General features: G+C 38.5%; 1 pseudogene; it reads left to right on the plus strand.

The window, feature by feature from the left end:
* Positions 1–16,817: 16,817 nt before the first annotated feature.
* On the plus strand, positions 16,818–18,185 carry LOC149186282 (sodium/hydrogen exchanger 4 pseudogene; annotated as a pseudogene).
* Positions 18,186–72,089: the final 53,904 nt, after the last annotated feature.

Below are 72,089 nucleotides of genomic sequence, written 5' to 3' on the forward strand. Positions count from 1 at the left end.
TTCAAAAGAGCAGGCTATTTTTCGAGCCCAACAATTAGTACTGATATATTCTCAGTCTAGGACTCTTCAGAAAATTCTACCTGATGCTCCTAGATCTAAGGTCAATTTAGCCAAACCGAAGCTAGGCCCCCACGCTAATTCTATATTTGGATTAATTGACGTTAATACAGTGAACCTTTTGAATCAATTGCAGCATTTGTCTTTACAAACTGCTTCTTCTAACTAGGTTGCACCGTCTACATGTACACCTTCCCAACCTACCTCTATAAACGTTGTTCGGGCCTCTAACCCCAAAGGAAGTCAACAATCTGATGGGAAGAGGAAGGGATGAGGTAAGAAGAAGAACCAAGAAGGGAAAGGCAATGCAAACAAACCTGGAAATGGTGCCGGGGAGGGTAGAAAAGAGTCCAAGAAATATGTAAAATTTCCATGCAAGTTAGGCAATGGAGATCATCTGACTCACCTTTGCCCTAAGATACAAGATGCTCAGTGCTTATTAGTGTAGCAAGGGTCCTCTAGCTCCCAAGTTGTTCTGACTAACCCTTTTCCCCAAGGGTAGCAATTACTTGATGATGCGGATTCAAACGCTGGTACCTTCGCATCGGGCAACCATGAAGGGGAAAATTCCTCAAATGTTTATATGATGAACTCTCATGTCGACGTTGCTATGCGAGCATGGATTATGGTGAAATGGAAACATCTAAGGCTAAATCTATTCTTGAAGCCATAGACCCACTTCATATTGAGTGAACCTCTGTTGAGTCCATACCTAGGATACCGAAAGGTTCCGCAAAGCGCTTGACTATTAACCCTAATGATAGGGCAGCCCATAACTACTCAATTGTAGAAGATCTGGCTGAAAGTCCTTGTGCTATTTCTGCATTGGAGGTACTCCAGTCATACCCTACTCAGAGAAGTGCTTTGCTTTCAGCAATCAGTGTAGTAGATCCAAAGAATTCTTTAGTGCTCACTTTTGAAATGCTGAATGTCAAAAAGAGACTTCCTCACCATATGGCTTTCCAGATAAAGTCCACTTACCGAAAGACCAATATTTTTCGGACAGTTATAGATGAGGGAGCTTCCACATGTGGAATGTCTATGTCATGTTGGAAGGCCATTGGATCACCTTCAGCTATTCTTTCACCGACTCTCTTGACAGCATTTGATGGACATTCTCATCGGCCACATGGGATTATACTGGCCTTTCCTATATGTGTTGGGGGAAAGGTTGTAAATATTGAGGTAGAAAATGTTGATGCCAACCTGGATTATAACCTCCTCATAGGCAGGAATTAGATTTACAAGGTGGATGCCATAGTTTCATCTTTATTCTACATCCTCTGTTTTCGTCATGGGGGGAGGATAGTTAAAATTGATCAGTTACATTATTCTCCAGGTGACTCCCACGCAACTTCGGATTCTATTGTTCCATTGTTGGATAATCCTCGTCAACCTATTGAGAATATAGGAGTTGGGATGTACTCTTTGTTAATGGGTATATTTTACCTTCCTGCTCCTACAGCTAGAATTAACGCAATTTCAGCCTCTAGGGGACCTTTACGGAAAGAGTTCTTTCAAACTCATTGTTCTTCGGACCCTTTGACCTTACCTTCATCTACCACCACATTAGATGGAGGGAAGGTTGGTGGAATGGAATTTCCCATGTCTACAGTAGAACTTAGCTATTAATCCATTAACTCTACAGACAACCATCCCACTCCTTTTTCACAAGAGGAGTTAGCTGGAGATGTGGCTCCAACTTGGACCCTCGATTCTACTTCATCTCTAGATTTCTTGGATAAATTCTTACCATCTGAAGAAGCAATTTTGGAGGCAATGATGGGTGTGGATTGACCATGGGAAGATTTACATCATCGTTCATATTTTTTTCCTCCATTGCATGAAGTTGAATCTAGGTTCTCCAATCTGCTTAAGAGTGATGTTTGTACAGTTTCAAACCCTTTGGCTCCAGCACAACTTTCTGCCGAAGGTAACATGTCGATTATCTCATGAATTGTACCTGTAAACATCTCTAGGAATGCTAATGTAATAGAAAATGTCTTCATTGGAGTTGATTGTTCCCCTGAAGAAATTCAAATCTACACCGACCCATTTAAATAATTTCAAGATGTGTTCGCTTGGTCTTATGAGGAAATGCTTGGAATTAATCCATCTATAGTCCAACATGAGATCAAGATGTATGAAAACGCCAAACCTATTCATCAAAAACTTCAACCAGTCAATCCTCGAAAAGTGGCAGCTATTAAAGTTGAAGTTGAAAGATGCTTAAGGTGGGTTTCATATACCCCATTCCTCTAACTGAGCAGGTTTCCAATCCAATCCCGGTGGATAAGAAGCAAGGAACGATTCGAGTATGTATCGACTTTAGGGATTTAAATAAAGCTTGTCTGAAAGACAATTACCCCACACCTTTTATTGATAAAATTGTTGACGAATGTGTGGGTAATGAAAATTTTTCATTCATGGATGGATTCTTTGGTTACAATCAAATTACTATCCATCCAGAGGACTAGCACAAGATAGCCTTTATTTGTCCCTGGGGCATGTTTGCATACAAGAAGATGCCTTTTCGTCTTAAAAATGTTGGAGTTACTTTTCAGAGGGCCATGTCTTATGCTTTCCACAACATCAAGCATGTTGTCAAAGAATACTTGGATGACTTAGCTGCTCGTTCTTGAAAGAGAATTGATCATCCCAGGCACCTTCAGTTAGTTTTTGAGAGATGTCGTTTTTATAAAATCTAGCTGAATTTGAATAAGTGTGTTTTTGCAGTCACATCTGGTCAGCTATTAGAATTCATCATATCGACTGAAGGGATTCGTGTAGATCCTTTCAAGGTTGAGGCAATAATTCAGTTTCCTCCCCCGTCTTCCATTTGTCAACTTCAAAGTCTCCAAGGAAAGGAAAATTTCTTGAGGATATTTATAGAAAATTATGCCAAGATTACCAAAGGATTTATGCGTTTTCTTAAGAAAGGAGTTCCAATTTTATGGGACGACTTTATGCAACAATTTTTTAATGCTTTGAAAAAGGAATTAACCTTTGCTCCATTGTTGAGTCCACCAGATTATGGCAGACATTTCCTTTTGTATCTCACTGCGACAGAATCAACCATTGGTATGGTTCTGGTTCAGGAGGAGGATGCTCTCAGTGAGCATGTAATTTACTACTTGAGTCAAGGCTTAGTAGGACCTGAGCTACGCTATTCTCCCATCAAGAAATTGGCCTTGGTAGCTGTCCATGTTGTCCAGTGGCTTCGTCATTACATTCTACTACGCAAAACGTTCATCTTAGCAGCTGTCAATCCTTTTTAGTTTGTTCTTAGTAGGCGAGTGATTGGGGGGAAATATAATCAATGGATTGTTATTTTGCAAGAGTTTGATCTCGAGTTCTTGTCAACTAAGTCTAAGAATTCATTAGTTTTTGCGGAATTGATTTCGGAGCTACCTTGAGAGGAGGCCATTGTTTATGAGGAAAATTTTCTTGACGAACATTTATTCCTCATTTCTTCACAAGATCCCTAGTACAGAGATACCATTATATATCTCTAGACTTCAAATTTCCCACCTAGTTTCTCCAAAGATGAGCATCAAACATTATGTCACCTTGCCAAAAACTATGTTATCATTGGTCATACATTATATCGTAGAGGGGTTGACTCAATCCTTAGGCATTGCTTAACTTTGGAAGAAGTTGAGTCTGTACTTAATGATTGCCATAGTCGAGCTTGTGGCTGTCATCTATTAGGGCTTGCAACAACCTAGAAAATTTTGCATGGAGGCTAATTTGGCCTTCAATTTTCAAAGACTGTATTGAAGTAGTCAAACATTGCCACCCTTGTCAAATCTATACCTAGAAAATGCGCACGCATCTAGCTCCACTTTTTCCTATTATCAATATCGGTCCATTTACGAAGTGGGACATTGATTTTACTACTTGTAATCTGCCGTCGGCAGCGAATCACAAGTACATCATTGTGGCCGATGACGACTTTATGAAGTGGGTTGAGGCCATGCCTACTTACAAAAACGATAGTGAAACAACAACATTGTTTCTCTTCAACCAAGTTATTTCACAGTTTGGTATCCCAAGAGAGATTATCACTAACCATGGCAGTCATTTCTAGAATCAACTGATGACCGAATTGGCTCTCAAGTTGGGCTTCCGGCAGGAGCATTCGTCTCCATATTATCCTTAGGCCAATGGGAAAGACAAAGTCGTGAATACGTCCCTTAAGACTATCATGCAAAGGATAATTGACAAAAATCAATCCAATTGGCATATCATGTTGTACCTGACACTTTGGGCATGTCGAACCTCGGTTAAGGTTGCCACCGGTTTTACTCATTTTCAATTAGTTTACGGACTGGAATCTATTTTTCCTATAAAATGTGAAATTTCATCCCTTAAGCTAGTTGTAGAACTTCTTCTAGAGACGTCTAGTCTCAAAGAATGCCTCATTCATTTGGAACATCTCGATGAGCAACATCGAGATGCATCCATAATAAACGAAGCCCATAAGAAGAGGGTTAAAACTCAGTATGATAAAGTTGTCCATCCTCAAGTATTTTCTAAAACTAACCTTGTCTTAGTCTATGACCAAGACAAAGACACCTTGGGGGTAGGAAAATTCAAGTCTATGTGGTATGGTCCCTTTATAGTCAAGCATGTTTTGGGAAAAGGGCCTATGAATTAATTGATTTTGAAGGGAACAAGTTGGTGGAGCCCCGAAATGGACTCTACCTTAAGAAGTATTTTTCTTAGGCTTCGGTCAAGCAATTGCTTGTTTGTATATATTGTATCTTTGTACATATTTTTTTGGCATTTTGTGATATAGACATTTTTTTTAATCTGCTCTGGCAGGTGTTGATGGATGATTCGATATATTTTGGATTCATCAATGGTGCTAGTCGGCACACTCGGAATCTTGCTTCCGCGGCTTGGGTAATTTATTATCCATCTAGCCAGTTGATGGTGTCAAGGGGATTATGTATTGGCCCTTCTTCAAATAACATTGCCAAATATACAGTTTTTCTTAATTTACTATCCGAAGGAATTTCTTACGAGATTGATTCATTGGTAGTTTATCTAGACTCACAGCTGGTGGTGTCACAGTTAAATAACATTTATCAAGTTCATGATCCTTATTTATATCGCCAATTTTTGAGAGTGAGAATGTTGCACGATCATTTATTTATATTACATATGTTCACATTCCACGATCTGAGAATTCATTAGCAGACTCTATTGCTAATCAAGCATTAGATTGGCATATTAATCATTCATCAAATTAAATAACATCAAAAGTCAAATCTGTATATATATCATAAAATCGTCTATATATAGATAAAGTGTTCAAAAAATAATATACAAAATTGGGACAAGATGCCCTCAAAATTTGGGCTCATGCACATAATCATGTCCAATCATAGATAGGTTTGTCTATCGACCCGGCTCAGGATGAGCAGCTAAAAATTTAACTACTGCATTGGCTGCATGCCGAAGTATCTGGACCCAGTCTTGTGGTACCCCTACCATGCGGCACTGCATCTCCTTAGGTAGATCCTCTATGGATATCATAGGTACCTGGTGAGTTAGTCTCACCAAGTTTCTATGAACTACATATAGGACTCTCTCTATCTCGGGTGCTGCCTCTTCGGCTCCTCTTCCACGACACCTGTGCCTCGGAAATCCATCTGTTCTCACTGGAACCACATCTGGACCATGGTAATTTTTTTAGTATTCTGTCTCATCAAAAATATTTCTAAGTTCATTTTGTATTAAAAAATTCAAAATATCTTAAAAATTCACAAAAACTTAAAAAATTGTTACCTATGTCTCCCCATGCCACATTTGGTGGTAACACTAAGTCTAGACCTCCTTGGAAATCCATACCAGCATACAGGTAGTCATTGGCTGTGATGATCTGTTGGTCCCACCAAGTGAAAAAATCATCATCAAAAGTCATCCTAGGCACGTCTCCACCTCCAAGGCATTTCATCAAGTCCACCCATCTAGCCATTTGAGGATGTTTTGGGTTGCTGATGCATGCAAATACTTTGGGACATAGCCCAACTACCTTCTCGGAGAATAATGATCATAAGATAGCCCCATATCCAAAGTTCTTCGGCTGAACCTTCTGTATACAGGTCAATTGGCTCTTCATGTTATTCAGAAGAGGCGTGCACCAGTCAAATACCATGGTAAGACACTCCACTGATAGGCTCATGGAAACTCGTGATGCCTGATTCAGCGAAGCTAACCCGTTTACCCATACAATGGTAAATAGTAGAATCCTCAAAGATAAACTTTCCATGTGTTTGATTGGAATTTTACATCCAATCTTCTCTGGGTGTCTAGGACAGTATATATGTACATAGTCTTCTACTGAAATACTACTTCTTGTCCTGCCAGTCGAATGCATGACCTCTCCTCTTTGGGAGAGACCTGTAATAAAGTAGATGTCCTCAACCTCAATCCGTAGAGGCATCTGGTCTATCATGAAGGAATCATCCTCTGCACTCCAGTAGTAGATCAGTAGTTCGAGCAAGTGCGTGTTGGCTTTCATGTTTGTCATTTTGAAGAATTTCAGTAAGCCACAACCTCTCAAAGAATCTAGTGCATTTTGGTCATTCATTACCTCATTATGAATTGTGGCATGCTCTCTTTCTCTTCATGTGATGGTCATCCTGAAAAAATAAAAAATAAAAATAACAAAAAAAAAAAAAATATTGAGTTTCAACCATTAGTTTTTATGTTTAAACTTTAACTCGCATACACGCGGGTTCCCTTTACACACAACCGTGTGTAGGGCCATCGTATACACGCGTTGATCACATCCAACCCATGTGTACATATAGTTGGATTTTTGGGCATAATTTCCCATGGTTAGAACTTTAAGAAAACTTCTAAAAACTATCACAAAACATTACAAGTATGATTTGAGGGTTACCTCGTATGATCTTGAAAATGGATTGTACTTGTTTAAGGGTGCAAGGTATCCATTTCCCATAATTGCAAATGTGAGCTATACACTCCAAGTGACCTCTGAAAATGTGAAAACTTATTATTTCTTATACAGAGATAGATTGTAGGGGTATTCACCGGACATGTCACCTCCAAAGAGAGGATGAGTTCCAGAGGCTATCTGGCCCTCTACAGGCTCTGCCTAAAGAAATAACAAAGTAAACACTTAGAAGTCTTTAACATACACATACTTGAACTGTGATGTCTTGCGAAATAAGACAGATAACTTTCTGTAGCTGAATAGGTGATTATGTGTATATGCAAGTTATGTATATTTGCTGTTTAACACTTTATATCAGTTTTGTTTAGCATATCATCTTCAACAAATAAAGACATCAAAATGATAAAGCAGTTCACCCCTTCTGGGCTACATCTGCTGGACCAAGCCTCTCAATCTAGGCTTGTCCACTTGTATTAAAAATGCTACAAAGGCTAATACAAGAATATGAGCATCTCGAAAGACAAATATGACTGTAAATACAGAATCAGAAGATAGGAATTAGCTAAACATGCTCTTTCCCAAACACTAAATAGTGAAATTGTACCTTATACAGTACTTTCCCCAATTGGCCCTCGTGGCCCTTTAAACTTGCATGGAGAATTTCGAGGTGAATATGACCTCAATTGGTTTTGAAACCTCGGCCACTAGACTCAGAAGGTTGAAAATAGTAGACATAGGCTTTTGAATCACCAAAAATGGATGAACATAGCCCCCAAACAACTCAAGCACTGAAATGGCCCTGGTGGCCCTGAAAGCTTCCCTGAAGCTAAACAGTGAGAAGAATGCCTCAACAGGTAAAACAAGCTGTAGAAATGGAATCAGAATGCTGAAAACCTTCAGGAATGACCTTCGTTCCATATTCACTGGCTGCACAATTCCCAATGCAACTCCCAAACTGATTTGGCCCTAGTGGCTCCTGGAACTTCCACGAAGAAAAATAACCTGCAAATGACCTCAGATGGCTATGAAACCTGTGCCAATGGCTTCAGAAGGTCGAAGATAGCCAAAATAAATAAAAAAATTCGTCCAAAACGGACTTTCCTAGCCAAAGTTATGGCCATTTACTCCCAACTGCCAGTTGCCCTTGAAAAGCTCCAGTTAAAATTGGCCGACTGCCAGATAACCCCGCTAAATATGGGGCAGCCGCCAAATTTGGTGCCGCCTCCAACAGATCCGCTAAATCTTCCATAACTGCAGGGTAACTTCGCGCATGTGACCAAAAATTCGGAACAGCGGTTTGTAGTTGGATTTCGTGTCAGGCGGTGGGGGTTTAGGCCCATGGTTTTGGGCACGTAGTCATATGTATGGGGGCTGGCCGTTAGGAGCTTGCCCCATTTGGGCCCCGCCAAAAGAAATTTTAAACTTCATATAAAGTTTCCCTGCTCACATAACAAGACCCACCTGTTTGGCCCAACAGTAAGGCGTATGGCTATTGACCCGGAGGTCGCAGGATCAAACCTCATCGCCACTGAAATTTTAAACAACACACATGCCACTTGCTGACGTCACCCGAGCCATGTGGTGGCCTCCGGGCCTACCATGTGGAAACCTGTGATTGGCTGCCCAGATGGAATATTCCAAAGAATATTTTGTGGAATATTCTTTTTAAATATTTTTTTGAAAAATATTCAAAAATTAAGGGTTATTGGGCGATTTTGTTTTTGGCATAACTTTCTCATACGGAGACCATTTTTCGAACCGTTCACGGCATCGGAATCGGGAGGACAAGCATGATCTAGTCGTTCAGGTTCAGACCAGTTCTAATCACTTTCATTTTTGACCATTTTACGACACTTGGTCCTGAGCTCCTGATCATCGTAACTTAGGGGCGATTTGAATGGTCCAATTGTTTAGAGAAAATCTTGCTCCATTTTTCTCCGCAACTCTTTTCTCCAAAATGAAATGAAAAGACTGTGAGTCCAAAATTCATTATATAACTTTGAAATTGCAAAATATTTTTTCAAAAATTGATTTTTGTCTCATGGATTTTTTGATCTATGGGCTTGGATTGTCGATAGTGGGTTGTCTTTTCAAGATATTTTGGAGACTTCTTCGAGAAGTTATTTCGGTCCCATGACCGCTGACCCATCATGGCAGGTATCGTTCACTCACTGACATTTAGGTTAGGGAAAACCATTTTCCATTACATTTTGCATACTAGCCTCCGTTCAGTGATACATTTTCAATAGGGTTGACCCCATCGTATCTTGATTAGCAAACCATTTGCACTCATTGATTTTTGAAATCATGATGAGATCATAGAGCCATCCTTTACATGGGCATCTTAGTTAGAACCTCGCTGACATTGGTTGCACATGCTACTATACTGAGTAGGCTTGGGATTCCTCTTTAGTCCCACCATGACTTATGCGTTGAATACACGTTATCCTTTCTTCCACACTGATTTCTGTCCTTATACCCTAGAGGCTCCTTTGTGTTGAGTAGTACTGCTGTATTGCATTTTGATTATTTGCACCTTTTTTTCCTTGAGCTAGCTTCACTTGGACTCTTATTTAAGCCCCTTATTTGACCATGTCTTCTGCAAAATCAACCATGCAATCACTTAGCTTTTTCAACTTGACACATCCTTTTACCCGTGGAAAGGGCATCCCTTTGAGTGTCCTTATCTAGTTTTGCCTCCCTGCATTGAGCATAGGAATGTTCCCCTCTTAGGAACTAGATCATCTATTTCTCTGAAACTAATTCTTTCCACTATATTATAGCATTCTTTTATTCTTTTTCCAGCTTAAATAAAAACACAAAAATATTATATATTCCAAAACGATTGGGAACGGGACACCATTTCCATATTTTGTTGGCAGATAGAGTCAATCATGTCACCCTTGAACAAAGCACTCAAAAGAAAGTCTCTCCTCAGTTTGGGCGGGATTTAGTTTGACTTAGGTATGCCTTAACCTTGTTATTGAGTCAGTACTCCTATGATTGGTTACCTCTTCCAATCATATGGAGAGTTTGCTCATGCTTCCTGCATGACGAACTTATACAGAGTTATCATATGCTGCCATATAGTCATCATTGAGATGTGCTTTTGTTCAAGGGAAATAAGCCTAAGTCGTCCTCTTTGTGGTGTCTCTTGACATATTTTCAGTCAACCATCCCTAGTTGCCAGTGTCATGTTTGTCATCACATCAGTTATATTGGTCCTTTGCTTGTGCCAGTTTGAGAAGGTCTCCATTGACTTCTTGCTGGCGGGTCTTGTCCTTATCGACGACGACATATTGCTCTGAGGGCAGGCCTAGAGCCTCACCCTAGACCTATTTTCATTATTGATAGTTCACCTTATGCTTAGCATCAATCAATATCATGGGTCTTTGACTGAGTGGTTTCCCTTGTGTTGGACATCAACTTTCATTATCGCACATTGGGGTTCATGTAGTGCCTTCATTTCCATTTGACCCTATTTGATTCCTCGCCTCTATGTCAACTTTCAATATTGGTTGGTTTAGACGGTTTCTATCATGCGCTAGCTACATCTTGTGTATGCCAAAAATGTGCTTCAGTTCGGTTACTACATCTTTTTCGTCCGATTCCTTCCACATGATTGGCCTATGGGTTACATTGGTGCTAGATTGATGAAGGATGCCTTAATGCCTTCCTTCTAGTGGATCTTTTCCTATCGACTAGTGCTCATTTGCTATGGGACAAAGATCTAGAGTCCATTTGGTAGTACCTTTGGCTTTGCAGTCATCCGTGGCAAACTCCTTCGCTATCGAAAGTGGGAAATCATCATTGTCCCCTGATTGATAGATTCTTCCAAGTGTTCGACTTCAGCTCATTTATTTGCACTTGTTAGATTGTACTGGGTACCTTGAATCTCATTTTCATTATCAGTGAGTAGTCTCACGTTTGTTAATGGTATACATCAATGATCGGTAATCAAATGATTTCCCACGTGGTCGACCTCAAATCATTTATTCCCATTGTGTAGAAATGTACCGCGGCGGTTGGTGAAGACCTCGGGTTACATCAGCATGTTTTGGTTCACTTGTCAGTTACTCCAGTTGCTGCTAGTTGACACCATCCACTATATATGTTATAGTTCTTCACAGTGACATCTTATATGCTGGCATCCGAGTTGCGACGTAGCATCATTGATCATATTCTTATATGTGATATTCAGACATGTACTTTTTTTATCATGATTAGATGATCCATCATGTACTTTCAGTTCTTTATACTTGTATACATATTGGATCTCTTTGTACTTGATATGTGTACATGCTTTCCTTTTTCTGAGCATGGGTATGCCTGCCTCAGACAATAGTTTCTTTTTGATCTCTTTTGATGGCTTGGCAGGCTGAATTATGGTGAAGTCCTTCTCAGTCTTGACAAGATTCTTTCCATACACTTAATACATTTCGGCCATCATGTACCCCTTCTGACCTCATATATTAGGGGGCATCTATTATAGCACCATTTACCACCCTTGGTATTTGTGATGCTTGGTTTATGGCCTAGGGCAACCCCTCCTTCTAGAATTGGTCCAAATATATTAAAAACAATGTTTTATTCCCTATATGCTACTTTGCCTTGAGATAAAAGCATGTACATGCGGGTCAGTCAATACCCAACCCACGTATATGTGTTAAAACACTTAAAAAAAATTAAATTCCCTTAATTATGGGTGGAGTTCACGGGTTTTACCTATTGATTACCTCCTATTGCCTGTGGCCCAACTGTTTCCCAACTAAAAAACTAATTGGGAGAAGTATAAATAGACTTCTATGGGAAGGCCTAAAGGAGGAGAAGAGATAGAGTTATTATACTGAGATTATCCCTGACTAAGTCTGATGAATCCTTGTGCCTCATGCACTTCCCCAAGCTTTAGGAAACCCTTGTTTCCTTGATTATAGATATTATCCCTCTTGCTTGAGATATCATGCTGTTGGTTATGGAAGAAGATTGTTGAAAGCTGGGATAGGACAAATTTGGAGGACAGATCTGCTTGGAGCCGGAAGAATAAGACTCAGGTGAATTCTCTCCATGTTATTTATAGCTTACTGCAATAAAAGAAATGTTGTCTTGTTTCCCAAATTAACTTCGTTTATGCATCAAATTATGTTGTAATTCATATATGAATGTCTTTTTGATGTATGATCAATCATTTTTTTATATGATATAAAATCAAATTTCATGAATATGCTTTACTTCTATACTACTATGTATGTTTGAATTGAATGATTGTCAGGTTTGAAGAACATCAGGAGTTGCAGAGGGCCTGAACCCTATGAGACCTACTCGAATAAAGGAAATCCAGGTATGGTCTCTCTTACGTAGTTTGATTATATAAGCATTTTTCTTGAGTTGTATGAGTGTTTCTTGTTGTAGTTTTCTTCTGCTCTATTGGGGTTCTAACCCAAAGCCCTAGGGTACTTATTCTCGTAACAATGAGGAAGAGGTGGCTAGGGTATTGGAAAACACAGGGATGTTTGGTGAGGGAAGATAAAAATCTAAGAATGTTGAAGGAAAAAATTATACCCCCAACTAGTCTGCCTTTGCTGATAGCCCTGGTTGTGATCAAACCATGCCATTTACTTATTTATTGGAAGAACAAAGGGAACTAGTCCCTTCTGTGGAAAAACCCCTTGAAGCCGAGTTGCATGAAGAAGAAGCTATTAGAGAAGAAAACCAGACAACAGATACCGGTCCAGTGGACCCCCCATCTAAATAAAATCCTGTAGATGAAATCCTGGGAGATGAAAATCAACCAGGCATTACTATTTTTTCTATTTCCCCTGAGGACGAGGCCTACCCAGAAGAAAACCCGGAGAACACTAACTGTTCAGGAGACACCATTTTATTGTGGTCTCCTGAGAGAAAAATTCATGATGAAGAAGAACTAGAAGGTGAAGCTCCATTGGGAGATATAGTTCTAGTGGAAACCCTCCCTAATGCTGACAGAATACCACCCGAGCATGAACCTGAGGAAAATTCAGCTACACCACTGTCAGTTGGATGTCCCAGAATAAAGAAGTCCTACAAGGAGAGGCTTATAAAAATTATTAAAAAATATAGAAAACATAATTGAATAATTGGGTAGCTAAGACAGTGGTTAAGAGAGGAAATTAGAGCTAGAAAATTGAAAGTGGAAAGGGAGACCACAGGAAAATAGATAGAACATTCTTTTGGAAAGGATGTTGAAACCCAAACTGAGATTCTTTTGGTATGTTCAAGGGAAACTCATAGAGAGCCATGTCTTGTAGAGGACACTGAAATACAAATTGAAGACCCTTGTGGTTGTTCACAGGAGACCCAAATGGACTACCCTACTATGAACGTTGCCATTCAAACTGATGTCAAAGAAAAAATCCCAATTGGTTATCGCATAACTCAAGAAGCAACCAAGGCTGTTGTCCAAACTGAGCCTATGGAGACACAAGATAATGAAGCCCAAACAGAGGAGACACCTGCTTACATTCCCTTACTAAGGGAGGCATTTATTAGGAGACTACAGAATGAAGTACTGAAGGTTCAATAGGAATTAACTCATCACAAGGAGGAGGTAGTGCCCCTACGTATACATCAAGAATTAAGGAAAAAGTTTGAGGCACTCACAATGACTATGGATGATAGCTTCGCTCAGTACAAGGCTGAATAGAAAAAGGTTGAGAAAGCATAGGTCAAATGACAAAAGGATAAAGAGTAGTTGGAGACTATCTGATCTCTTTATTCAAACACCCTGTCATGCAGAGTCACTGCTACAAATTATGCATTATTCTTCTTGGAAAGGTACCTCCTATTGAAAATCAAAGTTGTTAAGGTTGGGAAGTCTGTGGAAATCAAAACTACCCTGGACTTTGTCAAGTGATTCAGAGAGTAGAATGAGCAGGTACAATGCCTCCTCTGTGAACTTTATATACACAATTTCATTTTGGAATATGACAGAGAGAGCAACCTTGGCCCCTTTATAGGGGATGTCCAATTCTAGGCATTTCTCTCTTTTGCTACTAACCAACTCAAGTGGGCGAAGGCTCATAATACCTTTAGAAAGTGTGAATATGGAATTGACCTATGGGTTAGAGGGGAACCTACAAAACCCCTGCATCTCTCTCTCAGTCACAAGAAATTTATGAAGAGAGATGGTGTTGTGGGCCAATTGGGGCCATTTCACACAAATATTATACAAGCTGGAAAGGAGCACTTCCAAGAGATTAAGGAGGAAGCCTTGTATGCAGCCAGACAAAGGTGGGAAGTCTCCAACACTACTGTTAGAAACTAAGAACCATTTGGATACCAGAACTTTAAAGTTGCCTCCTCTCATTTCCATAAGTACAGTAACATGGTATTAACCATGGGGCCTGAATGGATAGGATTTTAGTATATAACTCCAATCATATGGTATCCTCTAGATAAATATCATAGTAACTACAACTCAAAGGATCAAGAAGTTAAATGAGATTTTGTTGTACTTAAGAAGAAAAATGGCTTCAAAATTTTTAGGGAGGAGGTATATCCTGCCTATTCCCTAACTCATCTACACCTAAACCATTTAATTGCATGAGGTCATGCAACAAGGTAAGTTGGGGAGTATGTTGGGTCAAGAAAAAGGTATCTTTTCTCCTTTGTAATAGCTTTATTTAGCACTCATCCTCACATGATTATCTCTATTTATGAATAAAAGTAGAGGAAATAATACCTAAAGTTGAGTAAAAGTAATTAGTAACAAATTAGATGAATCTAAGCAGGAAAAACTAATTTTTACTATCTTTATGTGCAAATGACATGAATTGGTCGATAGCTACTCAATCGACAAAATGACAACATCTCATAAGGGAAAGAGACAGTGTCAGAGGCATGGCAGGACAGTGGAAGACTAGGCAAACCAATGACTATTTTATAACAAAATCAGATCAAGTATAGCGAAATCCTCAGGATCCCAAGATCCCGAGGATTCGCTTTTATCTATTTACTTTATAAATGTTATATATAAGGATGAAAGGCAAAATTGCATGGAGTTCAGAATTTCCCAGTTTGTAATTATTCTTTTAGACATATAATATTGTTATCTTGGATGCTGTAACTTGGTTACTTCTTTTAATGAAGAAAGCCTGTGTTTAACTCATACTTATATTCTGAGTATCTCTTAGTGGAGACTTATGGTGACACTGGGCCTAGTCAAGAGAATATCTACTGCTTCACCCGTGTCATAATTTTCTCTGTTTAATTATTTACTGCTTGTTAACATTAAGTTAATATTACTTTTGATTATCGTAAGGATTTTCGATTCAATTTTCTTTTGTTTTTTGTTCGAGATTCAGATTGATCCATGTGTTATATATGTGTAATGCTTTTGATTGAATTGGTTATGCTAGTTCCAGTTTAGATCGTTGTTCATTTCAAGTAATGTTATGATAGATTTCAAAGATGGAATTGATTGCTTTATGCTTATACATTCATTTTCCATTCAGATACCATTTTTTATTCCAGTATCGTTTGTTTTTCAATTAGGATTTTTTGTTCAACTATCATTGTTGTCAATTGTTACAGTTCTCTTTTATGAGTGAGCTAGTTAGCTTCAATTCTATTTAAGACTGCCAAGTGTGATTCTTTATAAGTTGTAATCAGGTCCATTTGCTTTCACAATAGGTTAAGTAGAATTGCAGAGTGTGTTATGAATTTCTTTTAGAGTTGTTTGGATTGAGTTTGAAGAAGATAGTCATTAAAAATTGCAACAATTTGTTATTAGTTAACCTCTGAATTCACTGCATATATAGTGCTAAAACTCTTGAAATAAGAATACTTGCCTTGGGTTGACAATTAATGTAGGAATTAATATTTCATGTAAAACGACATCTTAGTGCACCAACAACTGCCTCTAAAGATAGTCTGGCCATGGTTTCCAATTGATTCTCTTTTTCTTGCAGCTAACCTTTTAACCATGAATTTTTTGCATCTAACTGAGTTTTCATTATGTCCTCTCTATCCCTCAAGCTACTTAGTTCTCTGCCCATCTCTTTGAGCTTTTCCTCCATGTGACCTGTTATCACTTAAGAATTCTAGTTTCAAAACCGCTCACATTAGGTTGATGGTAAAAAATTCGGTGCTAGTCTAAGCTTGATTTTTGTTTTTAGAGCCTTGAGTCAACTATGTATTCTCATTCATCACCGGTCATTCTCATTCATCCCCGTCTCATAGCCATGTGTCAGTTTTGTTCAAAAGTTACTATGTGTCACAAAGCTCTTTGGGTTATGTCGTAGCTCATGTAATAATTTTGAAGTGTTTCCGCAGCGCATAAATCCTTTAGCAGTTTCGCAGCGCAACCTGTTTTAGGTGATTTCGTAGCGGAAAACACCGATTTTGCACTAACCGCGCTACGAAATGGGAAATTCGTGCTGATCCATAGCACATCTCACCCCAGCTGTCATATTTTCTGCAAGAATTTTACGGGGATAGCATGTGTAAGGTCTTGCATGTTGGTCTTGACGCATGTTCTGTAGCCTTCAAAAGAGGACTGGTGGCCTGACAAATTCTGCGGTGATATCATCTTTGCTAGAACTGATTAAGTGACAGTGAAAGTGTTGTGAAGCGGCCGATGAATGAGGCGGTTGCCTTCTGATGTGACAGTTGTGTACTATGTTCCAGAATCACAGAAGCTTATGGCTGATAGTGAGTGCCAGAGTGGGGAATGTTTTGATATATATTTAGATAGCAGCCCATTGTTCGTCATTCTGAGAGCGAACCCCTTCATCTCAATTCCTACGCAGATTTTCAGACTTCTCATCGTTTCATGCGGGAAGCTGAGCACCTCGAGTCCTCTGCAAGTTCAAGATAAATAAGGATACCGTTGAGCTGAGAAGAATCCAGCTCGAGACTTACTGCAGAGCTTTGCTTCAAGAATGGGGACGGTTATTGACAGTGGATCATTTCAGTCGCTTCTGATTAGGGCGGGATTTTCGAACGACACCGATCATCTTCATGTGGTGGCCATTTCGTTATTCGTCACAATTCTGTGCTTGTGTATCATACTGGGACATTTGCTGGAGGAGAACAGATGGGTCAATGAATCCATTACGGCCCTTGCCATAGGGTGTTGTGCGGGGTTTATAGTTCTTCTATTTAGTGGAGGCACGAGTTCTCATATTTTGCGTTTTAATGAAGAACTCTTTTCCATATATCTTCTTCCACCTATAATCTTCAATGCTGGGCTTCAAGTTAAAAAGAAACAGTTTTTTCACAACTTTGTCACTATTATGTTGTTTGGAGTGGTGGGAGTGTTTATCTCATTTGCTATTATCTCAGCTGGTTGCTGGTTGTTATTTCCAGGATTGGATGTTTCAGGACTCAAAATCAGGGACTATCTTGCACTTGGAACAATATTTTCATCCACTGATACAGTTTGTACATTACAGGTTTTGCATCAAGATGAAACTCCCTTACTTTACAGTTTGGTCTTTGGAGAGGGAGTTGTGAACGATGCAACATCTGTAGTGCTTTTCAGAGCTGTCCAGAAGTTCGATTTTTCAAGACTTGATGACGTGACAGTGATATACATAATAGCTGATTTTCTATACCTTTTTTCATAAGTACAGTACTTGGAGTTGCAACTGGGCTTTTGACAAACGAAATGTGTTTGCATTTAAGTATACGCCTCATGTTCTAATTTTTGTGGATTGATCGGATACAAGGAACCAAACGAAATGTTGAGGTTTGGCAAGCATTACTAGCTGTTCGTGCATTAGTTCTTCCACCGACAGAGGACATAGACACATGGTTGAAATTTGCTTCTCTTTGCCGGAAAAGTGGTCGTATTAGTCAAGGTCATTCCACCTTGATCAAACTGTTGCAGTATGATCTAGAATTTGCTCCTCCAAATACAAGATTGTCAGCTCCGCCTCAAGTTATTTTTGCATATTTAAAGTATCAGTGGTCTCTTGGAGAAGATAGTAAACGGAAGGAAGCATTCCATTGGTTGCAAGATTTGTCCGTTGAGCTTGCTGAAGATGCACATTCTTCAGGATCTATGTATTTGTATCCCATTGCAACATCAAGCTCTGTTAGCCCTTCAAGTTCTGGAGTTTCTCTCCTTGCTCGAATATATAAAAAACTTGGAATGTGGCAGTGGGCACTAAACCCTGGACTGGATGAAGACTCAATACCTGGTGCTGCTATTCATTAACGTTCTTATATTTTTGTTGCATTTCAAAATGCCACGGAAATTGCTGGCGAATGGTCAAAAGAAGCATTGGTGCTCACCGTGCTATTCTAGCTGCTAGATCACCTGTCTTTGAAAGTATGTTTGCTCATGACTCGAAGGAAAAGGAATCATCGACAATTAATATCGATGACATATCCATTGATGCATGCAAGGCGGTTTTGAGCTATATATATATATGGATCTCTTACTCCTAATGAGTTTTACACACACAGGTTGGCTCTGCTCCGAGCAGCAGATAAATATGACATCAGTGATTTGAAGGATGCCATGTTGGTAATCAAAGACCTTTTATCTGTTGCATCATTTTATGCAACTGAATCCAGCTTCACAGCTTCTACTGCCTTGTCTATAACATGCTTTGGCATGTCCTTTTCTGAAGTTTATAGCAAAGATGGTACAAATGTACAGATCAAACATCTAAAAACATTTGATGAAGGATTCTTGAGAATGGACAGAGACACACATGTTATGGATTGGTCTTCGAGCAGGTCAGATATAGACGTGAATGAACAGACTACAGAGAATAGCTCCAAATATACTTTGTTACAAGATAGAGAATCATATGCAGCTTATTTTTGTGAACTGGATCTCAAGGCTTAATACTGTGATTTCATCAAAGGTGGAGAAGCAGTCAGTTCTATTTTTGCAATTCTTGACCGTGGAACAAAAAATTGAATCAGATGATGAAGATGCAGAAACTGCTGATAAAATCAAAGGAGAAATTGAATTAAAGCATTTAGAATTTGCTTATCCATCCAGGCCTGAAGTCACAATTTTCAAAGATTTGAACCTAAAAATTAAAGTCTGTCATAGCCAAGCCTTGGTTGGGGCAAGTGGTTCAGGCAAAAGCTCAGTGATCGCATTAATTGAAAGATGAAATTTGTATTGCTTCTGCTGTACAAGATGGTATGAATCGTGGTGCACATGGTGTGACATCTTTTGAAGATGCAATGTCTTTTTCCAAGCATCAAGTGTTTGGACTGAAGTGACTAGAAAATTTAAAGAGGAGATTGGACACTATCTATTAACAGATAAGCTGTACAGGTACTTGAGTATTAAGCAGAGTGATATCCAAGAATTCAACAAGCATGATAAGGATCTTTTCAATCTACTTGAACAGATTTTTAGCAATGGTAGTTGTATCACTTCTGATTCAGATATTAAAAGACAAGACAAAACTGGTGCTCCTTTTTTTCAGGCAATGAAATTGAAGATAAGGTATACAGGTATACAAACAGAGTAGAGTCTGAGACTGTGTTTTTGAAATTACACAGCAGTTTCGTAGCGCGCTACGAAACTGCTGTAGGTGATGATTTTAACACAGTTAGACAGTTTTGTATTATGAGCGGGAATTTTGAAAGGGAAACGCCAAAAGGGTATGCAAGAACATCATCTGGAGCTGCCAGCACTCAATCAAGTCAAGACAGGTGGATGCCTAAAAAGGTTGGAGATTTAAATCCAATTTTAAATTTCTGTTGTAAAGCCCCTTTATCACCATTCAAGATACAACAAACGAGCTTCCTGTAAGAAACTTTTGCCTGCACACATGTCCATCGATGAAGCTCACAACACATCAAGAACGTGGCAGTGTTCCATGTTTTAGGTTATTAAAAGCTAGAAGACATGCTTCTGTACATTCGAGCATTTTTGTGAAGAACTGAAGCCGAGAAACCAGGGACATCTCCTAATACTTCTGAACAGTTAAAAGATTCAGCATCCAAGGTAAACGTGGGGCATTAAACATCCATCTCAGCTATCTCAGCTAAACTCCAGATGTCAAAGAACGAAGAGAAGCCATCATGAATATAATATATAGTTAGAGTCATAGTAGATTTAGAACTCTTAAAAACTACAGTCAGCACTTTGTTGCAATTATTAGTTAGTTAAATGTTGATAGGTGTCATTAGAGGTAGTGATCGAATTCCCCTCATGCTCGAGGAGGAATCTCGATCAATTAGAATAATAATTCTATATATAGCTGAAACAGGAAGGTAATAAGGGTTGGATATTTGATAAAAGAGAGTACTGTTTTGGCTTATGAAAAGACAGAATTCAGTAATATAAGTTGGCTGCTTTTCTTCTCAGGATTCATAAAGGATTTCCATGTTCAGAATGGTGATTTATTTCTTTCTTAATGTCTTTTATAGTTGTATAAATGCATAATCACTCAGAATTCACTGATTGTGCTCTGATTTCCTGTATGCATTTGTAAACTGTGGTTTTATATGTGTTGTGTTCTGAATATTCAAATGCTAAGTGCCCTGACTTCTATGCAAAGGCAGTACCATTGTTTACTGAAGTGTGAATGACTCCATAGGCCCAATGGAAACTTATGAAATGTTTGTCCAGCCTTTATATTTGTCACTGTTATGTCACAAGAGTTAGCCCTCTTATTTTTAATCCAAATCAATAACCCTTTGAGAGAGCCCTCTCAGGCTAAGGAGGCTAAGCCTTAGTCAAAAGATTGGTTTGAAACAGTTACTTGAAGTCTTCCTGGTTTGCAGCCTTCCAGGGTTTGATTTTGAGATAACATGACCTATGTCCTATACTCCCTTGGACTTGGCAATCTACATCCATATATGTGTTCTGGCTCTTTCCTTCTCAAGCTTAAAGAATAATGGGATGGAAATTTTTTGTGGAATGACCCTGCCCCCTTCTATAAATCTGTAGTAGGAGTCAAGATTGGGTTGAGGGCTAGGTTCCCTTAGCTCTGGGTCTTGCTTCTTTGGTTCTTCCTACATATTCCCTTATAAAATTTTTGAGTTTCTTATAGGTTTAGCAGAGTTTCTTGCAGGACTTCCTCTGCCTCCCGTAGGTCCTGTTGTGTATCCTGTAGGATGTGTTTTCCCTTGAATGAAGCAGATATAGTCACATGCCTTCTCTCATAAGTGATAGGAGACTTAGGGGAGGTTTGTGCTGAGGATCCTTCTACTTGAGTTTTAATAAGAGAATCCATATTTTCCTTTTGTTTAGGTGAGTCTTCAATAACAATGGGAACCTTGGTGGGAGTTTGACGTTTTCCTTGCCTTATCCTTGTACTCTTTCTTGTTCTAATTTATAATGGGGTTGTTCTCAGTATTTTTCCTTTTTATTGATAGGGGCACTAAGGACAATGAGGGCAGTTGCTACCTCTTTCTCAGTGGGCTCTGGAGACACCCTGGGTGACTCCTCCTTGTCTTCTGTATCATGTTTTCCATTCTCCTTTTCATCTTTGTCTTTCTCCTCTTCTTCACCTTGTTCATCAGTTTCCTCCTTGGCATCTTCCTCCGTTTCTTCACCACTTTCCTTCTCTTTCTCTTCCTCTTGTTCCTCATCTATTTCCTCTTTATCCCTCTCTAGATCCTCATTTGTTTCAGTTTCCTCTTCATCCCTTTTACTAGTGTTAGGGTGCTATAATTTATAGGATCTCAAGGTGATTAAGAATTTCACAGTTTGAAAATTTCAAATTGTTCATAGATTCCAATATTCAATTGATTTCACAAACAAAATAAAATAAAATGAAAAGAGGGTATATAAAAAGAAGAAAAATAACAAAAGAGAAAAAATAAGAACAAAAAGAAAACCCCAAATGTTTTTCAAATCATACAGTGTAATCATGATTGAACAAATTTCAATGTCTGTTGATAGGGTAGAAAATAACGATCTTCCAAACAGTTTAATCTTGGCAAACCAGTAGCTATTTAGAAATAAAATTGGTTCAACTATTTAATCTGGACCAATGGAAAAATAAGTGATGGAGTAGGTTAGAAATAAAAGGAAAAAATGAAAAGGTCTGCCAGTCCAAGTGCACCCTACAAATGAAAAAGAAAAACTGCTATATTAGAAAAATAAGGGTAGGTATATTGAGGAAAATCCAAGGAAAGGAAGACATTAATGTTATTTTAAGGATGGAATACATATCCTATTGTTTTTCCTAAGGTCAGGAGAATAAATTAAAATGGGAAGGGGTATTATATTATTTTTCAATATTATTTCCCCTAACCTTACTTTATAACCCTACTTTCCTATAGTCCACCCCCTATTTATTTCCCTACCCCACCACTCGCTTACCCGTCACATCCCATCTTACCTATCCCCCATATCTCATGAAATCCCTGCTCATCCCATATGATCCAATGGCCAGTGTGCTTTCCTGGCCCCCCCTCACCCTCCAAAAGTTAATCCCAGAGGGGGTGTCTGCAATCAGTGGTTTCAAACCACTGACATGTTGCGCTCTCATGATTTTTCACCACCCACCTCTCATACCACTTACCACTCCCCCCCCCCCCAAAAAATTGTTTATGCTGTTAGTCAAACTACTTTGCCAATGTGACTATCTGTCGCTCCTGCCACCTCACAATACCAACCCATCCCATCTGCCTATCAGCTTTGTTCCCATCGTTGTGCATTCAATTGGTTGGACCTTTAGCGAATGGATCGGAGCCAAGTCAGACCAACCCAACAGGAACACTCCAAAGCCATAAAATCACTATTTCACACCATTTTACAATTTTAACTTGCTATCTCTACTATCATGCGCAATTCAATTCCATTCAGTCATATGCAAAAAGTGCATTAAGCTCACTCCAATAGCAGTATAGTTGCAAGAGAATTTATTTTTCTATAGTGATCACATATTCCCTTTCTCGAATCCCACTTTTAGTTTATCCCTTTTCTTTCTCCCTCTCCGAATTCCAATTTCTTATTATCCCCTTCTGTTATAATTTCAACACGGGTTAGTTTTCAGAGGTTTCTACAGAGGACAACCATGGCACCAAATAAAAAGGAACAAGAAATATTTAATCACATACCACTTGTAGACAGGGATTTTAAGATACATGAAACCCTCTCATAATTCGATTTATTCGACATATATTGTTGGTGGGAGGATAAATTTGTGGAGGAGATGGATGAAATATGCCTTTAGGACACTAATCTACCTTTTTACATTTTTCCTAAAACACATAGTTGCCCAGAACTAATCAAGAAATGCCACTCATGCTACAATCCACAACAAAGGGCAGTGATGGCCCCAACAGGACATATATTGTTTACCATTGATGCCAATTCCATTATGCAGATGATGCAGGCCCCTCTTATTGAAGGAACTAATCCCTTTTCCAATAATATTCTCACTGAAATGTATCAGAAACTTGAATTTTCTAAGAGAGCCAAAACCTTAGAACTTTTCAGGACTGAGCATACACCTTTGCCAAACAAGAATCCTCCTTATTCTTCCTCTGTTTTCCCTGATAGAACTACACACATTTTCATTGTTCTTTCTTATTTACTTGGCTATTATTTATATCAATGGCTTGATGAAGATATCATAGGTTTCCTGTCTATTCTGTCAACAAAATCCAAGCCTTCTGTCCTCTTCAATTTAAGCCAATTTTTAGCAAATGCCATTCATGAGCAGTTTGTCAATTTCTTCACAGAGGAGGTGTTTCAATACTCCTCAGTTTTGGTTTATATGCTTGTTTATTTTCAGGAAGACAAGTTCCAGTTTTCAATGAGAAAGTTGAATGAGGAAGGTGAACCCCAATCTGTTATTTTCTAGACAACATTAGTGATGAAGGACTCAAAAGACTTTAGCTACAAAACATTTGTAGAAATGTTTGTTCACCCAGCAATGAGCCTCCTCAGTGGGACTGCAAAACCCAAGATCAATGAAGAAATAAGAAGAATTATGCAGCCGACAGACCAAGCAATAACAGGTGATTGGTACTTGTACCAAAATTACACTGAATTAAGAGTATATCACTGTGAGTTGGCCCCTTATAAGCTGCCAAAGTTCCTCCCCATGAGGATTTTTTCACTTGAATACATGAGACAAATGATTAATGCAGATGAAGTGCATTTTGTATCAACTAAGAAAAAGTCCCAATTCTAGATCAAATCTTAGATTGGTCCCTTCATTTGTAACAGTAGAGAAGCAAGGGAGAAGACAGATATAACACTGAAAGAAATGAATTTCACCCACAGTTTTACATGGTCCTATGACCCATGGGGTATCATCTCCAAGTAGAGGGTGGAGAACAAGTCAACAACCTATATTCACACTCAAAGGCCTGAAATTGAAAAATACATGAACTAGATTGAGTGGATGCCTCACACATTGCAGGAGGCTGAGGAACAAGTGATTTCTTCTTCCAGTGCAAAAACTCCAAGACAACATGAAAATAAAACCACTGAAGATATAACAAAAAAGGGAAAGTAACAAGGATAGGGAGTAACAAGGAAAAGGCCTAGAGAAGATTAGACACTAGGGGCTGATACTTCATGAGGGAATTCAAGCTGCAATACGGGAAAAAGCCCAGAAAGCACATGGACATAGACAAAGGATAACTGCAAAAAATAGTCACCAATATCATCGATATTCTAGATTCATCCCCAACTGAGGGGGAATCCTTTCCTGCCACTCTGATTTCAGAAAGGCAGTAGTCTCTTCAAGTGTCATCATCTACAAATGTGACTGGAGAAAAGGAAGAGACAATATTTAGCACATTCAGGGAGATCAAAATTAGGAATGAAATATTGAAAAGGAGAACTTATGCTCAATTTTGGAAGCATAGTGCAACTACACAGGGCAAACTTCTCTTTGCCTTTGATTCAGAAAAGGGAAAAATGCATATGGAATTTTTAGAAGCACAGACAATAGAGCCTAAAACTCCAACAGATTACAAGCAAAATTATTTTGAGTTTGATGCAAGAAGTGTTCATCCAATTGATCAGCTGGAAATGCACAAAAAAACAGGTGAAATGATTTCATATACTCTAACCAACACTTCCATGAATTTGTTTAAAATGAAGGTAGCCCTATCAAATGCTGAATCCCAGTTAAAGATGGAAAGGATTTCATCACAATCAAAATACACTAAAATTAAGTCTTTAGAAGACTTAGTAGTGAAGTTTGGGTATGATCCCCTAGATGTGAAAGTAGCTAAAGAAATGATAAAGAAAAAATAGATGGATATAGAAGTTTTGAAGAAGCAACTCAAGATGCCTGCTACACATGACCCACTGACGAAGGCGATAGAGGAAACAGAGAGCCAAAAGGCTGATATGATGAAATTAATAGTGGATCAGTCTCTCCATACCAAACAAATGGAAACAAATATGGAGAAGATGGTGCAAGAGAAATAAAAGGCATCACAGATGGCCAGCACAACAATAGAGGCCCTTCCTCTAATGGCTCTTCACATAACCACTCCAACAACTGTTGCCACAGGAGCAGGAAGCAGCACAAAACAACTGTCGAGATCAATGGAAGACATGAATCTACATACTGAGGAGATTAAAAGACAGGAAACTCAAGTTGATGTGCTACAGGATCAAATGAAAAGGGCCAAAAGAGAGCACTCAGTAGAGTTGCAGAGGGCAAAGACCCTGATTGAAAGGCTGCAAAAGTCATAGAAAGAATCATCCATTGGGAACACTCTAGGAAGAGTTAACGAGATTATTTGGAGCAACATAATCAATGGTATGAATGAAATTTGGCCTAGCATCCAAATTATCTTTGAGTAGAAAGAATTAGTGGAGAAGGCTAGAGAAGCTATTTCAGCTACTAATGAAGAGATGGGAGACATGCTAGCAACAGCTAATAGGATAATCAAAATTTTAAACTCAAGAAATAGGTGTGAGATGGAAGATTTGGGAGTGGCAGACAAGACAAAGACTATACTTCAAGTCAAGAGGGTACTGACTAATAAGAGCTTAAATGTGCATCTAGAAGAAAAATGTCAAAATATAGAGCTGACAGTCAACAGGTTTTTCAATAGAATTAAACGTTTAAATCAGAAAGGTCTCCCCTCTCTATTTGTCATAAATGACAAACTCATGGCTAGAGAGGATTATGTGAACAAACTCTAGGGTATAGCCATGAATGTTGCAAATCTTTACAACATTAAAGGCAACATAAAAAGAAAGGCATTGTTGGAAGCTATCAGCAATCAAATCTACATTGAGCATGAGCTGAAACATGTTTTTGTGGTTAAACCCACTTTTGCAAAATATGTTGAAGCTGATGAAATATACAAGAGGCTAATGAAGATCAAGATTCTAGATGAAGAAGCGTGGAGTGACCTATGTGATTATCAGGAGGAATGAGACAAAGATGATTCAAGTGACAACACAAATCTGAGTTAGCACCAACCATGTCAGCAGAGTCACTACAACAAAATTAATTTCTTAGCAACAACGTCCCTGAAAAGGAGGACTAGGTGTCCCAATTTTCTTAGTGTGGCAAATTTGTGGTTACACTAGTCAATTTTCTTTTGTTGTAATTAATAACAGATTGCCAAGTGTATAAGGCAAATCATTGTAGGTTTTGAGTTAAATACTTCATGTATTGGAAGTATTAAGGGTTGGACGCAAGTCATTTGAACTACCTGTTTTCATTGGAGTATTGTAATCTTGAGATGGAGCATCAATAAAAAAGGACCATTTGCAAGATAATTGATTTGTTTTGACCTGGTGATGTCTTCCCTTCTGTGCTAAATATATCTATGTTTTATTCATTTATGCATCATTAAGTTTTATTGTAAAGAAAAAATTATAGATTAAGATATTTTGTTGGAGCACTTTATTTCTATCTGTGTTTACAATCTAATTTTTTCTTCTGATGTATGATTAAGAAATACTTAATTGTTTTTTAATCATTACTGATATCACTTTTCTGTCATCTCATTTCTCATTCTGCTTTTAGATCTAGTATAAACAGTTAGCTTGCCTTGTAAATGCTCTGGAAAATTGATGTTACCACCCAGCCTTTGACTCCATAGCCCAATGGAAAGGATTCATATACGATCTACCCCAACCAAACAAACAAATAACCAAGCAATTAATTAATAAATATCCTTCATTTTTACATATAGCCTAACACATTAGAACTCTGAAAATAAAGTCAAATCCTAAAAATACATAGAGATCCCTCTCTGAGTCTACGAGAGATAGATCCTAGAATCCTAAGTGGTTTGATGTATCTTTTGTGAATTTTGTTTTGCCAATATTGAAAATCACAGAACAATAACAACTGGCAACAGGGCTTTTGTCATATGTGAGGGATTTTATATCCTCCTCTGTCTGTATGTCTCTGAATGTTTCCCACGGGATAGGAATTCTAAGGTTGTGGAAGGAATCTTCTATGATGAGTCTAATTAACCCATGATGGGCCAGCTACTGGTAGTTTCCTTGCTTCACTTTTATGCTCATATCTATAAGGGATTGAAGAAGGAAGTATGGAATGTTGAGTCTTTGGTGAAGGGGTGTATCTGCTCCAAACCTCAATTCTTTAAGAAGCCTAAAGTGGTATCCATATATCACACTATACCTACCTTCACATGATATGTATTTTATAAGGTGGTAGCTTATTTCGTTCCATGAGCATTGTAGGATTTCTCTTCTCACTCCATTCTTGTCTTCTATGGCCTCCTCTCCCTCTAGAAAGGATTTCTTCTTTGTAGTTTGGTTATTTCCCTTGTCTTCCTTTCTCCAAGGAACTCCTAAGGGAAGTGTGGTAATTCTGCTTATGAGTTCAGGGGTGAGCTCTATGGAGAGGCCTCTCACCACAACAGTGGCATGAGTCCTCGTCAATGGAATGAGGGAGAGAGAAAAATCTCTGGCTACTTCATCATCATACCCCCCGAAATTTCTCAAAGTACCCCATCCAATTATGCCTTGTGAATATTTCTAGCATAGGAGGGTGTCAGTGAATCCTCATAGTGTTGATGGGCTCCCTTCTATTAAACCCCCTGTCATTTTTCTTGGTGAATGGAGGAGCAGAGATGTATGATACAAAATTTTTATGAAGGAAGAAATGGGACTGAAATTTATGTGGATACAATTCCCTCACACATATATCAATTTCAATCAAACTAGAAGATTTTTTTGTTCCTTTCACTTGGAAAAATGGGAGGAAATGTAGAGCCTACCTCCTTACAATGTTTGATGTGTCCAACCCCTGTGTTTCCTTCTCTGAAATTGCTCACTGCCAATCCTGTAGATTGCCTCACTGTATCCTGTAGGATTCCTATGGGATCCTATAGGATTTCCTGTAGGATCCTATAGGATTTTCTGTAGGATCCTGTAGGAGGTCCTACATAGGAAAAAATGAAGTCTCCCTCTCCTGTAGGTTGCTCAAGGGCCGAGAGTGAATTTGCTAGAGTGAGCCTTGAGAAGATGAATGCATGAATGCATGGGGATCAATGTTTGTTTCCTCTTATGGTCGAGTTGAGTGAGGTGGTGTGCTGGCAGCCAAGGTATGAATTTCTATTTTTGGACCATTGGTCCCCACTACCACATCATCATTCCCCTCACCTTATAATCAACTCGCACTTCAGGCATCTGTAGTCTTAAATGCTTTCGACCTCATCCTCCTTTTCTTTGACTTGATTGATGCCACGTGTGTGAGTACTGATTTTTTTGTCCTTGTTGACTGAACGAAGGTGGCCAAGCTAACTGGCCACCTTTCACAAACCAACTCATTCACAATCTTTACATATTTTTTTTACATTATGCAAATGAGAGAGTGAAGAGATATACTTACCTATGGTAACAATACCTTGCTGCAGTTTGTTGAAGAAATGAGGTGTTTGTTGTATGTTGGTTGCATTCGATTTCTTCCTCTTTTTTAATATATATTTTCCTTTGATGATTTCCTTGATGTGTAGGTTCCTGGTTTTGAGGATGATGATGCTGCTACTACACTGGAGGAGCTTATTCTGCCCTTGGATCTCCATGATTGAAACTTGTTGCAATTTATGATTTCTAGTTGGTGGGATAGGCTACTACAAGATTTCCTATAGAATGTCCTGTAGTTACTTCTCCCTCAAACATTTTAATCATATTCCACTGCTGGGACCTGAGGATGATGAACATGGACATAGAGGAGGTCTAGGGGTGTGTGAATAATGAAAAAGAACCTTCAGGTGTTGTTCCCCTTGCTCTCCATCTTATCTTTTTCTCTGTGTTTTTTTTTAAACTGTAAAAAAATGTGAAAACTTATTTATTATTTATTATTTATTTATTTTTATTTATTTATTTTTATTTTTTTCTAATGAATGCAGGGGTGATCAAGGTGGAGAGTGGTATGGTAATAATATGAGGATGTAGGAATTTATTTTTTGACATGGGTAGGTCATTCCCTTTCCCTAGGGTTACTTCCTCTAGGATTCCCAAGCCACTGTAATTCCTACAGGATCATCCTGTAGGTTTTCAGGGGGATCCTGTAGGTTTACACAGAATCCTGTCGAAAACACAGAACCCTTGCAAACTGATTCAAATGAGTGAAAAAATGAAAGGAATGATTAAATGGTGAAGGATAATGAATGGGGAAAAAATATGAACTAAATAGGTCCCTTTTGATTCTTCATTGCTACTCTAATCGTCCCCCTGCTGACCTACAAACAAAATTTTCATATTTTTCTTTTCTCTTTTTTTTATTCTTTTTTTTTTTAAAGCAAAAATTCTCCCTCCAAGAGTTTTTCATCCTAGCTGCTTTCCCCGGGCCCCTCAAGAGAGGTTTTCACCCAGATATATATATATATATATATATATATATATATATATATATATATATATATATATATATATATATATATATATATATATATATATATATATATATATATATATATATATATATATATATTTATTTTATTTTATTTATTTTTATTTTTTTCAGTGACTTGATGAGGCAGGATCTGAGACTTGCTCCAACACCATCACTATTTTGTTGATACCATCTATGAACTCTTGCTTTGACAATGGCCTTTTGTAAACTTTTAATATGTGTCCATTAACAAGTAAAGGAATGGCCTCTGCATCTATGGTTCTGATCTGGACTGAACCATTATCATGACATCTCTCTATAACATAAGGCCCTAATCATCTAGTCCTTAGTTTGCCCTTAAAGTCTTTATATCTAGAATCATATAACAAATCCAAATCACCTTATTGAAATTTCTTATCCTTGATGTTCTTATCATGCCAAATATTCATTTGAATTTGAGTTACCTCTGTGTGTAGGAGGGCCTACATTATGAATTCATCTAAATCATTCAACTGGAGCAATCTCTCTTTTTGTGCACTACTGATATCTAGATCTAGTTGAGCTACCATCCTCAATGTATTATACTCAAATTCAATGGACTGCAGGGACTTCCTCCCATAAACCATCTCATAGGGTGTGAATCCAGTGGTGGTCTTCCAGGTGGTATTATAGGCCTAGGTGGCCTCAACCAGTCTATCTACCCAATATTTCCTACTATTGCTAACTACTTTAGTTAGAATGCCCTCCAGCTCTATGTTGGTCACCTCCACTTGCCCATTAGCTTGTGGATGATAAGGAGTGGAGGTTCTATGCTTAATCTTGTGTTGGCTTAACAAGTCTTCAATCATGTTGGAGGTAAACTATCTACCTTTTTCAGTGACCAGTTCTCTAGGGTACCCAAACTTGTAGAATACATTCTCCCTTAAGAACTCAGCCACCTTCTCTTATGTTTCTACCTTGATTTCCATGGTTTCAGCCCACTTAGTCAGATAGCCAGTGCACACAATGATATATTGTTTTTGCTTGGAAGGAGGGTCAATAGGCCTAATGAAATCCATGCCCCACTTGTCAAATGGCTCAAAGGTCACTTGAGGTTGCAAAGGCATTTAATCCTTTGGAGTAGGCTTTCCCATCCTTTGGCACCAATCACACTGACTAGTATATCTTTTCACATCTTGATGAAGACTGGGCCAATAATAACCAACTTGTAACACCTTGAATGTTGTCCTCTTTGCTGCAAAGCAACCTCCACAAGGCCCATCATGATAGGTCAAAAGGATGTCAAAGATTTCCTCCTCCTTGACACATCTTCTCAGAATTTGATATGGGCCTAGTTTGAAGAGGTTGCTCCCAATCCAAGTGAATGGGACGCTCTTCCTCACAATCTTGCTTTTCTCTTTGGAGGAAAAATTCGGTGGGAACTGTGCATATACCAAATAGTTTGCTATGTCAGCAAACCATGGACAGAGAACTCAAATGGTGAATAAGTATTCATCTGCTAACTGATCATCAACCATTCCTTCCTCACCTATAGGAAAAGTTAATCTGGACAAAAAATTTGCAACAACATTTTCCTTGTTAGGCTATCAATAATAGTTAGATCAAACTGTTGTAATAAAAGTAACCATCTAATAATTTGGGCATTCACGTAAGGTTTATTCATTAAATATTTGATTGCAGCATGGTCATTATGTACAAATGTTTGATAACCAGTAATGTAATGCCTAAATTTGTTTAATGAATGCACAATAGCCAGGAGCCCCTTTTTGGTCACTGTATAGTTTAGTTAGACCTTTGACATATTCTTACTAATAAAGTAAATAGCATAAGGAAATTTTTCATCTATATGACCTATAGCTTCTCCTATGACTTTGTGTGAGGCATCAACATGTATATGAAAAGGAAGGGCCCAATATGGGCCTCAGAGAATTGGTGCAATGGTCAACTTGTCCTTCAGGGTGTCCAGGGCCTCTTGACAAGTTTTTGACCATACAAACTCAGAGTCTTTGGCCAACAACCCAAATAAAGGAGAAGCTAACTGGCTGAAGTCTTTTATAAACCTTTGATGACGGTCACAGGCAACTGGGGTTAGGGCATCGAGCTCGGTGAATGAACCTGGGGATTAGGTCATCAATCCCGGTGAGTGAACCTGCTACTTGGACATGAGAACAATAGGAAGGAGTCCCCGTTATAGTTTATGGTTCATTCGCGGCTTTCTCAAGTTATTCTATAGCTGTTTGTGGTTTCGACCGGTTAAGTTTATTTTTTTTCCCCTAGACGGTTTTTGGTCCCCCACCGACATACCTATAGGCAGCTGTCAGCTCAGGTTTTCGACAGTTATGGAGGTCAAAGATGTTTTTTCCATGGGTACTTCGGAAAATCTGTCGATTTGGCCATAGACCAAGTCCACTGTGGATGATTATTTAATCATTTGAGCATGAACTTGCTGCAGAGGTTGATGCCCTACCTTCCCTCTCTCGGCAGCATATACCCTCTATCTCGATTGCTTCAGAAGCAATGGCCATCCGGGAATACACAGGCCCTACACTTCTCACAGAACCCTTAACGGAGGTCATTTGTGGGCGAGCGTCGGACACACAAACCCTAGGGCCAGATTTGGGTTCGAATCTTGTGGGGTTTGAGGCAGATAAACCCTTGGAGGGGTATCCTCCAGCACAGGATTGTCGAACACCAGTTCTATCTACTCCACCAGACATGGGAAACCCTCCCCAAGGCAACTTCATGGGGATAGGCATTTTTTCAGGGTATTTCGACAACCGAAGGGAAAAAGAGCCAATGGAGGGGAAGGACTCGACTGCACTTGCAGAGGGAGAGGAGGATAGGGTGGCAACTAGAACGAGCATCAAACAAATAGGGATTTCAAAAAGGAAAAAATGACTCCCTCAAAGCAGTAATGAAATCTTCCTAAAACTGGCTGAGAACACTCCTTTCTATGAGGCAATGGACTCGGCAGAAAAGGTTCCGGTAGGGCGTGTTATAGGCAGACACTACAGTGTAGAGAGGCTTCAGAAATGGACGATGGAGGTATGGGGGCACCATCTGTCGGAACCCCCTTGAGTACAAAACTTTGTGAGGGGCTAGTTTTCACTGTGTTTCAAAAGCCTTTCTTATACTAATTAAGTCCTCTCTAAAATATGGCACATTGATCAAGCGCTAGTACTCCTTCAAAGGTGGACTCCAATATTTGATCTAGAGACAGAAAACACAGGGGCTGGACCAATTTGGGTATGAATTTTGGGTCTTCCCTGTAACTTTTGGACAAAGCAGATATTCAGACAGATTAGGGATGTCATGGGCTCGTACCTTACTCATGATGAATCTTTTATCTTGACAGGAAGAATGGCTTATGCTAGAATATTAGTACACATGGACCTCTCAGATGGGCTTCCAGAGTATATTAACATACAGTGGAGGGATGCAGCGAGGAGACAAATGCTGGACTATGAGGGGGTACCTTTCAGATGTAGGCATTGCCACAAGGTGGGGCACCTTTTCAAAGACTGCCCTCTGAACAAGTGGAATAGCAGGAAGTCAGCGAGAAATTTTCTCAGGTATCACAAGAACAGGAAGCTCTGTCACATGGAGACCCAGCTAAAGAGGTACAGCCTCGTGCATCTGAGGATTTTCATAGGATTTCTACTCCTCACTCTGGAGGAACAGGCACATTTTTGGGCACTAGTTTGCGGTCTACGGAACCTACTCAGAACACTCCGAGGAAGCATGGTTAGCCGCCTCATCACCCCCCTCCACCAGTTCCTCGCATTACTACGGTGGCCTTGGGAGACTCCAATACATCGGGGAGCAGAACACAGAGGCTGACCGTCTTTCCAAAGAAGGTACGATCCGGGAGCAGGGCATCTGGTTGATCAGTGAACAGATCGATGGAGAACTCTACCAGTACTATCACAGACCTTTTATGGACATTTTGGCTTAATCATGGGACATTGTTTTCAGATTATTGTACATATTTATTTTTCTTTTTATGAACTATTATTTGGTCATTATGATTGGCACAGTACATATTTTTGGTATTATCTCCCTATGTGGATTAAGATAATATTTACATTGTTGTACTTTTGTTTTATTTTTGGACTCTTCTCTGACTCTGTTTGGGCTACTACCTCACTATGGCAGAGGTAGTAGGCTTTGATGTTTCATTGGATCAGTTTCTATCGATAGAAATATCGGAATATGCATATGCATCTACAAAATGTAATTTCTTTCTATTAATGAAATTACGATTTTTTCCATGGGAAAAAAAACCTTCCATATTATCCCGCTAACCCTATGAAACTTTTGACATCACTTTGATTTTGTGGAGGTGGGACCCTTTAGATAATAGCTATTTTGTTTGGGTCCACCTGCAGTCCTTGCTGGGATATTGAATGACCTATCACAGTCCCTTTAGTCATCAAGAACTCACATTTTTCAGGACTAAGGGACAAGTTCATTACATTGAATTTGTTCAACACCTTACCTAAGTTGGACAGAGCCTCCTGGAAATCACATCCATAAGGTGTAAAGTCACCCATATAAATCTCTACTACATCATGGACTAACTCGGTAAAGATACTTAGGACATCTCTCTAGAAAGTGGCAAGAGAATTACATAGGCCAAAAGGAAGGACCCTATAGGCCAAAGTACCCCAAGGACAAGTGAAGGTGGTTTTATCCTAGTCTTCCGAGCTGATCTGGGTTTTATTGTACCCATTGAATCCATCTAGGAAAGAGAAAAAAATTCCCTCCCAGTCCATCTAGCACTTGTTCAATGAAAGGTAGAGGGAAATGGTCCTTCTTTGTGGCTTTGTTTAACTCTCTGTAATTGAGACAAATCCTCCACTTACCATTTTTCTTTGGGACCAACACCAAAGGAGAAACCCACTCACAGTAGGAGATAGGGTAAATGAATCCCGCATCTAGCAACTTTTATAGTTCTTCTTTGACTATATCTTTGAGAGCTGGATTCATCCTCCTTTGTGGTTGTAGGACTGGTTTGTAACCTTCTTTGATATAAACGTGGTGTGTACACACCGAAGGGTTCACTCCCTTCATTTCTTTGTAACTCCAAGCAAAGGCATCCAAGTGTTCCTTTAGCATGTTGCACAACTTTTCTTCTTGGTGAAGAGAAAGAGATGGGTTGATTTCTAAAGTTCTCTCAAGGCTGAATTCTATGGTTTTGACATGGATAGGGTTGGAATCGGCTAAGCATAGATCAATCTGATGGTTGTTCTAGGTTTTCTTTACTACTTCTTCTAATGAAAATGTGTTGGGAGTTGGACTTTGGAGTATGTGTTCAATCAAATCATCTTCATTCAGTTGTCCCCCTTCCATGGTTGTTTCTAAGGTATAGAGTTGGGCGGAATAAACTTTATCTTCTTCCTCCTCTTCCAGCCATAAATGTAAGTCATGTTCTAGAAATGGTTGGGTAGAAGGATATAGGACTAACTACTTGGACATATTCCCATTCTCAATATTCATCTTCCCAGCCCTACAGCTAATGTAGGCATTGGTAGTGGCTAGCCAAGGTCTCCCAAGGATGAGACGGTAACCAATAAGCTTGGCCTTAGGCTAGAGAACTAGGAAATCTGCAGGGTATTTCCAAGAGTCAATGGAGACCATCACATCCTCCACAATCCACTCGGGGGGACTCCATGAAGTAGTCTAAAAGTTGCAGGATAGTTGTGGTCTTTCTCAACGAACCTTGGAGGTTAAAATTGAGCATGGTGTCCTTGGTCATCACATTAATGGTAGCCCCAAGATCAATTAGAGTGTGTGGGACAATGGTGTCATTGATGTGCACATCTACTATAGGGTTTCTAGGGTCCAAATACTTGGACAGATTACCTTCCCCAGCATTAACTCAGAGAAATGTCCAATGAAATTAATGGTAGGGGCATCTCTTCTTCGCCTCCCTGGATGATTGAAGCACTTCTCCTTGATAAACTTGTTATAAATAGGAAAATCTTTTATAGCTTGGAGAAGTGGAATTCTAACACATAGGTTTTTCAATTCTCCCAGAAGATCAGTCTCTTTTGGGGTAGGCTGGAGTGGTTGGGTTAATCTCTTAGGAAAGGGTGGTGGATTTACTTTAGGCATGATTTCCTCTCTTTCTTCCTCAACCTTCCTAGGTGGAGGTAGAGGTTGGTTGTCTGGGAGTACCCTCCCATATCTCAGTTTGATTTCCTGAATCTCCACAGTGTAAGCAAGATAGGATGTCTCTCCATTAAATACTTGTTGTGTCTGTCTATTGTTGAGGTTCAAATTTGGCTAGGCAGGAATCTGGTGTTGTTTAGGTTGAGCAGGGTGTAAAATATTTGGTTGAGCAGGTGGTGAAGGAAATAAAGCTGGAGAATTATTGTATGGGGGCCTACACCCTTCGAGTAGTGCTTTCCATTGAGGTTGTGGCAGAACATATGCTTGAAATGACTGGCTGGTTGGCTAGGAATGATACTAAGGTGCAAAGGACTAAGGAGGAGGTGTAGACTAGAAGGGATGAGTAGGGGACCCCCAAGAAGGTATGGATGTGGTCTGGTTGGGGTTTAATATGCATGGGATGACCCTTTCATGCCCTGCTGGTATGGCATAGGCCCATGAGGTCTCCTTTGGTTTATGTAGCAGAGTTGTTCAATTACCCCTTCAACTCCTTGATATACAACTTTTAGTCCAGGAAGAGAAGGGCACTAGTCTATGGAGTAGTTTTCTTCATAGACTGAGAATATTTCAATAGAATTCAATGGACATTCATACCTAGGGTGCCTCATGGTGCATCTAGGGAAGAAAATTGCTAAGGCTCTCTCTGCTTCCTCCTGTTTTCTCTTAATGTGCATAGTGTCCATTTGTAGGGCAACGGTTTGCAGCATCTCACTCTTGAAATCCTCCAGCATGTTTGCAATTTCACCCTTGATGGATGTATTGGAAGAGGATGGACTTTGTTATGAAACCAGCTCAAGAAAAGATAGAAGAGATAGATCAATGCCTTAGAATTCAGCCTCTTCGAGGGGGCAACCTCCTTTACATTACATAAATGAACAATTATTGGATGATACAAATGACAAAACCTCCTTTCTATATATAGGAGTCTAAGGAGTCACAATATAATCCAGCCGACCTAACAATAATAATATAAAGCCACAAAAATAACAATAGAGGGATTCTATGGGGCACAAAAATAACAATATGGGGGTAATAGGGGCACAACAATATAAATAAGGGGTATAACTACAATAGTAATGGGGTAATCACTAGTATTATAGGGACCCAACATGCCCCTCTCCTTCAAAAAAGTGTTGTCCTCAACGCTTGAGTAGTTCTGGATACTTCTGCATAAAATTCTCATCCTCCCATGTGGAATCTTCAGCGGATAAGTTCTTCCACTTGATAAGATACTCTGAAATTGATCAATTTCATAGCTGTCGAGTTCTTGTTTCTGTGACTACTTCCGATTCCAATATAATTTTTCCTTCCTCGTCAAGTTCTGGCAATATTGTTTGAATTGGGAGCTTGTTGCCTATAACCTTCTTTAAACATGAAACATGGAAAACTGGGTGCAATCGAGAAGCTGCAGGAAGCTCCAATTTGTATGCCATAGTACCAATCTTTTGAACCACCTTGTACGGACCATAATACTTTGGTGATAATTTATTATCCTTCTTAGCTTGCTTTAGGGACATTTGCTTATATGGTTGTAGCCGTAGGAATAACCAGTCACCTACATCAAAACTTCTTTCACTGCAATGTTGATCTGCCTGTTGTTTCATTCTATTTTGTGCCAACACGAGGTTATCCTTTAAGAGTTGGAGGACTTGTTGTTGATGTTCGATGTGATGTTCCACTGCCTGAACCTTAGAATTTTCTCTTAAATATGATGTGATGGATGGTGTTTGATACCCATAAAGTGCCATAAATGGGGTCATTTTTGTTGTTGTATCGAAGGAAGTGTTATACCACCATTCAGCCAGAGGCAACCATTTGACCCATTGTGTCTGTTTATCAGATACAAAGCAACGAAGATATCCTTCCAAACATTTGTTTGCTATCTCAGTTTTCCCATCAGATTGAGGATGATAAGATGAGCTATGAGCTAACTGAGTACCAAGACAAGAAAATAATTCTGTCCAAAAATTTCCAGTGAAAATGGGATCTTTGTCACTTACAATAATCTTTGGGTTTCCATGTAGCTTTTGAATTTTTTCCATAAATGCAGTAGAAACTGTACTGGCTTTAAATGGATGTGATAATGCACAAAAGTGTGCATACTTGGTAAGTCTGTCAACTACCACCATGATGACACTCTTTCCCTCAGACTTGGGTAAACCTGTGATAAAATCCATTGAAACCTCCTCCCAACATTGGCTTGGAATGGATAAAGGTTGTAATAGACCCGGTGTCTTAATTGTTTCAACTTTATTTTGTTGGCAAACCAAACATTCCACCACAAACTTTTGAATATCTGATTTAAGGCCATCCCAAAAAAATTCCTTCTTAACCCTGTGGTAAGTTTTTAAAAATCCTAAGTGCCCTCCTAAGGGAGAAGTGTGCAATTCCATAAGAATCTTTTGTTTTAGCTGGGAATTCTTACAGAGGTATAAGCGATCTTTGTACCATAACGAATCATTTTGCCAGCTAAATGTATCAGAAGTACTGGAATCTTGTTGTAGCTTTCGAATAAGTGCCCACACTTCTTCGTCATTCTTCCATTCCTCCCTTGCTTCGTTTATCCAATCTGGTTGGATAATAGAAATGGCACACAACAATGCTTCCACATCCTCATCTTTCTTGAGAGTGCATCTGCCACCACATTTTGCTTCCCTTTTTTGTAGATGATTTCAAAGTCATAACCCAACATCTTTGTGACCCACTTTTGTTGCTCTTCAGAGGATAATCTTTGTTCTAAAAAGTATTTAAGGCTATCATGATCCGTTTTTACCTTGAAGTGTCTTCCCATTAGGTAGGGTCGCCATTTCTTAAGTGCATGGAGTATTGCCAACATTTCCTTCTCATAAATAGCTTTGCTTAAAAACTTTCCCTTGATTGGACGACTTTCAAAAGCAATGGGTCTTTCATCTTGCATTAGAACAACACCAATTCCATTTCCTGAAGCATCACATTCCACAATAAAGGTTTTTGTGAAGTCCGGTGTAGCTAAGACCGGTGCTTGGCACATTGCCTCTTTAAGATGTTCAAAGGCCTTTGTTGCTTCCGAAGTCCATGAAAATGAATCTTTCTTCAATAATGTTGTTAGAGGTGCTGCTATTCTCCCATAATTCTTAACAAACTTGCGATAATACCCTGTCAACCCAAGAAATCCTCGCAGATTCTTTATGGATGTGGGGATTTTCCATTCCTTAATGGCTTTAATTTTGCTAGGGTCTACCTTAACTCCTTCATGAGATACAATATGACCCAAATATTCCACCTCCTGGACTCCAAAGAAACATTTGGATCTTTTTGCATATAATTGTTTCTCCTCCAATAGTTGTAGCACCCTGTCAACATGTTCAACATGATCCTTCCAAGACTTGCTGTAGATTAGTATATCATCAAAAAATACTAACACAAATTTTCTAAGGAATGGTTTGAAAATTGAATTCATCAAACCTTCAAAGGCATGACCAAAAAATCATAATGACCCTCATGAGTTCTAAATGCCGTTTTCGGAATGTCTTCAATCTTCATTCTGATTTGATGATATCTCGAACGAAGATCCAACTTGGTGAAGTAAATTGATCCATGCAATTCATCCAGTAATTCATCAATGACAGGAATGGGGAACTTATCTTTAATAGTGAGCTTGTTGAGCTCCCTATAATCTGGACACATGCGCCATGATCCATCCTTCTTGTGCACCAATACTACTGGAGCTGAGAAAGAACTTTGACTCGATTGAATTATACCAGCCTCTAGCATTTCTGCAACCATACGTTCAATTTCACTTTTTTGGACATAGGGATATCTGTATGGCCTGATGTTTGGAGGAACACTTCCTGGAATCAGATGAATAGCATGATCATGATCACGCATAGGTGGGAGACCTTTGGGAGTCTCAAATACCTTGGAATGATTGTCCAGGACTTTTTGGAGATTTGGAGAAATAGATGATTCCAATGTGGAAACATCTAGCAAACATAATTGTTCAATTACACCTTTTTTCTCCTTTTTTAGAAGCTTTGTCATGCCATTAGAGCTGATTATCTTTCCTAGTTTCCCTGCAATACCCATTAATTCAACTTCCTTTCCTTCCGTAGAAAATTTGATGAAAAGTTCTTGAAAATTAAAAGCTATTGTACCCAAGGATTGTAGCCATTGGACTCCTAGTACAACATCAACACCTCCCATTGGAATGGAAAGCATTGGGCTAGTCAATACATATTCTCCCATGGATAGCTTGATATTATGGCACTTTCCAGAGAAATTTATTGTTCCTCCATTTGCAATCATCACTTGACACTCTGGTGCTTGATATAGGAAGCAATTCAATTCTTTTGCTACCCTACAATGAATAAAATTGTGGGTGCTTCCTGAATCAATCAACACTATTACCTTTTTCTTCTTGATTTGTCCTTCTATCTTGATGGTTTGAGGAGTGGTAATTCCCACCAATGCATTACAAGATATGGTCGGATTTATTTGTTCTTCATATAGGCTTTGTTCTTGGAGTATATCCTCTTCTTTTAACCTTTCTTGCTCCTTTTCTTCTTCCTCTTCACAATCTATGTAGAATAATTTCTTCTCAGCACACTTATGACCTTTTGTGTATTTGCTATCACAATTGTAACAAAGCCCTTTTGCTCTTTTTTCTTCCAATTGTTGTGGTGTCAACCTTGTAGGTTGTGGAATACTAGGGGCAACAACACTTCCGTCTTTATAGTTGTGAATGGTATGCTTCCTAGTTGCCATAATTTTGCTTTCCATTTTTCTTGCTAACCTGAATGCCTTCTCTAATGAATCAGGTTCCCAAAGGCGAACATCATGTTGGATATTATCCTTTAAAGACCCTATGAACACATCAATCCTATGCTCCTCTGGAATATCTTTTACCCTTATGTTCAATTTTGGAACTCCTCAATGTGCTCCATTATTGAACCCTTTTGTTTGAGACTTATCAATTGGCTAAAAAAAGTGTTGCTTTTTGTATCCTCATAATGTGCTATCAATTCTTCCGTAAAAATTGCCCAAGTGATAAATTGTTTACGAGAACAAAGCCATTGATACCATACAAACTGATTTGGTTCCAAATATACAGTTGCCATACGTACCTTTTGTGTGTTTTGCACATTATTGAGATCGAATAATTGCTCCATCTGTAATATCCATGTGGCGGGATCCTTGCCATCAAACTTCCTCATATCGATTTTTGGAATATGGTGATTCTTCGATCCAACATTAGCATCTATGGAATCATGATTAACATTTCTTTTGTTCTCATCATGAGTTTCCTTTACTACCTTTTCACCATTAGTAAGTATTTCTTGTAGAAAATTTGTCAAATCTGTCTTCAAATCTGCCATGCCTGTCTTCAAATTTGTGTTCAAATCTATCTTCAAATTTTCCATCTTAGCTTTCATGCCATTCATCTTAGCTTCCACGCCATTTATCTTAGCTTCTATTAACTTTTGTGAGCATGACATTTGTTGCACTTGTTCTTGTAATTTTGATATATCATGTAGCATGTATTCCTCTTCTTCATGAGTCATGCTAGAGCTTTCAGGTTCCTTACTAGGTGTTTGCATTTTCTTTCCTCGGGGCATCAGTTACCAATAATAATGCTCTACTATGCCCTTTGAATTCCTTCAAAATAAATTTTCAAACCAAGCTTAAGCAAAAATTTAAAAAAATCTACACACCTTTTTTCACTTTGTAGGAGCTTGATATTGCCTCTGACGTATCTATGTACTTTCCAATCATCTAGTTCTGAATTTGTGATTTGTAGTAGCTCTCTGTGTCCTCTTTCCAATGCCACCAATCTGATCCAAATTGGATTCTCCAAGAAAGAGTTATGCACAATCTCCCAAGATGACCTGATTATAGACCTTTCTAGAAGAGCGAACTTGTATGAAGTGCCACGTGTACAATGTTTGATATTTGGTTCTGAAAAATATATGCAAGAAACTACAGTCCGTCCTCTTTCTGTACCTTCTTACAAAATTTCAATCTGATTCCTAGAGAGAAAGTTATGATGATTTTTCCCAGGTCACCTGTTTTGAATGTAATTCAGGAGTCTGCAAAAAGACCAGCTTCCTCAGATCATATCTCCGCAAATATCGCGTGAAAAGCTTTGAAATTCGGACCCAAGGTTCAACGTGATTTCTTCTCAAATGGGTTTTTGTTACGACTTCTGAAACGTCACAGAAAAAAAAGTTATAGCGAAAATGCCACGATGACCTGTTTGGAGCAGCGAAACCCTAGAATCCATAGCTCTGATACCAAATGTTATGAAACCAGCTCAAGAAAAGATAGAAAAGATAGATCAACGCCTTAGATTTCAGCCTCTTCGAGGGGTAAACCTCCTTTAAATTACATAAATGAACAATTATTGGATGATACAAATGACAAAACCTCCTTTCTATATATAGGAGTCTAAGGAGTCACAATATAATCCACCCGACCTAACAATAATAATATAAAGCCACAAAAATAACAATAGAGGGATTCTATGGGGCACAGAAATAACAATATGGGGGTAATAGGGGCACAACAATATAAATAAGGGGTATAACTACAATAGTAATGGGGTAATTACTAGTATTATAGGGACCCAACAGACTGACCATAGGTTGACTACCCCTACACCTTTTCCTAGCTGCCCTAGAATGGTTTCTAAAGACAGTATTGATATCCTCATAGGGTAATTGGTAGATGTCCCCTTCTACTAACAAGTTTAGGGCATCCAAATGATCTTCCCTTACCCCTCTAAGCAAGACTATCTTTAGTGACTCAGGATCAAGTGTGCACCTGGCCCTTTTGTAGATAAGCTAGAATCCTTCTTCATAACCTTTTAGGGATTCATCATGCCCTAAGGTCATCCTAAAAATATCCTCTTTAGTGTCTTTAGACCTACAGTATTCTTGATACTTGTTTTTGAAGGCTTGTGGCATTCAAGCCCAAGTTTTGATGATATCCCCAGTTAAACCCATGAACCAGCACAAAGTTGCATCCTTGAGAGTGGATGTAAATAGTTTCAACTTCTGCTCATCATTGGTGTAGTCATAGGTTCGGCATATGACAGAAAATTCAAACAAGAAAGTGTCTGGATCTTCTGAGGTCATGCCATGGAAATGAGGAAGGGAAAAGGGGCTTATATTATTAATCTTAGTATCCCCATTGGTTTCCCTGATGGGGAAGGCACCCTCAACTCTTTCTCTATTCCCTCTGTCATTTCTATTTTCAGCCATTGGATCAGTAGGAATGGGTTCTTCTTCTTCTTATTCCCCGTAGGTTATTCAATGTTTTAGGTTTCTCACCTAAGCGTTCCTCCAATTCACAACCACCGAAGAATAGGGAAGGTTGGTTGTTTCAAGCAGTGGGGGTATTTGGCAAAAAATTACCTAAGTTATCCCTATTCCTATGAGGCATGAAAAAGAAAAAGTGATTGAAAAATTGAAATTGCGGATTGAATGAAAATAAATTGACTGAATGAAAAATAACTAATTGCATGAAATATTACTTGCAGAATGGAAAGGAAAGAAAAGAATGCAGAATGGAAAAGAAAGCAACTAAATTACTCTTGCTTAAATGAAACTACTAGCAGAGTATCAGAAACAAGAAATGGAAGAAAGAAAGAAATAATCACATATTACTCAGTCACCTCCCCAACAACAGTGCCAAAAAGTGATGAGCACCAGTATTGTAGCAAGAATGTTGCAACTCCTGGGACTACCAACTTTACTTTATCAACCTGGGGTTCATACAAACTTGGAGTTGATAGCGTTGTATACACAAGTAAGAGTGATGGTTCTTCCTTCTGTCAGTGCTCAACTGGTGAGAGACCAGTAGGGTTTTTCAAGCCAGACTTCTATGGATTCAAAAGAAGCTTGATTACTGGTGAGGGAAAGATAAATCTACTCTAAGAGAAAGCTTGTCTACTGCAGTAAGGAAAAAGACTGAAATCCAATGTTAAAATACACCATTTACTACCTAACTACTAAGATACTATGTTTCAGAAAGAATGATAAATTAACCTGGATGAAATTCAACTATCTTAAGCATGTAAATTCAAAGCATCAACATTGCATGTAAATAGCTACAACAAATCTATTTTTTTTTTTATCTTTCTATGGAAAAACAAGTGAAAGATAATCTCTTTTGGTGATGTGGTAGGTAGCTTAGGGGTTTTGGTGGATGGTTGGAAGGTTTGGGAGACCTTTAGGTGACTTTGTGTGGCTTTCTAGAGGTTTTCCCTCAATTAGGCCTCAAAACGAGCCACTACAGGAAAACCTACAGGATGTCCTAAAAACCTACAGGATTCCTTGTATTTCTACAGGATACAGCCAAGAGAGAAATCATGGGTGCTGAAGGTGATGGAAGGTTTAGGGAAAGTGGTTGGTGGATGGAATGGTGTGAGACAATGCCTAAGATCACTCAAAACTAAAAACCAAGGTTGGGAGAGGGTTGGATTTGCTCAACATGATTGGAGAAGTTTCCTTGAAGAATGATGAAATTGGTGAGGATCTTAGTGAAAGTGAGGAATGATCATGGATGGATGAAGTTGCAAGGAAGTTGCTTTCTATGAGATATCTCTCTACTTCTGAAACACCTGCCCTACATCAAACAATGATATTTGCCCAAAAATAATGTAACTAAGAAGAATTTCAATAAGCTAGAAAAATAGATTTTAATGAGCTAGTTGTTTGCTTCATGCATGAGGAAAATTTGCAGAGTAAGATGAATTCATTGATTATATCTATTATAAGACTTAATATGGAAGAAATGATAGCTAAATCCTACACTTTCAAACTGATCAAAAGCTGGCTTAAGCACAGTAAACTCTAAATTCTATGAGAAAGTAGAATTATGTCTTTTTGGGGCTGCATGGGGGTCCTTTCCTCAAATCATGATCCCTAAAGGAAGAAGTGAGGCCAAGACACCTACTACCATATTTTTGATGCTCCTTTTATCCCTTCTAACCTACTACTAAAGTAAAGCACAAAATGGAAGCAAACTAATAAACAAACTAATCAAAACTACACTACTTGCAATGAAATACTTCTAAGGACAATTTAACCATGAATCTATGAAATTAATCTAAGCATACATATACAAGAAGAGGAGCCTTTTCTACTAGGTTTTGGCCCTAACCCAAGAGCTTAAGCCCTTTGAGTTAACTCAGTACTAGATCAAAAAAAAAATCTCATTCTCATTATCAAAACAGAAAATTACATAGCAATGTCTTCCACAAGTATGGAGCTAAAAAATAACTAGTGTTTTTACAACAGAAACTTGAATCCTAATGAGGCTCTAGGCCTATTTATTTATAAAAATAAAGTCTCCAATGAATTCCTTAAATCTAGGGAGGCTCAGCTCCCAAACCCGAGATGAACTAATTCTTTGACTATCACTTGCTTGGTTGCCTTTTGATCTTCATGACTTGGTTGCTTGTACTCCGAGCTAGTGTGATTGATGGAGGAATATATGAACAAGGGAGGAGTAAATGACGAGGATTTACCTCCTACAATCTCTCTTCCTTGTCCCATTCAAGTTTCAACCTTTAATCTTTCCAAAATTCCCTGATTTTCTCTCACAAATCTGCATTTAATGCACATTAGTCCACTAGGCATAATATCTCACTTTGACTCATCTCATTAAACAAAATATAATCAAAACATGTAATAAATTGTGAGAAGAGTTGATTTGACTAAGGTAGGAGGGGAATCAAGGTCCATATAGTTACCTAATGATGAGGCTCATCATTGGTCTTGATGTTGTTGGTGCATATATTTTAGTGATTTGATCAGTAATGAGAAATTGTTGAAGGTGATGGTGTTTGTATAAGTAATTAGAGATTGTTGAAGGTGATTTTATCAGTAATCAAAGATTTTTGAAGGTGTTGGTTATTAAGTAATATAATTATTTTGAAAGTAGAGAAGGCCTATTGATTTGATTTTGAAAATGGATGAAAGATGGATCAACAAGGCTGGAAATTGGTAGCTTGTAGATCAGGGGTAGCAACTCCTTCTAGTGGGTGCTAGTAAATCTTTGGGGGCAGCAGTCCTTTCAGCATATACTAATAAATGAGCAAGGGAAAGAGTTCCTTCTAGTGAGTCCTGGTTAGAGAGCATGGGTAGCAGTCCCTTTCAGTGGTAGTTGATAAACAAGCAAGGACTGAAGTTCCTTTTAGTAGCAGTTGATAAACCTACAAGTGGTAGTTTATGGGGCCATGATGTAATAAAGTTGAAGTTGTAATAAAAAGAATATGGGCATCTTTTGTATATGTTTCTCATGTGACTGATGTTTATGATTTTATGTTCTACATGATTGAGTTATGTTGTTGATCCATGAATAATTGTTAAAGAGATTAAAGAGTGAAATTTGTCAAGAATTGTATAATTTGGCCACACTATTGATACACCCCCCCTCTTAGTAGTGTCCTAGTTTCCATTGTTTCTAATAGCTGGTATCAGAGCTAGTGTCCTTCAAGATCAATTTAACAGCTGGAAGGAAGATCAGGGATCATGGAGAACCAGGATTGGATTACCTCAAATGGAGTTCCATTTTTTAATGGCTCAAATTATACAACTTGGAATGTAAGGATGAGAATACACTCGCAAGCTCTTGATTTGGATTTATGGCTATCTATGGAGTATGGAGTAATAAATGGTAAGCTTGATAACAAGCTAGGAAGGAAATCATGAGAGGGTTGTCTAACTAAGATATTCTCAAAGTAACATGTTTTAAAACTGCTAAGGAAATATGGGACAAATTGAAATCCATCTATGAAGTAGACATGCAAACTGCATATGGTTTCATGAGGCTTTCCATGGAGGAAAGCAGGAAAAGATTCAAAGAGCGTTGAAAATAATGAATCAGATGATGATTCTTCGATATCAATAGGCCAATTTGATGATCAAAACCCAAAGAAGATGTAACCTAGATGTAAGTTATTTTTTTTTGTTATTGTAGAACAATGGACCATTTATCTTCAAACTACTCAGTTGCAAGTACTGGTGAAAGTAAGAGTTTCTCATCAAGTAGTCATGAAGATAGAGCTACCTTGATAGTGATAGCAAATATGGACATTGGTCAAGAAGACAATGGGTCCACCAGAAGAAAAGACATCTCATGTATTAGCAAATGAGTCCCTAGATTCATCAAGGGAACAAGCTTTTGAGAGTGAAATAAACACTAATGGTGAATCTAGTTCCTCCTCTATTGATTTGGAAGATCTTTAAAGAAAATATCTATTTGAAGAAGGAGCTAATATCATGTTGGGTACCCATAATTTTTATTGTTAGTGTAGTAGGAGCTCGAAGAGGATATTTCTCAAGTTGTTAAATATATCTCTTCTTCTATTTTGTGGGTCGAATGCATAACATATCAGCTCTTAAGGATATTAATAAATTCAAATCTATAAATATGAAGCTCGAAGAAGAGAATAAGACATTAGATGAGTAGGTGTTGAATCTTCAAAAGCATGCAGAGAATTTTGAAGCATTTAAATATAATCAAACCAATGATCGTTCCTCTCGAGCCAAGATAACAATTGAAGATGATGGTGACACATCAATAGTGTTAAACAGACCCACGAATTTGGCTAAAAGAAGGTCCGACAACACTGAAAGGAAAAGAAAAGAACACAACAAAATAAAGGGATTTCTAGGAGTCAAAATAAAGGTATGCATCCCCTCATATGATTTTGTTGTAATAACATGGGGCACTTTGCATCTAAGTGTCTAGAAAAGAAAATGAAGATGCAACAACATAGGTGGAATTCATAATTTCAGCCACAACCATGAATTCCTTAGAAGAGAAATTCGAGCAGCCAAGCACAGAGGCCATTTTCTCATCAAAGGCAATATTTTCAATGGCCCAAGAGCAACAAGAGAGAAAATTACAATCTAGGAAATTGTACAGGCACAATATTTGGTAAGAAGTATAATTATTTTATCCCCTTCTTGAATAGAGTTGAATTCTACAAGTGTAAGAATTTTGGGCATAAAGTAGTTGCATGCAAATCTAGCAAGACAAATAGAGTTTAGATCCAACAAAAAGAACTGCACATGAGTTATTTCAACACCCAGAAGAAAGGCAAATAAAATGGTCAATGGAGGCATCACTGAAAAGTGCTTGATGAAGAAGATTCAATGTCTAAAATTCCATTTGTTGATCTCTCTTACGGTAAGAGACTCCATTCAATAAAAGAAGAAGCATTAGTCATGAAATATCTCTAAGGAAATACAGTGAGAAAGAAGAGTAATAGTGCATTGTATGCTCAGGAAAAAATCCACCTAGTCAAGCAATCCAGCGCAAGAAACCAACTCATGGTGTTGATCAAATTTAGTTATGGAAGAAAAATGAGGATAATATACTCAGTGAGAGTATATCTATTGTTCCTTTTCATTGAAAATAAGGGGTTCGCTTCAAGGAATCTAGAAAGGTAAGATGCAAGGATCGAAAAGGAACATACCAAGGAACGCATAAGAAGGATACAGGAAAATTACTAATGCAAAGAGGGAGCATGGCCACAGGGGGAGTATACTCAAGTCAATATTTGAGTATATATTGTGAATTGACAATTGGTATCATTAATGGGTATCTTTTTTGTGATGCATGATAGAGGCCGATGGTTTTGCTACATGATATCTTGAGTTGCTAAAATTATGAATGGAATGATTGTTATGATGTTTTTCCAATTTTTAATTAGTATTAGGCATCATATTTTTTGGTGAAAGAAGCATGATCAGAGGATGAGATCAATCTATTATCAAGTGCTCAACAATTTTTATCACTACACTACAAGAAAAAAGGTCATTGGTGAGGGTCATGCTTGTGACAAACCTTTAAGGTCCATCACCAATGTCGCATATGGTGATGATCTTTAAAAAAGCATTGTTGTAAGTGTATATAGTGATGGTCCTTTACGGTTTGTCATCAAAGCCATTTGCAAGGACACTTTTGGTGAGGACCATTAAAGGCCCATCACTAATTCTCTCTTTGGTGACACTTTTGGTGAGGGTCATTAAAGGCCCATCACTAATTCTCTCTTTGGTGACACTTCTAGTGACAATATTTTATTAACTGTCACCAATAATGTTTTTGGTTACTTTTGATGACGTTCAATAAATTTTCGTCATCATTTATCATTCCAATGAGTTTTTGATGATGCTTCATGCCTGTGACATACCTTTAAGGTCCATCACCAATGTTGCATATGGTGACGGTCTTTAAAAAATCGTTGTTGTAAGTGTATATAGTGATGGTCCTTTAAGGTTTGTCACCAAAGCCATTTTTAATGACACTTTTGGTGAGGGTCATTAATTTCCCATCACTAATCCTCTCTTTGGTGACACTTTTGGTGAGGGTCATTAAAGGCCCATCACTAATTCTCTCTTTGGTGACACTTCGAGTGACAATCTTTTATTGACCCTCACCAATGCTCTTTTTGGTTACTTTTGGTGATGGTCAAAAAATGTTCGTCATCATTGATACTTCCAATGAGTTTTTGATGATGCTATGTACCTGTTTCTATATTTTTTGCCAAAATATAATGATTTAAGACCATTCTTGTGGAGTATTTTTCATTATGTGTCCAAGGTCATAGTGGTTATAGTAGCTAGTCAATTTGTTAAGAAGTAATTAGTGTGTATCATTTCCCTCGGGTCATAAGAATATAATCTTCCTATGAGTCAACACATGATTCATCTCTATTAGGTTTATTATCTAGAAAATTTCCTTTAAATAAAGTTCCACTAGTGTGTGTAGGAACTATATTATTTAATACATAATCAAGCTCTATCAATTCTATTAATGAGAGAGACCTAGCACTCCTCAACACTCATGGCACACCTTAACATGCTTTGGAATAGTACACTAACATTCTTTGGCACCTCGCATGTCTTGGAACATATTTGTACCTGGAACATGTTTGTACCTAGAACATATTGCCATGAGTAGGACACCAAAGCACATGTTGGCATGCCATAGCATAGCATAGCACTCCCCTATCATGTGTTGGCATTCCCTGTAGTCCCTAGCATGCCATGGAACTCCTTGGCATAATATTGCATTGACAAAAATTAGCACTTGGCACACATTGGCACTTGGCATGTATTGGAACATATTATTAGTGTGCCTAGAATGCCCCTTTTGAAAAATATAAAGTCCCTTAACCCTCTTATGTGTTCAGTTCCTTTTCATTTTAGCTTGGTTATTCCTTTTGTTGCCTTGAAACTCCTTGACGCATATTGTTATACTATGGCACCCTGCACATCCTAGTATGTCTTAGCACCTGGAATGCCTTGGAACTATTTTGCACATGTTAGCACACCTTGAAACTACCTAGCACACTCTAGCACTTCTTGACATTCCTTGATATTCCCTAGCATGCCTTACCCTTTCTTAACATACCTTGTCACTCCCTCCTTGGCATGAAAACTAGCACTGATTGACACTCCCCAACACACCCTCATATTCATTCACTTCCATGCATTTTGACCTAGTGCTCCCTTGTGTTGTCCTAGTACTCCCTAACACTCCTCGGCATGCATTTTCACTCTCTAGCACACCTTAGCACTCATAAGTGAAGAATGAAACTTGTAACCAATGTTACCAGACTCGGAATAGACAATAAATCACTGAGGAAAAAGAGCTAAGAGTTCTAATCAGATTGGGGAAAAATCGGAAAAAAATAAAAATAAATAAATAAATAATTAAAAAAAAAAAAATCTGGAAAAAATTAATGAATTCAACAAATAAAAATATACACATATATTGAATTAAAAAAAAACATTTCTCATTGACATTCAGTAAAGCCATGTCCAAACAATTCATAATATTAATAGATGTCCAAAATATCATGAATGAATAAGCATCTCATATATGTTATGAGTCCAAACATGATCCAAAGTACTGAGTCATGACACCTAACTAGTGACTACATAGAACTAGAAGCAACTACTTCTAAAAGTTTACAAACAACTGCATACTAATTAGAAAAAATTAGTAACTAAGAGTCTAAGACTCTTAAGGGTGACAATAGAAGTGATTCCTCCCACTCCTCCGCTTGCTTGAATCTCAAAGTTCTTCAAGTCATGTAGGCTTAAAAGAGGAGCCTCCTCTAATTGGACCCAATCTGCTGCATTTGTAGTTTGAAAATCTATCTCTTCATGGTCTATTGGTGAATGATCCAAACCTATCATTATCATGAGACATTGACATGTGAATTTAAGTTTGACTTTGAACTTTAAAGTTTAAACTTTAAATTCCAAATCAGATTATGAAACCTTCAAATTCAAGCTCTCACCTAGTATTTTCTTGTTGCGAAGTTGTAAATTGTAATGGAAAAATACAAGATCATTTAAGCACTTTTGTGTCAATCAGTTGCACTTATTAGAATGTATTTTCTCAAACATGCTCCAGTTGCACTCACAACCTGAAGCACTGCATGATTGGTTTAAGATTCGAATGGAAAAGCTCTTCAAATCTAGCATATCACTACAAAAGTTTTGCCACCAAAGACCTAGCAAGTGGCAAGGGTTCGTGAGTAGATGTACTAAATACTAAATAGTAAAAACTTAAAAAGACAACAAAATTTAATAAAACATTTAACATACAAAATAAAGTTTAAACAAATTTAATGAACTGATAAAACCTTTAAGCCTCAAAGGGTCCCTAGTAACCTTAGACCTTTCTCGTATAATACTGGTATAGGAAAATAATTTAGGCGGTGCTCTATAATCCTATAGTTGGGAAAAGACATGATTTTGAAATTCTGGATCAAGGAAGCACCCTCCCATGCATGTGATAAGTCCTCTGTGAACTTCCCCATCCTCATTAAATTTGCTATTATCATAAAAATACTATGGGTTTAAGAAGTACCTAGCAACATGTAAGGGGGAATGGAATTTCCTATCCCAATGTGCATCAATAATTTCCTAAAGAGGCATATACTTTGCCTCCTCATCCCCATATCTTCTTTTGATGGCCTGCTTTGCATGATCCATCGCCTCATAAATGTAACCCATAGTGGATTTGTCACCATCAACCATCCTGAAAGTTCAAGCTTTCAAATTTAAATTAATATGAAACATTGAAAATAAAAAGAAGATTGAAATGAAATTCAAAACATGAAAAAGTTAAAAGACTTGAAGTACCTGAGAACTCTAACAAGGGACTCCATCACAACATTAATCTCTTCAGAATCTTTCCAGAAACTATCATTAAACACAAGTGCAACAACTTCAATGTATAATTTTGTAGAATTTTTCTACAAATCAGCTAGCTCTGAAACCATGTAGAACTTTTTCTACAAATTAGCTAGCTTCGATACCATGTAGAAATTTCCCACCTGTAGATCACCTGGTAATGCAATGTACTAAAGCAAAACAATTGATCTACTTCTACAAAAAATTTAGCGAAAGCTTAATCAACCATGAGCAACATCAATAAGAACACATATAACTGATAAGAAGGAATCAGTCACACATAACACAGAAGAATTTACCCAGGGAAAGCACCTGCCTAAAACCCCATCTCTGTATTATCATACAAGTGGAAATATAGTCTGGATTACACAAAGCCTTAGCTTGTAAGCTATCCAGCTCTTAGTGCAATCCCTCTGCTTCTCATAGATAGTCAAAGGCTTCTCACAAACATTCTTCTCTGCCCTCCAAACCTCCTATTTCCTTGTGCAATTTCCTTGGGGTACAGTGCTGCCACCTGTGTGAATTGGCCTCTTCACACACTCACTAACCTCTGATCTAACTGCACAAACTTGAAGGAGATAAATCCTAATCATGGATGAGCTTCCTTTATAGGAAAAGTATTCATCCAACTGATAGTACATTGTCCCTTATCTGATCTCAACTGGGTCTCTGTCTGAACTGCCATGCATCAGTCATGTTAACCTCCTGCTACAGCAGGTTAATCATCTTTCATGATCGACATTTTTATGTGCCAAATATGTCATATTTTGCTTGCTGCAATGCTCCATATTTGCTACAGATGACCAGAGAAGTATCCATGAGAGTGGGCTAGTCTAAATGCCACTGCTGTGTATCATTTTTGATGAGTTTTTCAGCTAAGGGAGGTCCAAACAGCTTAATCTTGGTCTCCCTAGGTTTCAATTTCCTGTTGTAGAATATAGAGAATGAACATCTATCCAAACAGCTTAATCTTGGCATATTTGTAGATAGGTAGAGAAACAAGGGTGCTCAACAGCTTAATCTGAGCCCTTGGATGCAATAAGTATAGAGTTAGATAGGAGGACAACAAGAAGAAAAGAACAAAAAGCTAGGTATGCTAGTTCAAGTGCACCCAAACCAAAAAGAAGAGAAAATGCTAGGTGAATAGGCCGGGTAGGTAGCTTTGTGGTTGCAGAATCATGACTTGTGATCCATTTCAGATTTTCAAGTGTCATATCTATTCATATCACAAGTTTGAGGCAGTTTTCCATTTGGAGGACTTCAAGCGAGGCATGTCTGACTTCCCCTTCCTCCTCTGTCCCAAAATCACTCACTAACTTCCCCTAAAGAGGTCAAGATCTACTTGATACCTCTTAGATTCATCATTCTTCATATCATCTGCCTTAGTGAATATCGGCTTCACTAAGGGAATGTTCACACTTCTTCTATCAGTCATTTTCCCCCATTGATAGCCTAAGACTTCATTCTTAGCGCTTTTTCTCATCATTATCATATTAACTACTAACCTTATTATGTAACTCCCTATCTCTTTTCCCTTCCCCTACTAAAACTATCTCTATAACTCCCCTATATACTTATCCCCTCCCCTTGGTTGAAAAATAACCATATACATCCTTGGGAATTGCTAAGTTTATCTGAAACTCAGCAAGAACCCTCATTGACCCCTCTGACCATCTTCCAAATGCAAAAGGACTCATTCCTTTGCATAGTTTACCTTCATATGTATAAAAATCATCTCTTTGGCCTTGGTTTGCCTTTATAAGGCATGAAACCCTCTTTGGCCACTAAACCCTCTCAAAACCTCATCACTTTCCTCCTAAGTGCCTTCGGGCCCCTTCCGATGGCTTATAAACCATTCAAAAGCATAAAGAATACCCCTCCGAATTCATTTGCCTTGCATTTTTGTGCAAATAATGGCTCCGACAGCAAAAGTGCCGACCAAATCTAAGCCGTCCATCTTTCCGCCCAAATCTAACGGCCCTCGGCGTTTCGGCGATCGCAATGTGTAAAGGCTGTGCCCTCCACCCCGCCGATTGCCGAAGTCCTGAAATAATCACAGCCATCCATTTTTGGGCCCCCAGATCAATGGCCCATATGTAATCGCATCGCTCCCATATGGTTCCGACCAGCAGAGCCGAAATGTTATAAAGAAAGGGCATATAAGCATTTCGGGTCTGCGGCATTTCGGAGGTTTTATGTGTTGGGACCAATGGTCCGCCCCGACGCTGATATTGCGATGAGATCTGGGCCGTTGGATCGGCCCGCGCCAGATCCAACGGCCAGGATTTAGTATTTTGCACAGTGTCCGCCTAGCCCCAAATTTTGATGAAATTCATGTTTTAAAGGCATTCCACCTGTTCATAATAAAAGGGCCTTTTTTTTAATGTTTTGTGTGCGGTGCCCATGCCTGCCTAGGTATAAATGAAATGATGGTTTCCTTAACCATTCTACGTCACTCTGACCCAAGAACACTTCTAAAGGCATGATTCCTCCTCAGATGCCTCCAGAGCGCTGCTTCTCCATCAATTATGGAATTTTATCAGTTTAAAGGCATGATTCCTCCTCAGATGCCTCCAGAGCGCTGCTGCTCCATCAATTATGGAATTTTATCAGTTTAAAGGCATTTTTTGATCGGCCAAGCACCGAAACTCCTCCAAAGCCTCGAGAAGCCCGTAGACAGCACAACAACAGTCAAATCTTGCCATAAGTGGCCATAAAAGGGCGATTTTGATGGGACAGTTTAAAGAGTATCAGCGGTGAGAAAGAGCCCACATTCAGTAAAAGAGTATCAGTGTTGCGGCAAAGTGTATCAGTTAATGTTTTTAGTGGAAATCTTTATTTCCAAGGCAGATGAACATTGAAAATCCTCCATCAAAGTCAAAGAAAGTGGCAAAGGCCATTCAAAGTCCACCAGATCACAGTTAATGCGCGTTAAGGCCACCCAAGAGCAGCAAAGCCGAAAATAAAGAAGCAAATCAAGTGTTAAAGCACAGTCATGATAAATTGGCCAGCGCAGAGCTCAAAGGACACCATATTTACTCATGTTGAATGTTGCTGCCTCCATCGCAGCTTAGATAGATATTTTGTGCATTTATTTCAGTACAGATTAGGTTAGAAGCAGTTATTTCATCAGATCTGTCTAAGATCTGTATATTGTAGATATTTTGGCCTATTTAAACGACCCTCTACACTATTTTAAGGGTTGGTTGATCGATAACTTCCTCTCTAGACTTGCACTGTATTTTCTAAGAGTCTCTATAATCAAAGATCGCTGGAATGTTTGGGAGATGAACTGGCTGTTGTGTTTTAATGACTAAAGAGTGACTATGGAATCCTAACGCTTCTACATAGCCCAATAAGTGTTTCTTATCTCTGTTTACAGTTTATATGTTTTATGCCATCATTGTTTCACTATCTAAATAACAGAAAGAAAGAATAGTTCAGAGCTCACTTAGTTGTATTCTGTTCTCAATTTCTGTGATTTATCTATGTTTTCCTCTGAATTAGTCCTGAATATGAATACTGATTGGCTCATATTTACACTAGTTCCTTCATATATGAATGTTGTTTAGGAATCCTTGATTTCTCCTATATAAATGTTCATTCACCTTCCCTCTGTTAGCATAATGAGAGCTACTTAGTTGCCTTTCATTCACTGACTTTCATTCCATCCTTATTCCAGCTTGATATTGTTTTATGTGTAGCTATCTTGCTCTGTATTCCTCTTGTGACCAAGAAAACGCAACAGCAAGCCTAATCCACGACTCCATGCCCAATGGTTTGAACTTCTCACACTATGCATCCCAACTCTGTTTGAAAGAATCCTCCATCCCACCAAAATCAAAACAAAACCCAAGAAAATCATAACTAGCCTAAAATAAACCCAAAACAAAGCTAAATTATAAAGAGAGAGCCCTCTCTGATTGCAGGTAGGCTAGGACCTGCAGTCCAAAGATTGGTTTGTGGTTACCTCGGCCGTATCCTTTAAGGAGCTTTAAGGACAACCTGAGTGATAACATAATGGCGACTCCACTGGGGACTTTCCTCAGATAATTTCATAAAGTTTCACAAAGAAGGTAAGAAGACTCCGCTGGGGACATCCTTAGATAATTTCACAAACCAAGGTGGAAAGCTCCACTGGGAAAGAACCAGACCTTCAAAAGTTTCTTTCTAACCCATACATTCTTAGAAAATTCCCAAAAAAAAAAACAGGCTAGAAGCTGGCTCCCAAAAAGAATTCACGTTATACAAGGTCAAATCCAGACCCAAATCCCCCAGCAGCTTTTGAAAATCCCAATATAATCCCAAGGAACCTCAGGAAGCTAGAGCGAAGAGAGGATTTTGCTGATAATAGTCCTGAAGTAGTTCACCCATGCTGTGGCCCAACCCCTGTCAAAATTTTATTTCGTTCAACCCCTAGTTCCCCTTGTTCTTCATCCACCTCTCAAAGCACTCCTTCCACACCTCCATTGACTGCACATACTACCACTACTACTCCTATTATCCTAGTTGTTCCTATTGTCCCTCTTATCCCTGTGAATATGGCTAACAAATATGCACCTTTACGGCTGCCTGCAAATCCCGGGGCTATGCCTCAGGATTACCAAACTAAAATCACATATTTTGATGGCACAAGTGCTTGCATAGACCTTCAGCATACAAATAAAATGCAGGATTACTTTGAAAGCTATGAGATTGACGATGATGGTGTGAGAATGAAGATTTTTGTCCAAAGTTTGACAGGCGATGTCAGGACTTGGTTTAGAGCACTCCCAACCAATTCCGTAGCAGACCCAGAAGCATTATACCAGTCATTTATCAACAGATGGGAGAAAAAGAAAGATCCCTTGCACATACTAGCTGAATACGATACAATCAAAAGAGGTCCACAAGAAACAGTCTTGGACTATTGTGCAAGGTTCAATAGCTTTTATAATGTTATCCCACAAAACTTAAGGCCCCCACATGACCTTGCCTTATATAAATTCCCTGATGGATTCAACCCAGATATGGCCTACCAATTAGAAGAAAGAGCCCCTAATAGCCTTGCAGACATGCAAAACGTGGTTGTCACTGTGGAGGAAAATTTAATTGCCAAAAGAAACAGAGCTAGAACTGAGAGAAGAACCACCTTCAAGGAAGAGCCCTCAGCCTTAGATCAAAAGCTAGATGCTATTATCAATGGCATGCACAGGCTGGGAGACAGAGTAGAGAGTGTTGAGAGGAAATCATCATGGGACGGGCAGCAAGCTAACACTGTCATGAGCCTGAATTTCAGGAAAAATCAAAATCCAAACGCTGGTAGGTCTAGCCCAGACCATGATATAAGACCTCCTTTTCAAGAAAACTACGCAGAGGCATCCACTTCTAATGAACCCATAGAAGACACTCACATGAACTTGGTGGATTTGAAGGGTGAGCAACAAATTTTCCTAACTCAACAAGACCAAGATGACCATGAGATAAATCAATTTCAGACTAACTCTAGTGAGTCTTTTGACTTTAAAAAAGGTTATGATTCAGCTATTTATGAAGTCCACAAACAGTATAAGCTGAGGACAAGAACCATAGATGTGCCCGAAAAAGTTAAACCAAAGGAGGGCAAACAGCCCAACCAGATTAGAGGCAAGGCTATTATAACAGAAACAGCTGATATAACTGTCCAAAACCCGCACCAAGTGACTATAGAGGACATAACAGACATACAACCCTCTAATGATCAGCCTCTGCTACCTTCGTCCTCAAAGGAAAATGTAAATAGCACTCCTAAAAGCCTTCCCAAAATAGAAATACCGCAAGGTATCACTCACCATAACACTGATAATCAAGAGGAAAATGCAGAAAATACACTTGAAAAGGGGAAATCTGCTATTGCCAACACAAAGACTCCATTGGAGAAACCATTCAACTTAGAAGCAAAAATAAGCAAACTTAAGATTTCCATCCCCTTATCTAAACTTGCAAAGTATGATGTGTATAGGCAACAAATCCAAAGATCACTGCAAATGCCAGGGAAAAGGGATGATGTGAATGTTTTAGATGATACATCCGAGTTGCTTTTTGGTCCAGAAGTTGATGGCAAATCAGCACATGGAACTGTTCTACCCTTTTATGTCAGTTTGCACATACATGATAAAGTTTTACATAATGCAATGTTTGACTCAGGTGCCTCACACAACCTTATGCCCAAAGCTGTAATGGAGAAGCTAAACCTTGATGTAACAAGACCATACAAAGATCTATTCTCCTTTGACTCAAGTGAGGTCAAATGTTTAGGCCTCATCAAAGACTTGTGTGTCTCCTTAGTCCAATACCCAAACAAGACAATCCTCATGGATGTGGTGGTTGCTGACATACCACCAAAGTATGGCATGCTGTTGTCAAGATCTTGGGGGGAAAAACTCCAAGGATCTCTCCAATTAGACCTCTCCTATGCCACTATTTCAGTCTTTGGGCAACCAAAGAGACTGTATAGAGAAACATTGATGAAGTATGTGGTAAGTAGTGAGGAAAAGCCCCAGAATTTCCCTATCTATTCAATCCATTCTGATATGGATTCTTTTATTTTGTTTAATGATGAAACAAGTCCTCCAACTAATCAGAGGCCTTTGCCTTTAGAACAAGAAACATGCATCAATCAAGAATCGGTTTCTCATACCCAGGAAATTGTCACAATAGCCAATGCAACCAGTGCACAAGAAAAACCTCCCAAAACACAAGACTCGGGTCTGCCCAATCCTAAAATGACTGAAACTCTTAATACTAACCACAAGCAAGAAATCACATGGTATTTAGAGTTTGATGGCTCTGTTAACAAGTTAGGAGTAAGGGCAGGAATATGGATTCACAATACACATAACAACCATGCAGAGGGTCATGCTTATAGACTGAATTTCAGATGCACCAACAACATGGCAGAGTATGAAGCTCTCCTTTTAGGCCTTAAGCTGCTCAAAGCTTTAGGAGCTGCCAAAGTTTCCATTCTAGGTGACTCAGACCTAGTAATCCAACAAATGAAAGGCAACTTTGTTACCAATGATAGAAGGCTAAGAGCTTATAGGACTGCTGCCACCACAATACTTGATACCTTCACTGAATCCAAACTTGCTAAGATTTCTAGAAGCAATAACATGCATGCTCACAGCCTAGCTACTTTTTCTAGCACTTGTAAGCTTCCTTTTGAGCCCAATCACCACTTTACTGCTGAGATAAAGCACAGGCCTGCTGTCCCTAACAATGTTAAAGATTGGCAAGTGTTTGAGGATGATGCTCAAATAAAAAAATTTCTTACCTTACAGCATGAGTTTTCAGGCCTAAACATTGATATGGATGCCATGGATGATCCCCTGCAAACAATAAACCAAATCCAGCAAACTGTAACAGCTGAAACAGCTAGAAAATTGCTACAGCCAACCATCTTTGATGAAGAAAACATAGAAGAGCTGAAACAGATGCATTTGGAGGAAATAGCCAAAACAGAGGCCGAAATCATTGATCTAAAGGACAATTTTCTCCCGGTTGGCCTCACTCCACTAGAAGACATGTTTGATGCAAATGATGTGCCCAAAAAGCCAAAAATGCAGCCTATAAACACTGCCATAGAAGAATACAACATTGGAACAGCAGAGAAGCCCAAAATGATCAAACTGTCCAAAAATTTACCAGCTGATCAAAAGCCCAAGTACGTGGATTTGTTCAAAGAATTCCAAGATGTATTTGCTTGGAGTTACGAGGACTTGAAGTCCTATGACACCTCAATTATTCAACATACCATTCCCTTAAAGCCAAATCAAAAGCCCTTCAAATAGAAACTGAGGAGAATCAATCCTGTGCTTCTCCCTTTAATTGAGAAAGAAGTGAAAAGAATGTTTGAAGCAGGTATCATAGCACCCATTAGATTTTCTGAATGGGTATCCAATCTTGTTCCCACAAGAAAGAAAACAGGTGAGATTAAGCTTTGTGTAGATTTGAGAAACCTAAACCAAGTCTCCCTTAAAGACCACTACCCATTGCCCAAAATGGACCACATCCTACAAAGAGTAGTAGGGTCATCTAGAATCTCTTTGCTAGATGGCTTTTCAGGTTTTAATCAGATACTGGTTCACCCGGATGACCAAGACAAGACAGCCTTTACCACACCGTGGGGAACATTTAAGTATGTTAAAATGCCTTTCAGCCTAAGGAACACGGGTGCCACCTTTCAAAGGGCCATGGACATTGCATTTGCCAAGAAAATCCATGATTTCTTGGTTGTCTATCTTGATGATCTTACCCCTTTCTCCAAATCTGATAGAGAGCACCTAAGACATTTGAGACAAGTGTTCCTAACATGTAGGAAATATGGCATTTCCTTGAACCCCAAGAAGTCTTTATTTGGCCTTGAAGAAGGCAAATTACTTGGACATATCATTTCAAAAGACGAGATTAGAATTGATCCACAAAGGATCCAAGCCATTCTCCAAATCCCATATCCAAGAAACATAAAAGAGCTGCAAGCATTTCTAGGAAAGATCAATTTCCTAAGGAGATTTATCCCAAATCTAGCCGAGCTGATAAGACTGTTAAGCAACATGTTAAAGAAGGATGCCAAGGTAAAATGGTCTCTTGAAACCAAGCAAGCATTTGAGAGTATCAAAGTTGCCTTAACTCAAGACCCAGTCCTCACAAGTCCTCAATTTGATAGGTACTTTATCATATTTTCATTTGCATCTGATAATACCATAGCTGTTGTACTATTGCAAAAGGATGACCAAGGAAATGAAAAGCCAATTGCATTTTTCAGCCAAGCCTTAAGAGATGCACCCTTGAAGTACCAAATCATGGAGAAGCAGGCCTATGCCCTTGTTAAAGCAATCAAAGACTTCGAAATTTACATTTTATATTCACACGTGATTGCCTATGTCCCAAATGCTGTTGTAAAAGACATATTAACCCAATAAGGATTAGAAGGCAAAAGAGGCAAGTGGATTGCTAACATTCTTGAGTATGACATAGAAATAAAACCAACCAAGCTAATAAAGGGACAAGGTTTAGCCAAACTGATGTCCGAAACAAACTTTCAAGCCTTAGACATCAACCAACTGGACAATGAACAGGAACTGGCGACTCCACAGATCAGTGACACTTTTCTGCAATCCCCATGGTATGCTGATATATGCTTTGTATTGTTAAACCTGTTTGCACCCCCAGGATTGTCCAGGACCAAGAAGAGATTTTTAAGAATGAAGGCTTTGAAATTTTGTGTCTTAGATGGTGCTTTATTTTGGAAGAATCATGAAGGCATATTGCTTAATTGTTTGACCATGAATGAAACTAATAATGTCATGAAAGAATTCCATGCAGGGGACTGTGGAGGACATCTATATTGGAAGTCCACTGCTGATAAAATTTTAAGGGCTGGTTTCTATTGGCCCTCTTTGTTTGCAGATGTAAAGAAGTTTGCTATTTCATGTCACAAATGCCAAATATTTGAGGGAAAAAGAAAGCTGTTGCCCTTGCCTCTTAAGCCCATCTCAACTGAAAAGCCTTTTCAACAATGGGGTCTTGACTTCATTGGAGAAATCCATCCCTCTTCCTCAGGCCAACATAAGTGGATTTTAACAGCCACTGACTATTTCACCAAGTGGATTGAAGCCATTCCATGCAGGCAGGCCAATGACACCACCATTATCTAATTCCTTGAGTGCAATATCCTTTCTAGATTTGGCTGCCCTGAGAAGATCATCACTAACAATGCCGCTGCTTTCAAATCCAAAAAGATGATCAATTTTTGCCATAAATTCCATATCACTTTAGGCCATTCCACAGCCTATTACCCTCAAGGTAATGGCTTAGCCGAGTCATCTAACAAGAGCCTGGTCAGTATTATCAAGAAGATCTTAGAAGAAAACAAGAAGAACTGGCATAGAAAGCTCACAAATGCCCTATGGCCAGACAGATTGTCAAACAAGAAATCCATTGGGATGAGCCCTTATGAGCTAGTATATGGCATGGAGGCCAGATTTCCTTCATCACTCGGCATTCCTATTATCAAGCTGCTGCAAGAGATTCAAGCTGAGCCAAATGATATACAAAGGAGTATAAACCAAACAATTCATTTGCAGCAGACAAGAGAGCAAGTCTATGACAGAGCTCGAATTATGCAAGAGAAGCTCAAAAGGATGTTTGATAAGAGAACTAAGGCTGAGAATTTCTGTGTTGGCAACAAAGTTCTAAGGTGGGACTCACGAAGAGAAGACAAGGGAAAACATGAAAAATTTGATTTCCTTTGGAGAGGGCCATTCGTTATTTCTGCTGTTCAAGGAAATAACACATATTTCCTCAAATCTGTAGAGGGCAGCACTGCTGAAGAAGGCCCTGTAAATGGCCGTATGCTGAAGCATTATCATGATCCCTTTTGTTGAACATAACGCGGCTTTGTATATATCTCTTTGTACATTGATATTTGTATATATCAGCACTTTTGTTTTTATTTTGTATAAACAGTCCGATTGTTAGAGGAGCAACAACAAAGTTTGTGAAGACACAACCGATGCAAGTCCTCTATTTTTAAGCTCTGTCTCTGCAGTAATCTCAGCAAAACAGCAAGAGCAGCGCTGTCATGTCACAGTGATTTATGTTAAAGAGAAACTGTTTGCAGCTTGTAGTCTTCAAGTCAACAGTATCAAAAAGAAAGGAGGATTTTCAGTTTACTTCAGCACCCTTTCAAAGACAAGAAAAGAAGAGCTCCAGTTTTATTTCCTCTTTTTTGTGTTTATTTCACAAGGCAGTGCTCAAGCAAAAGTGTATGCAATATCAAGCACACAGAAGAAAGCAGGCGATGCTTTATCTTTCATAATGTTTCAGATAAGGAGGAGTGCTGCATTCAGAAGTTAAAGTTCTAGTCATTCAGAAATTAGCACAGAAGAAATTTTCAATTAACAACAACTACAGAGAATCAAGGCATTCTGACCTGCTGTTCTTGGCTTGTCACAAGGAAAAGCCATCCCCAAGTGGAGCCACTTTTAGCCTCCTGCTACAGCAGGTTAATCATCTTTCATGATCGACATTTTTATGTGCCAAATATGTCATACTTTGCTTGCTGCAATGCTCCATATTTTCTACAGATGGCCAGAGAAGTATCCATGAGAGTGTGCTAGTCTAAATGCCACTGCTGTGTATCATTTTTGATGAGTTTTTCAGCTAAGGGAGGTCCAAACAGCTTAATCTTGGTCTCCCTAGGTTTCAATTTCCTGTTGTAGAATATAGAGAATGAACATCTATCCAAACAGCTTAATCTTGGCAGATTTGTAGATAGGTAGAGAAACAAGGGTGCTCAACAGCTTAATCTGAGCCCCTGGATGCAATAAGTATAGAGTTAGATAGGAGGACAGCAAGAAGAAAAGAACAAAAAGCTGGGTATGCTAGTTCAAGTGCACCCAAACCAAAAAGAAGAGAAAATGCTAGGTGAATAGGCCGGGTAGGTAGCTTTGTGGTTGCAGAATCATGACTTGTGATCCATTTCAGATTTTCAAGTGTCATATCTATTCATATCACAAGTTTGAGGCAGTTTTCCATTTGAAGGACTTCAAGCGAGGCATGTCTGACTTCCCCTTCCTCCTCTGTCCCAAAACCACTCACTAACTTCCCCTAAAGAGGTCAAGATCTGCTTGATACCTCTTAGATTCATCATTCTTCATATCATCTGCCTTAGTGAAGATCTGCTTCACTAAGGGAATGTTCACACTTCTTCTATCAGTCATTTTCCCCCATTGATAGCCTAAGACTTCATTCTTAGCGCTTTTTCTCATCATTATCATATTAACTACTAACCTTATTATGTAACTCCCTATCTCTTTTCCCTTCCCCTACTAAAACTATCTCTATAACTCCCCTATATACTTATCCCCTCCCCTTGGTTGAAAAATAACCATATACATCCTTGGGAATTGCTAAGTTTATCTGAAACTCAGCAAGAACCCTCATTGACCCCTCTGACCATCTTCCAAATGCAAAAGGACTCATTCCTTTGCATAGTTTACCTTCATATGTATAAAAATCATCTCTTTGGCCTTGGTTTGCCTTTATAAGGCATGAAACCCTCTTTGGCCACTAAACCCTCTCAAAACCTCATCACTTTCCTCCTAAGTGCCTTCGGACCCCTTCCGATGGCTTATAAACCATTCAAAAGCATAAAGAATACCCCTCCGAATTCATTTGCCTTGCATTTTTTTGCAAATAATGGCTCCGACAGCGAAAGTGTCGACCAAATCTAAGCCGTCCATCTTTCCGCCTAAATCTAATGGCCCTCGGCGTTTCGGCGATCGCAATGTGTAAAGGTTGTGCCCTCCACCCCGCCGATTGCCAAAGTCCCGAAATAATCACAGCCATCCATTTTTGGGCCCCCAGATCAACGACCCATATGTAATCGCATCGCTCCCATATGGTTCCGACCAGCGGAGCCGAAATATTATAAAGAAAGGGCATATAAGCATTTCGGGTCTGCGGTATTTCAGAGGTTTTATGTGTTGGGACCAATGGTCCGCCCCGACGCCGATATTGCGATGAGATCTAGGCCGTTGGATCGGCCCGCGCCGGATCCAACGGCCAGGATTTAGTATTTTGCACAGTGTCCGCCTAGCCCCAAATTTTGATGAAATTCATGTTTTAAAGGCATTCCGCCTGTTCATAATAAAAGGGCCTTTTTTTAATGTTTTGTGTGTGGCGCCCATGCCCGCCCAGGTATAAAGGAAATGATGGTTTCCTTAACCATTCTACGTCGCTTTGACCCAAAAAACACTTCTAAAGGCATGATTCCTCCTCAGATGCCTCCAGAGTGCTGCTGCTCCATCAATTATGGAATTTTATCAGTTTAAAGGCATTTTTTGATCGGCCAAGCGCCGAAACTCCTCCAAATCCTCTAGAAACCCGCAGACAGCACAACAACAGTCAAATCTTGCCATAAGTGGCCATAAAAGGGCGATTTTGATGGGACAGTTTAAAGAGTATCAGCAGTGAGAAAGAGCCCACATTCAGTAAAAGAGTATCAGTGTTGCGGCAAAGTGTATCAGTTAATGTTTTTAGTGGAAATGTTTATTTCCAAGGCAGATGAACATTGAAAAGCCTCCATCAAAGTCAAAGAAAGTGGCAAAGGCCATTCAAAGCTCACCAGATCACAGTTAATGCGCGTTAAGGCCACCCAAGAGCAGCAAAGCCGAAAATAAAGAAGCAGATCAAGTGTTAAAGCACAGTCATGATAAATTGGCTAGCGCAGAGCTCAAAGGACACCATATTTACTCATGTTGAATGTTGCTGCCTCCAGCGCAGCTTAATATTTTGTGCATTTATTTCAGTACAGATTAGGTTAGAAGCAGTTATTTCATCAGATCTGTCTAAGATCTGTATATTGTAGATATTTTGGCCTATTTAAACGACCCTCTGCACTGTTTTAAGGGTTGGTTGGTCGATAACTTCCTCTCTAGACTTGCACTGTATTTTCTGAGAGTCTCTATAATCAAAGATCGCTGGAATGTTTGGGAGATGAACTGGCTGTTGTGTCTTAATGACTAAAGAGTGACTATGGAATCCTAACGCTTCTACATAGCCCAATAAGTGTTTCTTATCTATGTTTACAGTTTATATGTTTTATGCCATCATTGTTTCACTATCTAAATAGCAGAAAGAAAGAATAGTTCAGAGCTCACTTAGTTGTATTCTGTTCTCAATTTCTGTGATTTATCTATGTTTTCCTCTGAATTAGTCCTGAATATGAATACTGATTGGCTCATATTTACACTAGTTCCTTCATATATGAATGTTGTTTAGGAATCCTTGATTGCTCCTATATAAATGTTCATTCACCTTCCCTCTGTTAGCATAATGAGAGCTACTTAGTTGCCTTTCATTCACTGACTTTCATTCCATCCTTATTCCAGCTTGATATTGTTTTATGTGTAGCTATCCTGCTCTGTATTCCTCTTGTGACCAAGAAAACGCAACAGCAAGCCTAATCCACGACTCCATGCCCAATGGTTTGAACTTCTCACACTATGCATCCCAACTCTGTTTGAAAGAATCCTCCATCCCACCAAAATCAAAACAAAACCCAAGAAAATCATAACTAGCCTAAAATCAACCCAAAACAAAGCTAAATTATAAAGAGAGAGCCCTCTCTAATTGCAGGTAGGCTAGGACCTGCAGTCCAAAGATTGGTTTGTGGTTACCTCGGCCGTATCCTTTAAGGAGCTTTAAGGACAACCTGAGTGATAACAAGTTATCCATGAGAGAATACTCAGTTATCTGAAAATAACAGTTGTCACATGCATGCAAGCATCAACAAACTGTATCTCATTAATTTAACAACTTGTTAAATTAATCTAACTGAACTTGACTAAGTTAAACTAAGTCAACTGATCCTCTCAATATAGAACTCATCTTTAATTCCTCAATCATTGGAGCAAATCAAGGACACATTCCCCAATCAGTGGAGAAATTATTGCATGTTCTCACAAAGACATCAAGTTTGATTTTCCTTAACTAATTAACTCATGGAGAATTAATTAATTAATATTCAAACTGCAGGTAAGACCAAATTCGAATTTTACTTCCTATTTTAGACCAGGGAATGTCTAAAAGTAGGAATCCAACTTGAACTACTAAAAATAGAACTTCTATTTTTAGCACTTCCATTTTTCATTCCCTATTTCCCAATCCAACACTGATGCCCAAACTGTTATTTTTAGCATTGCTATTTTTAGCACTTCTATTTTTAGCAATTTCTTGTTGCCAATTTTCAACATTCAATGCCTTCAAGGGTCTTGGAATGTTTAGATGCCATCCACTCAGGTCCCAAGGACATCCTCTTCAAATTTATCTTTTGCTCAACCACAAATTTCAAAGATATGAAATTTGTTGCAAATCTAGTCACTGCAGGTCGAACAAATTCTTTACCTTCAGTGTATTTTCTCATGGTGTTTAGGACAATAAAGTGGTTGTATAGGTATTTGGTTATGGATTTTTCTTTCTCCACAACCTCATGTATCCAATGAAGTTTACCAATGTCCTCAAGCATTAAATCTATACAATGGGCAACACAATAGGTCCAAAAAATAGTGGGGTGCCTAATCTAAAAAAGTATACCAACAACCATATAATTAGCTGCATTATCGGTGACAATTTGTGCAACATGTTCTTCTCCCACTTCTTGAATGACTTCCTCCATCATTTCGCAAATAAGTTGTGTGGTCAACCTTGTCTGAGGCATCCACTGATTTGAGAAACATTGTACCTATTGGACAAGATACAAGGAGATTTATTAAAGTTCTATTCCTCTAATCTGTTCATCCATCACTCATGATCGTGCACCCTGTTTCTACCCATGATGAACGAAACTCAGATAGCACAAGCATGGCATATTCAACACTTTCTAATAGCAAAATTTGCCCTAATGCTCTCTAATGAAGGAGCTTTGAACCGTAGACCTACAATAGCAACTGCATCAATCATGGCTTGCAATTAAGGACTTATGGCATAGTGGAAAGGTATGTCAGAACAGTACCAAAAGTTAGCAATGGCCTTCCTTGCATGACTATGGATATTTTTTTCCCAACCAGTGGTATCCAAGGTAGGTTGGGAACCGAGTTTTGTGTAGGGAGAAAAAAAGGTGTTTATGTTTCCACCTCCAATGTTGAATGTAGGAGGATTCATTTTGCCTTGAGTTTGACTTGGACTTGGAGGCATGTGTGGGAAACTTGGGAACTGCATTGAGGATTCAATAGAGGGAGATGATAATGGGGTAGTGGAAGAAAAATTGTCAACTCCAAGAGTTCCTATTTATTTTTTTTTCTTTTCTTTCTTTGTATTATGCTGACTCAACATATCAATGGCCAAGGTTTCTTAGTGTTTGACATTTTCATCAACTTTTTTGCAGAGACTTATATCATGGTCGGTATTTGTGCAAGGTGGTACTTGAATCTATAAATTCCTCCACTACATTTCACTTTGCAAAATTTACAAAGGAGCTTAGAGTCTCCAAGAATCTTGTCACAATAAGCCCAAGAAAAGTCCTTCTTCCTCAGCATTGTTGTTGTTTTGGACTTGTGTTTAAATTGCGGCTTCTATTTAGATTTGGAGTCGTGCCTTCTATTTAATTTGGCTTCTATAAATACAATAAAAAATTAAAATTACAAATGCATATATAACTTCTCAAAAAAAGGGTTGGTTTTAAAGGATATGAGGTTTTGTTAAGGATCAAAGAGGAGTTTGTCCAGCAACACAAGCACATTTCGACATAATATATCATTATGACCTTGAAACAAAATTAGGCATATATGAGGAAATGCTACCTAAAGGAAATATTATCAACATATATTGTATTGTAATCTTGAATTTGTAAGTTCGTTTAGCATAATACAATTGAACAAATACATCAATAACAGATTTTGGAAGAACAAAAATACCCAGAGTTGTGAATGCACAGTTAAAGCCTTTGAAGTCGGCAATACATCAACCAAGGAAGGAATGCTTGATGACTTGGTCGATGGTTGGTACAAAACCATTTCTTAGTGAATTTCTAAAATCTATTTAAGCCTCATTTATAGGGTTGAAAAGTCATAACCAAAGGAATACGCCAAACATTCGATTGTTGAACAGTGAAACTTGAAACTTTCCATTGAAAACGACATTGAAACTTCAATATAGTAATATACCTATTATTTAAGCCAAGTGCCAATGTACCTCATTTGTTGAATAGTGAAGTGGCTAAGCCTAAAGGTAATGCACACTGAAGGTGACACGCGACTACCCAAGGGTCGATATGGAGTATGGATAGAGTACATATTGGTGACTTCCCGATATGGAGTCTAGACTTAGGCTCACCTTGGCGGTTCCCCGATATTGAGTCTAGACTGTGTAATAGTGAGTAGTGATTAATAACAGAAGGTCTCAACGTATGAGTTTTGGGCTTGAGAAATGAGAATTAAATTTTGGAACGAGTGACGTTTCGTTTTTAGCAATGCGGAATACCTAAACTTGAAAAACTCATGCTCATCGAGTCAAGGCTGAAAATCGAATAAATTGGAATCAATCGTAGGAATATACTTTAATTGGAAAGTCTCAAGACAAACTTGCATTGACCATGAGTTAAACTTGTTCAATGTGAGTTTGACTCACAAATATTTAGATTGGATCATTTGGAGAGCGAGCAGTTTCCGACTTGTGATTAATTGCGATTGATCGGCAAGTCCTGTTTCATTGCTTGTAACTGAAATCTGAACTAAAAATAGGAGATCTTACAATTGAAACTAATTGTGAATTTTATAAACTAAAACATGCCAATCAGCATCATTTCTATTTGCGGCTGGGTGCGTCAATGAAAGAGATTAATTTAAAATCAAGTTTATGGAGAAAATATTATATGGAAGAAGCTTCTTTTATGTCAAGGAAGACATAGTAATATTTTTTATTAAATTTGAATAACAATAGTATCTACTTTGTATCTCCCATATCTCATTATTTTTATCTCTTGTAACTCATACAGAAAGTGGGGTAATAGTGGACATGTATCATCAAGCTCCACTCCTTTTAATCCAAAGTTCTGCATGCAAATCTTTGTGTCACTTGGGCCGTAAAGCCTTTGCTGTAGAGTGTGGAGTTAACACCTACCTTTGCATGACAAAAGCTACACATAACTTTTGACTTGTTTTTCTCACCTTTTGTCCATTCTTTGTTTGGAGTCTAGGACAAAAAGATCCACATACTTTTTTTCCATACCTCTATGTGAGTGTAACTTTGCACATTTTCTTTGCTTCAACCAATATCAAAATCATTTGTGAGCTTCTTTCAAAGCATGAATACATGCTTCAATCATGGAAATTAACAAAGTTTCTAAAGCAAAAAATAACCATGTAGTTCTCCTTTTCCATTTCAAATATGTTAGGATTCTATTGAGAGTTTTTTAGAGATAATTATTAACTGGCCCTCTACTTTTCCCTTTTCCTTAATATAAACTGCATCTCTTATTACACTTCTAATCAAGATATTTACATCAAATACTAGATCAAAGGGCCAAGGACTTTTCATAAATGCTTCCTTGTCTAGTAGAAGAATAAATGGTCAACATGTCAGCTTGGCTCCAATTTCTTGGGAATTAATAATTGTTTTGAAAAATGACTACTCTTGTTTGAATCTAGAGCTATGTTTAAGCTTTGTAAATGGATTTTCCTCCAAACTAATCTTGGAAAGGTCCTTATTAAAGGCTTCTATATATCTCCTCCACTAGAATGAATGGCTTGTGTGTTGAAAAGTATAGCTGAGCTCCCTTCTGAAAAGCCTGATCATCCCATTGTCACCAAGAGCTCCTCCTTTTCCTAAAATTGGACCCAAAACAACATTGAGTACTTAATTATGATCCAACCTGAGAAATTTTGATTGACACTGCAACTCAAGGGCTATTAAATTTAAAGTGCGCTAATATGATTCATCATTCTTTCATTGAATAAGTATATTGTTTTTGAATTTGTCATTTGTGCTTGTAGTATGTGGTACTGACCTTATTTCACCTTAAAGGGTTTTTCTTCTTGGACTATGACAATGCTAGTAAGATTTAGTTCTTTTGTAGTATCTGTACCCCATGATCATTTTTGCAAGATGTATGTCCTATGTGGAAGGAAATAAGCATTTATTTATAACCACCTAAACTAAAGCACTATTTCTTTTATTAGGTGCCATGTAATGTCCTCTACAAATTGAGGATGAATGGGAAGTAATATCCTATCCATCTCGTAGACTATAGTCCTCCATAAAGGTGAAAAAACCCCAAAATACCCATTGTTGGGCGAGTTTTGGGGAATATGGGCTTTAAAAACCCAAATTTGGGGTTTGGAGTAAGGTTTACTCAATCACTTAAGAATATGAAACCCCTCTGGAAAATCTAAAAAAAAGGAAGGATTGAATTCATTTTGGATCACCAAGTGTGGATTAATTCATTTGTTTTTTAGCATTAGGTCTGATATTTTTTGAACCTTTCTATCTCTTGTCAATTTCGATGGTGAAATATTCCACGCTAGTTGACATTCCCTTATTATCTCACTGTTTGACCACAAGGGTCTCTAGCTAGTCAGTGAATTCTATTGGATATTGGTCTCTTGTCTTTTTCTGGGCACAAGATTTCTATTAAAGTTGAATGAATTTGGAGGATAGTGCATGATAGCTTAGTTCTGTTTGCCATACACCTCTCTTGAAGGAAGCAACAAAGTTTATGAGTCCTTAATATCTTGTTCTGTGCAAACCACTTACCTTAGGCAGTGGATTCGTTTCTGGCACTTGGAGTAGCAAAACTCTTTGCTTTATTTAGCTTTTGCATGCACAGTTAAAAGGAGCACTTCCCTAGTTATTAATTCTCATCCTTAGCTAGGGAAGCATGTTTTCATATCTCATATCATATTCACTAGTGGCAGACTTTAATTGTCTTATCTATCCATGAAAGGAAGGTGCATTAGGATTAGGAGTTAAGAAAGTTGAGACATTGTTGTACATGTTTCCAGATTCATTGTACCTTCTAGACTAAAGTAAAAGTGAATAGTAGTGTTTGAAATTTTTAGTTATTTCTTGTTTAAAAGAGTAATAAATAGTGATGTGATTTGAGTTTCAAATATGTGTACTTGTTGTTACTTTCTTCAGTGGCATGTGTTGGGCATGGAATCACCCCACAACATGTTTTGGGGCTCAAAGCCAATGTTTTGGTCAAGGGTTTTTTAAGACTCCACGAATTGCGAGCGCGAAGCGTGAAGTATAGGATGAGTCATAGGGCTGTCCGCCCTAAAGTATTGTAATGTAATGTAAAGTTATGTCAGCCTACCCATGGTCTACGGACCATGGGATTGTATAAATAGAGAGAGGCTCTAAGTGTAAAGATAGTTAATTGGAGAGAAGAATACGAATGGTTTGGGCATACAGTAAGAGTCTAAGAGTATTGGGTCATAG

This window comes from Pinus tabuliformis, chromosome 3_1 (genome assembly GCF_031772625.1).
Source record: "Pinus tabuliformis cultivar Carrire ecotype Pingquan chromosome 3_1, CPIR1, whole genome shotgun sequence".
NCBI lineage: Eukaryota > Viridiplantae > Streptophyta > Pinopsida > Pinales > Pinaceae > Pinus > Pinus tabuliformis.